The sequence below is a fragment of the Myotis myotis genome, unplaced genomic scaffold (assembly GCF_014108235.1).
Source record: "Myotis myotis isolate mMyoMyo1 unplaced genomic scaffold, mMyoMyo1.p scaffold_m19_p_1, whole genome shotgun sequence".
NCBI classification, from domain to species: Eukaryota; Metazoa; Chordata; class Mammalia; order Chiroptera; family Vespertilionidae; genus Myotis; species Myotis myotis.
In genome coordinates, this window is record NW_023416313.1 from 130,259,631 (window position 1) to 130,331,719 (window position 72,089).

Consider the following 72,089-nt stretch of genomic DNA (forward strand, 5'->3'; position numbering starts at 1 on the left):
AGCGCCTTCCTGATCAGTGGGATTGGGGCTAAACCAGCAGTTGGACATCCTCTGAAGGGTCCCAGATTGGAGAGGGTGCAGGCTGGGCTGAGGGACCCCCCCCCCCCCGCACAAATTTCATGCACCGGGCCTCTAGTTGATATATATATAATAGCCATTATCTTACACAAAATTTTTTCAAGTTTCAGTAGCAAAAATACATTATTTTAAGTATAGGGAAATTGTTAGAACTGCAGCATAGGCAAGCTTGTCCACAGAAACACTTGGTAAGATTATTTTAGTTTGCTTTTTACATATATGTCTACTTTTCACCTTGAACTGTAATAGGGAAATGCCTAGAACGGTGCCTGGTGCAAAGCAAGTAGAGCAAATGTAAGCAAAGTTTTACAGAATAATTTTAATGTAAATACATAGAAAAGTACTTTCTACAGAACCACATCAACTTTCAATGTCGTTACATTCACACTGTGTTCCAGCTGTCCTCTGTATTCAGATGTATTTTTCCCATCTCTTCTTTTTTTGAAGCCATTTTCTTTGTAAATGATAAGCCATTTTTTTTTCTCTAAAAGTGTTGTTTCTAAGACATTAAAGAAAATATATTGGTTAACATTAACTTGCTATTTAGAAATGCAAAACAAATATTTATAATATGACAATATATTAGAAATGAATAGTCATTCCTGTCTTGTGATTTGTGAGGTTACTCTGAGTATAAATTTGGGAGGGTAGTTAGTAAGGGGTAAATTTCCATTTGTGGTTAAACAGGATGAATATACGTATTTAACACATTGATGCAATTTACCTCACTGCACACACTCAGGGAACTAGTCCAGTTTCAGATCAGAAAGGGTCTCTTAATCCACAGCTGTCCTGGGAAGATGAGGGAATTTCTAAATCACCTTCAGTTGGAGGATGTCTGAGTGACTTAACCACAGTCACACAGGCACACCATAGGGAAACATGATATAATACATGAAATGTGACTTTCCTTTGTGAATCTCAGGACTAATATTGATCCTGGATGTACCAGAAAGGATATCACTGCACAGAGCAAGAACCCCAGATCTCCTCAGAGCTCAACCTGTGGGTCGCAAACAATGAAAATACATCCTGCATATCAGATATTTAAATTACAATTCATAAAAGTAGCAAAATTACAGTTATGAAGTAGCAACAAAAATGATTTTATGGTTGGAGGTCACCACAACATGAGGAACTGTATTAAAGGGTCACAGCATTAGGAAGGTTGAGAACCACTGCTTCAGAGGGTTCCTTAGCATATTCAGCAAGAGAATGGATCCATACATGCATGTGAAAAACTACCCAAGGCCACAGAGAGGCCCATCCTAAAGGATTAGAGAGAACAGTGCCCCTCACCCACCTGTCATGTCTATTCTCAACCACCCTGGATAAATTTTAGTCACCATGCATTGGGTAGAGTATTAAAATGGGGAATAACTAGTCCCAGATGAAACATGGTTCTGGCTCCACCTAACAAATGTTAAAAAGCAAGACCTATAATAATCAAACTGCTTCTAAATAAATTACCTATATCTCAGGAAAAAGCTAAAAACATTTATAAGCACATAAAAATACTCAGCACCCAGCAAGTAACATTCATGGTATCTGGCATCCAATCAAATACTACTAAGCATATAAAGAAGCAGGGAAATATGGCCCATTAAATGACTAAATCAATCAAAATTGATCCAGAAATGACACAAATGATAGAATTAAAAGAACATTAACATAGATGACATAATTGCATTCCACATATTCACAAGGCAAAGAAGAGACATGAAAAATATAAAAAGGACCAAAATAAGTTTTTTAAATGTAAGACAGTAATACTGTGAATACATTAACGACATAGTAGACAATTCAAAAGAAGAGATCAATTAATGTCTGTTGAGAAACAGAAACCATCCAAAGGAAAAGACTAAGAGAAACAAAATTACAAATGAAGAGAGTATCAGTGAGATGCGGGACAACATCAAGCAGCCTAATATGTCTGTAGAGAGGAGAGAGGGGATAAAAAAGTATTTGATAATACTGTTTATCATCACTGCTTCTATTCTACTTTATACTGGAGGTTCTAGTCCATGCAATCAGGCAAGAAAAGAAATACAAAAAGAAGAGAATTTGAAGAGAAGAAATAAAACTACCTTTATTTATAGATAATATGGTCATTTGTGTAGAATATCAATTGGTATCTGGAAAAAAACTACTAGAGCTATTAAATGATTTTTAATAATTCAGAATACAAGATAGATACAAAAATTGCTTTTCTATATATATATTAACATCTATTTTGGAAAAAAAAAGTTGTAATAGTAAAAATTATGAAATTCCTAGGGATGAATATATCAAAAAGATGTGTAAGGCTTGTACACTGTAAATTCATAACATTGATAAGAAAAGTTAAGGATACCTAAATAGATGGAGATACATATTTGATTCATGAGTTGGAAAACTCAGTATTATCAAGAGATCAACTGATTCCAAACTGATCTATAGAGTCAACACAATTCCAATAAAAAATTCAGCAATATTTCTTGGTAGAAACTGACAAGCTGATTCTAAAATTTATATGGATATGTTAAAGGGCTTAGATTAGCCAAAACAATTTTAAACATGAAGAACAAACTAGAAAGACTAGTACTATTTATTTAAAGAATGATAAAACATACAATAACCAAGAGAGTAAATTAGACATATAAGTCAAAGAACAAAAAAGAGTTAAAAAATAGACTTACTTTTGACAAAGACGCAAAGGCAAAAACCTTTCCAAGATTTTTGAAACTCTAATTTAAGCTCATCATAAAAAATACATACAATGTCAAATCTGAAAGAAAAGATATAAAAATATTGATAAGCACACACAAATGAATTGAAAGCTTCTTGTAGTAAAACATGATGTAAGATAACCCTATACAATAAAAGCCTAATATGCAAATTGACCGAACAGTGGAACGACCAGATGCTATGATGCGCACTGACTACCAGCGGGCAGATGCTCAGTGCAGGAGCTTCCCCCTGGTGGTCAGTGCACTCCCACAGGGGGATCATGGCTGGTGAGCCCAGTGGCAGTGATGAGAGCCTCTCCCGCCTCTGCTGCAGGCAGGCAGGTAAGGAGTGAGGGGTCCCAGACTGCAAGAGCCCTGGACTGCGAGAGGGATGTTTGACTGCCAGCTTAGGCCTCATTCTCGGGGGTATAGGGCCTAAGCCAGCAGGAAGCCAATCCCCTGAGGATCCTGGACTGCAAGAGGGCACAGGCTGGGCTGAGGGACCCCTGCCCTCCAGTGCACGCATCTCATGCACCAGGCCTCTAGTTTAGAATAACTCCATTGGAAATATCAATACTTCAAATAGCTCTGCCATTAATATACCTTAAACAGCCTGTGGTGTTACCATGCCTCCCCATCAGTGGTCATGTCTAATGGGCACTCCCAGTCTAGAAGTTATCCATTGTACTGGTTGCCACTAAAATGGACTAGGACTCATTGAATAGGAATTAGCATCAGGCAAAAATTAGGGGGGAAACTTGGGGCATTATGTTGCTCTCCAAAGCAAAGATATTTTCAGAGATGTCCAGAAGCCAACTTGGGAGAAAACTCCCACTAAAAAAAAGTGGCGAAAAACCGAATTAATTACAATAAATTGAAATGAGCTGACCTTGCCATTTGATTAGTGAGTTCCTGCTAATACCAAAAGGAACATGTGACAAAAGTAGATTAAAAGACTACCATACATATTTGGATTTCCAATATTAAAAAAATTATGATTCAGCATTATATCAATGTAACCAAATTATGTAAATCTTACACTTAGTCTAGAAAATAAGCTACCTAAGATGTAAAAAATAAGCTACCTAAAATGATTATTTACAATTTTAGACCAACATTTATTGATACGGTAAATTGCCAATGTTATTTTAAAAAGTAATCTACCACACAGCCTATGGGGTATAGGAACATGGATTTATGTATTTACTGGAATACATAAACATTCATAGCAATATTATGCAAGTGTATGTGTGCTTGTGTGTGGGTGTTTGTACACCATAAAATTAATAGGATGGTGCTGGAATTACAAATGATTTCTCTTTCTCTTTAAACAGGTTTAGACTCTAAATCAGAAAATGTTATGTATTATTGAAAATTAAAAGCACTTACTCTAAGAGAAAAATCAGTTTTATCATTTTTTCTACAGGAATTACAAGTATAGTTTATAGTGTGAAATAAAGTAAAAAAAAAAAATAGTTATCTATAATAATAAAAGCATAACATGCTAATTAGACTGGACAGCCAAATGACCTTCCAGACATCATTCCGGATGTCCTTCATGACGACCTTCCAGACAAAGCCGGGGCTTCGAGGGCCGAGGCAAGCTGCCACCGCTGCGAGGGCCGATTGCGGAGCACCGGCCAGGTGGGCAAGGCTTCCCACTGTGCAGCATGGATTGCAGAGCCTCAGCAGGGTGGGCAGGGCCTCCCTGTGGGCAGCGATCAATGGCAGAGACCCAGCTGTGTGGGCAGGGAGGGAGGCCCAGGCTACCCAACCGGTGGTACTGCGGTGGGTGGGCAGGGCCTCCCTCTGTGGGGCATCGATCTGGGGCTCCTGTGACCCATCGCCCCACAGAGGGAGGCCCAGGCCACCAGCCAGCGATGCTGTGGTGGGTGGGTGGGGCGAGCCAGCTATCGACCCGCAGAAGCAGGCCCAGGCCAGCCAAGCAATCACATCCCATGCCTTTTGGCCCGCAGAGGGAGGTGACCGGTGGCAGAGTGGGGGTGGCGCTGCACAGATGACAAGCAGTGGCAGCGATGGGGGTGGGGACAGCTGCTGGCAGCCGGGGGAAGGAAAGCCCAGATAGGCCCCTCCCCACCAGCCCTGCCCCCAGTTGCCCCCCTCCCCCACTCCTGACCCTGACAGGAAGGAGGAGGGAGCCCGATTCCCTCCGTCCCTCCCCCGGCCAGTGTCATCTACAGAATATGTCTGAAGACCAACTACTGGCACAACATTCATCTGAAGCCGAAAGAAGCTGGCATTGCCGACACAATGTATCTGAAGACCAACTACTGGCACAATGTACCTCTGTAGCTGAAAGAAAGCAGCGTCAACAGAAAATGTCTGAAGACCAACTATTGCACAACGTACCTCCGAAGCCGAAAGAAGCCAGCATTGTTGACAGAATATGTCTGAAGAACAGCCATCGACTTGTACTACCAATACTGGTAGGAACTGCCTTCACAGCAAAAATGAAGCAAACGAGGATGCAATTATTGAACATAGTTGTGGTGGAATGACTGTTAGATGTCAATTTTGTCTATCACTAAATTTCTCCAGTGAAAAACCATCTGATGGAAAATTTACTCGATGTTGTAGCAAAGGGAAAGTTTGTTCAAATGATATATGTTTTCCAGAATACCTGGCATATTTAAAAACATTAATGATAAATGAAGATTCTGACAGTAAAAATATCATGGAAAATATTCATTCGATAAATAGTTCTTTTGCTTTTGCTTCAATGGATGCAAATATTGCACCACCATCAGGATATGGGCCATACTGTTTTAGAATACACGGACAAGTTTATCACCGTAGTGGAACTTTACATCCTTCGGATGGTGTTTCTCAAAAGTTTGCTCAACTCTATATTTTAGATATGGCCAAAGCGACCAGTAAAAGATTAGCAATGCCAGAAAACCAAGGTTGCTCAGAAAGACACATGATCAACATCAACAACCTCATGCATGAAATAAACGAATTAACAAAATTGTAAAAGATACTACATGAGATAGAAAAGGAAGCTCAATCTGAAGCCGCAATGAAAGGTATTGCTCCCATGGAAGTAACAATGGCGATTAAATATGATCATAATAGTGATCCAGGTAGATATAATTCTCCCCGTGTAACAGAGGTTGCTGTCATATTCAGAAACGAACATGTTGAACCTCCTTTTGAAGGGGCTTGCGCATTCATTGTAAACCAGATCCCAATAATCTGAATGCCACTAAAATGAAACAAATCAGTATCCTGTTTCCTACATTAGATGCAATGACATATCCTATTCTTTTTCCACATGGTGAAAAAGGCTGGGGAACAGATGTTGCATTAAGACTCAGAGACGACAGTGTAATTGACAATAATACTAGACAAAATGTAAGGGCACAAATGACACAAATGCAGTATTATGGATTTCATCTCTCCGTCCGGGACATGATCAATCCTATATTAAATGCAGGAAAATTAACTCAATAGTATATTGTCGATTTATATTCAAAAATGGAAGCCAATCAGATAAATTACATTAAAGCAAGCCAATCTAAGTTGAGAGTTGAAAAATATAGTGGTTTGATGGATTATCTCACATCTAAATCTGAAAATGACAATGTGCTGATTGGTAAAATTATAACACTTCCATCATCTTTTGAGGATAATCCCAGAAATATGTAGCAGCGATATCAGGATGCTATGGCAATTGTAATGAAGTATGGCAAGCCCGATTTATTAATAACCATGACATGCAACCCCAAATGGGCAGATATTACAATTTACAATGCTGGCAAAAAGTTGAAAACAGACCTGACTTCGTAGCCATAGTTTTTAATATTAAGCTGAATGCTCTTTTAAATGATAGATGTAAATTCCATTTATTTGACAAAGTAATACCTAAAATTCATGTCATTGAATTACAGAAACGTGGACTGCCTCACATGCACATATTGATATTAGATAGTGAATCCAAATTACGAACAGAAGATGACATTGACCGTGTAATTAAGCCAGAAATTTGAGATGAAGACCAGTGTCCTCAACTTTTCCAAATTGTAAAATCAAATATGGTACATGGACCATGTGGGATACAAAATCCAAAGAGTCCATGTATGGAAAATGGAAAATGTTCAAAGGGATATCTGAAAAAATTTCAAAATACAGCCATTGGAAATATTGATGGATATCCCAAAGACAAACGTAGACCTGGTAGCACCATATCTATTGGAAGTAAAATTGTTGATAATGCTTGGATTGTCCCTTACCCCTTGTCCCTTATAAGGCACACCCGTATTTGTGCCTTAAGTATAACTGTCATATGAATGTTGAAGTCTGCGTATCGATGAAAAGTGTCAAATATTTATTTAAATACATCTATAAAGGGCACGATTGTGCAAATATTCAAATTTCTGAAAAAAATATTATCAATCATGACGAAGTACAGGACTTCACTGACTCCAGGATGTGAGTGCTCCTGAGGCTGATTGGAGACTTTTTGCAATGCAAATGCATGACCAATCTCATGTAATCATAAGATTAGCTATTCATTTGCCAAATGAACAGAATTGTATTTTCATACGGACGATTTTGCTGAAGTTACAGATAGGGCTAAAAGATGTAACTCGACTTTGATGGCTGGTTCTTACTGAATAGAGAAGATTCTTATGCGCATAATTATTATTATTGGGAGATTCCACAACATTATGTGTTTAATAATTCTTTGTGGACAAAATGCCAAAAGAGTGGGAATAAACTATTAGGTAGACTGTTCACTGTGAGCTTTAGAGAACCAGAACAATATTACCCTAGACTTTTGCTTCGGCATGGAAAAGGTGCGATAAATTTTGATGATTTGCTTCTGCATAATAGGAGGTGTAATTTATGATACATTTTTTGAAGCTGCTAAACATCGAGGATTATTGATGACACTATCTGTAAAGATATGATTGACGATGCGATCATCCTTAATATGCCCAAACAACTACGGCAACTTTTTGCATACATATGTGTGTTTGAATGTCCTTCTGATGCAAATTATGAGATGAGAATAAATTTCATTTTATTGAAGATTTTTGTTGGAAATTACACTGAAGAAAAGGTCCCTGTGTGAATTGTGAAATGCATGCCCTTAACGAAATTCAAGAGGTATTCACATTGCATGGAATGATATGTTCACATTTCAAACTTCCAGACTATCCTTTACTTATGAATACAAATACATGTGATGAATCCTACGAGCGACTATTGGCAAAGGTTTTGATAAATTATCTGAATGATGAATAGTTGGCAGCCTTTCAGATTATAACTTCAGCCATCGAAGATCAAACTGTACACCCCAAATGCTTTTTCTTAGATGGTCCAGGCAGTAGTGGAAAAATATATCTTTATAAAGTTTTAATACATTACATTAGAGGTCATGGTGGTACTGTTTTACCCACAGCGTCTATATGAATTGCTGCAAATTTACTTCTCAGTGGAAGAACCTTTCATTCCCAATATAAATGAACAATCCCATTAAATGAAACTTCAATTTCTAGACTCGATATAAAGAGTGAAGTTGCTAAAACCATTAAAAAGGCCCAACTTCTGCCCTAACCGGTTTGGCTTGGTGGATAGAGCATCAGCCTGCGGACTCAAGGGTCCCAGGTTTGATTCCAGTCAAGGGCATGTACCTTGGTTGCAGGCACATCCCCAGTGGAGGGTGTGCAGGAGGCAGCTGATCGATGTTTCTCTCTCATTGATGTTTCTAACTCTATCCCTCTCCCTTCTTCTCTGTAAAGAATCAATAAAATGTATTAAAAAAAAAAAAAAGGCCCAACTTCTCATTATTGATGAATGAACCCATGGCATCCAGTCATGCTATAAACGCCATAGACAGATTACTAAGAGAAATTATGAGTCTGAATGTTGTATTTGGTGGGAAAGTTCTCCTTCTCGGAGGGGATTTTCGACAATGTCTCAGTATTGTACCACATGTTATGGGATCAGCCATAGTACAAACGAGTTAAAAGTACTGTAATGTTTGGGGATGTTTCAGAAAGTTGTCTCTTACAACAAATATGAGATCAGAGGATTCTGCTTGAGCGAATGGTTAGTAAAACTTGGAGATGGCAAACTTGATAGCAGTTTTCATTTAGAAATGGATATTACTGAAATCCCCTGTGAAGTGATTTGTAACTGATCTATTATTGAAGCCACCTTTGGAAATACTATATCTATAGATAATATTAAAAATATATCTAAACGTGCAATTCTTTGTCCAAAAAATGAGCACGTTCAAAAATTAAATGGAGAAATTTTGGATATACTCGATGGAGATTTTCACACATTTGAGTGATGATTCCATTGATTCAATGGATGATGCTGAAAAGAAAAATTTCCCATCAAATTTCTTAATAGCATTAACTCCTGTTGGAATGCTGTGTCATAAATTAAAACTGAAAGTGGATGCAATCATCATTCTACTGAGAAGTCTTCATAGTAAATGGGATCTTTGTAATGGCACTAGATTTTTTATCAAAAGATTATGACCTAACATTATCAAAGCGGAAGTATTAACAGGGTCTGCAGAAGAAGAGGTTGTTCTGATTCCAAGAATTGATTTGTCCCCATCTGACACTGACCTCTCATTTAAATTAATTCAAAGACAGTTTCGCATGATGCCAGCATTTGCGATGATTATCAGTAAATCACAAGGACAAACTCTAGACAGAATAGGAATATTTCTACCTGAACCTGTTTTCGAACATCGTCAGCTATATGTTGCTTTCTCTCAAGTTCGAAGAGCGTGTGATGTTAAAGTTGTAAATACTTCATCACAAGGGAAATTAGTCAAGCACTCTGAAAGTGCTTTTACTCTTACTGTGGTATACAGGGAGATATTAGAATAAGTTTAATCAATTTATCAGTCATTGCTTGTATCAATGTTTTTATATCATGTTTTTGTTGCTTTCATGTTTTGTTGTTTTATACCATGTCTTTGTTGTTATATCATATTGTTATTGTTTACCTATATTAATAAATTTATATATTATTTTCATATACATTTTACTAATTTTCTTTAATATCTGAAATATCTATTATAGAGAAAGGGCAAATAGCAACACTAAAATATTTCCTCTAATTAATTCCCTTTCAATGAGCACGAATTTGTGCACCAGGCCACTAGTATCAAATAATAGGGCAGTACATTTTATATTACAGTCAGAATATAATATGGCTAAAATATAGTAAAAATGTCCATAACTTTTTTTTTGTTTTTGTTTTATTTATTTTTTATTTTTTTTAATTTATTTTTTTTTTATTGCTTAAAGTATTACAAAGGGTATTACATATGTGTCCATTTTATCCCCCCGCCCTAGACAGTCCCTTAGCCTCCCCTATCCCCCAATGTCTTATGTCCACTGGTTATGCTTATATGCATGCATACAAGTCCTTTAGTTGATCTCTTACCCCCCTACCTCCTGCCCCGCAACCCTCCCCGGCCTTCCTGCTGCAGTTTGACAATCTGTTTGAGGCAGCTCTGCCTCTGTATCTATTATTGTTCAAAAGTTTACGATGGTCTCTATTATCCATGAATGAGTGAGATCATGTGGTATTTTTTCTTCATTGACTGGCTTATTTCACTTAGCATAATGCTCTCCAGTTCCATCCATGACGTTGCAAATGGTAAGAGTTCCTTCCTTTTTAGAGCAGCATAGTATTCCATCGTGTAGATGTACCACAGTTTTCTAATCCATTCATCTACTGATGGGCACTTAGGCTGTTTCCAGATCTTAGCTATGGTGAATTGTGCTGCTATGAACATAGGGGTGCATATATCCTTTCTGATTGGTGTTTCTGGTTTCTTGGGGGATATATTCCTAGAAGTGGGATCACAGGGTCAAATGGGAGTTCCATTTTCAGTTTTTTAAGGAAACTCCATACTGTCTTCCATAGTGGCTGCACCAGTCTGCATTCCCACCAGCAGTGCATAAGTGTTCCTTTTTCTTCACATCCTCTCCAGCACTTGTTGTTTGTTGATTTGTTGATGATAGCCAGTCTGACAGGTGTGAGATGGTACCTCATTGTTGTTTTGATTTGCATCTCTCGGATGATTAGTGACTTTGAGCATGTTTTCATATGTCTCTTGGGTTTCTGAATGTCCTCTTTTGAAAGGTGTCTATTTAGGTCCTTTGCCCATTTTTTGATTGGATTGTTTATCTTCCTTTTGTTAAGTTGTATGAGTTCCCTATAAATTTTGGAGATTAGGCCCTTATCAGATATGACATTGGCAAATATGTTTTCCCACACAGTGGGTTTTCTCGTTGTTTTGTTGATGGTTTCTTTTGCTGTGCAGAAGCTTTTTATTTTGATGTAGTCCCATTTGTTCATTTTCTCTTTCGTTTCAAGTGCCCTAGGAGCTGTATCAGTGAAGAAATTGCTTCGGCATATGTCTGAGATTTTGTTGCCTTTGGCTTCTTCTAGAATTTTTATGGTTTCCTGTCATACATTTAAGTCCTTTATCCATTTTGAGTTTATTTTTGTGTATGGTGTAAGTTGGTGGTCTAGTTTCATTTTATTGCATATATCTGTCCAATTTTCCCAACACCATTTATTGAAGAGACTATCTTGGCTCCATTGTATGTTCTTGCCTCCTTTGTCAAATATTAATTGAGCATATTGGTTCGGGCTGATTTCTAGGCTCTCTATTCTATTCCATTGATCTATATGCCTATTCTTGTGCCAGTACCAGGCAGTTTTGAGAACAGTGGCTTTGTAATACAACTTGATATCTGGTATTGAGATCCCACCTACTTTGGTCTTTTTTAGGATTGCTGCAGCTATTCGGGGTCTTTTTTTATTCCAGATGAATTTTTGGAGAGTTCGTTCTAGATCTCTGAAGTATGCCGTTGGTATTTTAATGGGAAGTGCGTTGAATTTATAGATTGCTTTGGGTAGTATGGACAAAAAATGTCCATAACTTTCAGTTTTGTACATTGTATATCATTTGGGGGAACTGACCCACTGTCATCTTGTACAGGGTACTTTCAAAAATCAAAACTAGCAAAAGCTTCTCCTGTTAACAGCCCAGATTAGAGGTGAAAGTTAACTCTACCTTCTTGTCACTCTCTTCCCTCTGCTTCTGTCCACAACCAACAAGTAAATTACAAGTCAAGAATCTAACAGAAATCAGGTCAAGTGTAGTGAAAGTCAAACACTGGTTTTCGAATGGGCTTCTTTCCTTCCTGCACTCCTACTGGGAATGAAGGCGTGGTTATTTATTTTTTTATTTTTTCCTAAAGCTAAATTTTAAAAAGTATCTTCCTCACACTTAGGGCTACAGGGGAGTTAAACTAGTAACTTCCACAATCATCTCTGTAACAGCAGATATTGGCTCACATACATAGTTTGTGGTATCAGCCTCATTATCTTATGTAACAACTTATAAATGATTGCTGTGAAGAAAGATTAATGTGGGTACATTAAATAGACCTGAAATGACTTCAAGAAGCCTGACAGCTACAATTATTTATGAATAACGCACTGAACACACCTTTTCTCCTAATATTTTAAATGTATCTCTCACCTTTTCAATTTTTCTAAGACTAAGTTTTCTTCTTGTTTGTTCCCACTGTCTTCTTTCCTCTCTGTCCATCCAGAGGCAGTGCTGCTCTTCTGCTCCGCGCTCACATTGTTCTCATTTCCTACTTATCCAAATCCTACATCATAAAACCCTAACACGCAAATTGAACAAATGGCGGAACGACCAGTTGCTATGATGCGCATTGACCACCAGGGAGCAGACGTTCAATGCAGGAGCTGCCCCCTGGTGATCAGTGCACTCCCACAGGGGGAGCACCACTCAGCCAGAAGCCGGGCTCACGGCTGGTGAGTGCAGTGGTTGTGGCGGGAGTCTCTCCCGCCTCCACGGCAGCGCTAAGGACCCCTTGGGGGATGTTCAACTGCTGGCTTAGGCCTGCTCACCACATACCCTAAGGAGTCCCGGACTGTGAGAGGGTGCAGGCTGGGCTGAGGGACCCCTCTACAGTGCACAAATGTCGTGCACCGGCCTCTAGTATCTAAATAAAAGTACAAATGCAAATGAAGGTTAATTGGGTGTACCCATTATAGTGACATCAGCTGCTTTGATATGCCCAAACCACCTCCTTACTCACTTTTTATTTCTTGAACTACAGGAATTTTACAGTTTTTCTATCAGCTCTGTTCATGGATTTGTAAGCCAGCTCTCACCATGTTTTGTTAGACAGCTCTCTCTACCATGTTCTTATGGCCAAGACAATGGTAAAATGTGGGGCAGGCTCATTAAAAACATTTCGCACAGTAATATTCATAATTCAGTGGGTTTAGGGATAAGTTTTCAAAGAAGGCTGGGATATTGAAAATTGATTTCACATCTAGGAAAAAACAAAACAGATTTGAATTTTCTAAGAAAAAGATGTATCCTGGGTCCCCTGTGACTTACAGAGCCTTGAACAAATCTTCCATCTATAGTCCAGGTTTTGGTATGTCAATATGCTTACGGAATTACCACAAAATGAACCCAGAGAATATAAAAGTTAGGCTGTGCAGCCCAATCCCTCACCTTAAAGGAGGAGGAGAGAGGAGGAGGAAAAAACTATAATGTCCCTTCACTTCCTAATATGTGCGCTTGACCGCAGAATGGTAATGGTTGACCACGAAGAGGTAATATTTGAAGAGGTACACATTTTCACTTAGGGACAATGCATATTTATACTGGCATTAGATAGTTTAATCAGACATCTATTTTTGACTTTGCACTAATAACTTCCTCAAATTTGATGCTGTCAACCATTAAAGATGAATCATAAAAAGCATGTGCTAAAAGATTCTTTTCCTCCATTTCCAATTATATGAAGGATTTTGGATCTGATTCTTCCTTTAGTTATCAGTTTGGATTACCTCTGGGACTCCCAGGAAGCCTGGTGGACATTGCTCTTCCTTCCCTTGCCATCTAAGTTCCCAATTTCTGTACCTCTTGGTCTCTCCCTTCCTCTCTATACTGAGGGCAGTAGTGGAGTTAGTGTCTAGTACAATAAAAAAATTCCTAACTCCAATTCTTTCTTGAATTTTTCCAATGTATTTGAGTTCACAACCTATACATAAAATATGCATTAACTTCAATTTCACCTGGGCCTTATTAATTGCTCCTGGTCCTTAAAAGATTGGGTGTCTTCCCATAACAACCAATTTTGGAACTGTGCAGCATCAGAAAATCCAGGTAATTGATTGTTTCCTTGTAGTTTATTTACTTGTTTTGCAAGCAATTTCTATTTTTAAAAAGTGTGTTTCATATATATGCATATATATATGTATATGTGTATATGTAAATAGGAAGTGTTTTTAAGATTTACAGAAATAAAACTGTTCTTTGACATACCTTTTTATATTTAGTGTTTAGTAAAATTCCTGTACTTTATAAATAACTAATTCTGTTTAACTGCATTTAAATCTATTTTTGAATCCATTACAGACATGGGTAACTGAACCAAAGTAAAAATTTCTCTCTCTGAAAAGGAAAGATAAATATCTCATCATACATTTCCATCCATTCTAAAAACAAACAAAAAATGAAAATATGGAAGAAGGGCAGAAGCTCTAGATACAGAGGGGAAAATGGGGGATGATATAGAACACATAAAGGTATAGGAAAGTTATTCTCATTTCTATACTACTCTCTTACCTTAGAACGTACATTTGTAAAAGAACACATATGCATACCTTTCTAATGTTTATTCAATCCTCTTGATTCTAAAATCAAATCCACTCACTCACTAACTTCGAGTCAAAAATTGAAAGGAGCCTGGCCAGTGTGGCTGAGTTGGTTGTGTGTTGTCCCATGAACTGAGAGGTTGCTGGATTAATTCTCTGCCAGGGCACCTGCCCGGCATGGGCTTGAACCCCATTAGGGGGCATGCAGGAGGCAGCTGATTGATGTGATGTTTCGCCCTCACATCAGTCTTTCTCTTTTCTCCCTCCCTCTCTCTCTAAAAAAAAAAATCAAAACTATTTTTTAAAAATAATAAAATTAAAGGATATCACTATTTATACCCACTCACTCTACACCTAATTATTCACTTTACCTTTATCATATAACTAGAGGCCTGGGATACGCGTGCACCAGTGGGGTTCCTTGGGCTGGCCTGTGGGGATCGGGCCAAAACCTGCTCTCAGACATCCTCTGAGGGGTCCTGGGTTGTGAGAAGGCACAGGCTAGGCCAAGGGACCCCACCAGTGCACAATCAGGGCCAGGGAGGGACCACAGGAGGGCTCTAGGGCATGTCTGGCCTGTCTCGCCCAGTCCTGATTGGCCAGACCACAGCAGCAAGCTAACCTACTGGTTGGAGTGTCTGCCCCCTGGTGGTCAGTGAGCGTCATAGTGACCGGTCGAATGAACAAGTGGATCCTTAGCATATTAGGCTTTTATTATATAGGATTTTTTACTGGCTGAACATAGCTGTATGTGTGTGGGTGCAAACACGCAGTGTGCATGTTCTTGAATCACCCACAGGACATTATAACTGTGCTCACTGTTCCCCTCCTGTCACACCGGCTGGTTTTGGTTCCAGCTTAAGAATTGTGCTGTCGCCGAAACCGGTTTGGCTCAGTGGATAGAGCGTTGGCCTGCGGACTGAAAGGTCCCAGGTTCGATTCCGGTCGGAGGCATGTACCTGGGTTGCGGGCACATCTCCAGTGGGAGATGTGCAGGAGGCGGCTGATCGATGTTTCTCTCTCATCAGTGTTTCTAACTCTCTATCTCTCTCCCTTCCTCTCTGTAAAAAATCAATAAAATATATTAAAAAAAAAAAAAGAATTGTGCTGCCACAATAGACTCTTTATATTGGCCCCAGCTCTGATAGAAGGAACACATTGGAGTAGCAACTGAATTACTAAATTACGCCATTTACCACTGACATATTAATAGATGACCTGGTCCCTTTCCTTCTCTTGGCCAAATAATGCAACCTCAAATTATTCTTTATTCCTGTTTTAAATTTTCATTTGGAAAAAATATTTAATTAGTCTGTCAAAATTAGAGGTAAAAATATTTTAAGAAAGTACTTGTCATACAAGTAAACCTTTCTTCCAAACCCTATGTAGGAAAACAAATTAAGTATTTAACTTACGTGTTCTTTTATGTAGTTTTCTTTTGAAGTTTAACTTTAGACTTGTTAAGATATGGCCTGTACCTATTAAATTCTCTCAAGTTACATGCAACCTAAAAAACAAAACAATAACAAAAAATATAAATACAAACATTTAAAAATCATAGCAATCACTTTCAGGAGGAAAATAGTAATAATATAAAATTTGATAACATTTTGGTATCAAGTAATAAATTGCTAATAACTTTGTAAGTAGTATCTCTATAATTGTTAAGCAACATAAGTATCTCTCTACAATTGTTGACCAACAGGAAATTTCTACCCAAATTCATTACTTAAAAAAAATATGACTTATAAATTTAGTACACACAATTGAAGTTATTAGAATAAAATACCAATGCAATAATAATATCCAACACAAATCTACACTAATAAGAGAGAAACATGCAAATTGGTGTCACTCCGCTACATCCACCAGCCAATCAGGATGAGCATGCAAATTAACCCAATAAAGATGGCAGCTAATTTGCATATGCAGGTGCAGAGCTAAGACTGAAGGCTCCGCCAGAGCGAAGATTGAAGACAACTGAAGACTGAAGACAACTGAAGACTGAAGAGGCTTGGCTTCTCTGCTGTGGCTGGAGCGGAGAAGCCTTGAGGCTTGCCTTCTCTGCTGCGGTTGGAGTGGAGAAGCCTCCAGGCTTGGCTTCTCCACTGCAGCCGGAGCAAAGGCCTGGGTCCCGGGTGCCGGAGGAAAACCGGTGCTGGCAGCCAGGTTTTGCACAAATCTCTTCGTGCAATGGGCCTCTAGTTAGAATATAAGACTATCCTTATGTTCTATTAAGATTCTATCACCCCACCAGTGTTGCTCAGTGGTTGAGTGTCAATCCATGAACCAGGAGGTCATGGTTCAATTCCTGGTCAGGGCACATGCCTGAGTTGTAGGCTTGATCCCCAGTGGGGGGCATGTGAGAGGCAGCTGATTGATTATTCTCTCTCATCATTGATGTTTCTATCTCTCTCCCTCTCCCATCCTCCCTGAAATCAATAGAAAAAAAAAACTAGATTATATATAAAAAAGATTCTATCAGGCTAATTTTGCTATGTTGCTATTTTGTCTCAAATTTTTTAAATTTCATAAGACATAATCCTTGACAAGCATACAGAACCATTGGAGACAGAGAAAGAGAACTATGATACAGTTGGGAAATTATATCTTCAAATTATTTTATCATCACCTTTTGATATTACAAATAAAAACAAAATGGAAGAAGTAGCATCATTTAGAAACAACTGTCTTCTGATTTCCCTTGACCCAAAATACTAAGTAATTTATAGAATTTCCCATTAAGTATCTCTCATGACCAAGTTAAAGGTGAAAACCATCCCTACCCCAGTGAGGTATAGGAGCAAGCTTATATCAAGTCTTGGAAATCCTCAATGATTAAAATGAAGTAATCTTCAACCCACTTCGTTACTGCTGGTGGTGTAGCCTCCTTCCTTTAATCTCTTCTAGATATCTTTGCGTGAATGATATGCTCTTAAATGTGGATCATGGAGACTATTATATTGGTTTTCCAAAAGTCGACAATAAGGATCAGTCAGATTGAAACCATAAGGTTGAAAAAGCTGCAAATACAGATTTTAAAATATGACAAATGTGAAATTATGAATTTAATTTTTAAATATCAACCTATTAAAATGTATAGAATAGTCATTGAAAATAAAGCATGCAAGAAGAATTTGAAGTGGGGAAAACCACCAACAGAAAGATTTGGATTGAGTAATGCTAATTGCTTATTCCTACTTTTCCCCCACTGACCTGAATTATTCTAAACATCCACCCTCACGCAATTCCTCCACTGATCTCCATCTGTCCCTGGCCCTGAGCTGAGAAGAAAGGAAGAAATGAAAAGAAAGAGAAGAGGATAAAATTTGTTTTAATGTGTAAAGCTAATGCCAAGTTTCTTCATTTCCCTCCTCCCTCTTCCAGGTCAAGGCACTGTACTCAAAGTATACAGAGATAATATTAATAATTATGACTATTGTATCTCAATAATCTGAAAATGAAGAAAATGGACAATCTTCCAAGATGCATGGATACAAGTTTATTAAAATAGAAGTAAAAGTCTGATGTTAAAGATGACGGATTAAAAAGTTATTGTATCTTGGAGGTCTTATCTAATACAAGAAACACAACAATCTTTGAGTGCTTCAGTCAGGAAAAAAATTCAAGATCTGAATTATAAAGTTCAATACATGGAAGAACCAGTTATAAAGGATATTGATAGGAATTGTGATTTCTGCATGTGTAAAGAATACAACCTGTGTTGTTCTGTCTGGCAGTAGCCATGTCAGTCATATTTTGAACACAAAGTAGCCTGGCTGGGTGGGATCCTCAAGGAACTCCCTTAAGATAGGTGGGAGGACACTTCATATGTGGGCAAAGGGGCAGATTGGTGGAACCCAATAGGATGCTATCTTTCCTTTCCGTTTAAAGCTTCCTTGGAAAGTTTCTGTTCTCATGCTTAAAACCAGACTTTACTCCCTTCCAAGGGGCCTAAATCATAAAGTGTAATCATTCCTTAATTGCCATTGCTTCCCTGAGAAGGCAAAGAAAGGAATTCTAAGGGGCAATGTCTTGAATTCAGTGAAGCCAGATATGAAGCAACCAACAATCGTGAGTCAAGGATCGGTCTGTTTCTTTTCGATGTTGACATTTAGCTGTTGACTTCTTTTAGATATTGACTTTTAGTTGTGATAAAATGTTTCTCAAGATCAAACCTGGGCTACTGACCTATAAACAAAGAACAAATTTTAAACAAATCATTCACAGGAGCTAGTGTAACCCTATTGCTGTCAATTAAAATAATTAGTTTCCCTTTAAAAAAATATAAAAAACCCTAAAAGTGTATATATTACTTCATTGAGAAGCTTTTACTGGAAGAAAAGGAGAGCTCTCACAAACTCAGTCTTCAAGGAAGTAGTTTGTTGCTTAATTATCCTATCTAATAATAGACAAACATGGTAATTAACTGTAACTTCGCAACCCTTCCCATTGGCTAATAAGGGCGATATGCAAATTAACTGCCAACCAAGATGGCGGCCGGCAGCCAGGCAGCTGAAGCGAACAGGAGGCGTGGTTGCTCCAATGATGGAGGAATCCGAGGATCCCCGCCTGCTGCTGCCGGCCTCGGAGATGCAGTCGAAGAAACAATGTTGCAATTATAGAAGCTAAACAAACTCCAGAAACCTGCTTTCAGCCATCTGGGCTCAGAGATGGAGTTGCAACAGTGTTTCAATTATAGAACTCAAACAAACCCATATACCTGCTTTCAGCAGCCAAGGTCTCAGAGCTGGAGCCGAGCCTCAGAGTTAAAGCCGCCTCTCAGTTCCAGTGACAGCCACAGAAGGTAAATAAATCCCAGAATTAAAAAATGAAAAAGAAAAAAAGGAGAGGTTGGGAGCTTCAGTCACCTGCCAGCCTGAAAACGGCCCTGAGCCCCTCACCCAGACTGGCCAGGCACCCCAGTGAGGACCCCCACCCTGAAGGGGGTGTGACCAGCTGCAAACAGCCATCAGCCCCACATCCAGGCTGGCCAGGCACCCACGTGGGACCCCCACCCTGATCTGGGACACCCATCAGGGCAAACCAGCCAGCCCCCACCCGTGCACCAGGCCTCTGTCCTATATAGTAAAAGGGTAATATGCAAACTGACCCTAACAGCAGAAGGACTGGGAATGACTGGTCACTATGACACACACTGACCACCAGGGGGCAGACGCTCAATGCAGGAGCTGCCCTCTGGTGGTGAGGGCGCTCTCACATGGGAGGAGCTCTGCTCAGCCACAAGCCAGGCTGATGGCTGCCAGTACAGCGGTGGTGGTGGGAGCCTCTCCTGCTTCCTCAACAGCACTAAGGATGTCCAACTGCAGTTTAGGCCTGCTCCCTGCTGGCAAGTGGACATCCCCCGAGGGCTGCCGGGCTGCCAGAGGGATGTCAGATTGCCATCTTAGGCCCAATCCCCCGGGGAGCGGGCCTAAGCCAGCAGGTGGTCATCCCCCGAGGGGTCCCAGACTGCGAGAGTGCACAGGCCCGGCTGACGGACCCCTCATGCCACCAGAGTGCACAAATTTTTGTGCACTGGGCCTCTAGTCCTATCTAATAATAGAAAAATATGGTAATTAACCATAACTTCGCTACCCTTCCCATTGGCTAATCAGCGAGATATGCAAATTAACTGCCAGCCAAGATGGTGGCCGGCATCCACGCAGCTGAAGAGAACATGAGGCTTGCTTGCTTCAGTGACGGAGGAAGCCAAGGTTCCCCACCTGCCGTAGCCCAGCTCTGAGCTCCAGATGCAACAATGTTGCAATTGTAGAAGCTAAACCAGGGGTGGGCAAACTTTTTGACTCGAGGGCCACAATGGGTTCTTAAACTGGACCGGAGGGCCGGAACAAAAGCATGGATGGAGTGTTTGTGTGAACTAATATAAATTCAAAGTAAACATCATTACATAAAAGGGTACGGTCTTTTGGTTTTTTAGTTTTATTCATTTCAAATGGGCCGGATCCAGCCCGCGGGCCGTAGTTTGCCCACGGCTGAGCTAAACAAAACCAGAAACCTGCTTTCAGCCGCCAGCGGGCTCAGAGCTTAGAGCACCAGTGATGGCAACAGAGTTTCAATTATAGAAGCTAAACAAACCCAGATACCTGCTTTCAGCCAGCCACAGCCTCAGAGCTGGAGCCAGCTCTCAGCTCCAGTGACAGCTATAGAAGGTAAATAAATCCCAGAATTAAAAAAAAAAGAAAAAAAGGAGAGGTTGGGAGCTTCAGTCACCTGCCAGCCTGAAAATGGCCCTGAGCCCCTCACCCAGACTGGCCAGGCACCCCAGTGGGGAGCCCCACCCTGAAGGGGGTGTGACCAGCTGCAAACAGCCATCAGCCCCTCATCCAGGCTAGCAAGGCACCCAAGCGGGACCCACACCCTGATCCGGGACACCCATCAGGGCAAACCAGCCAGCCCCCACCCGTGCACCAGGCCTCTATCCTATATAGTAAAAGGGTAATATGCAAACTGACCCTGACAGCAGAAGGACTGGGAATGACTGGTCACTATGAAACACACTGACCACCAGGGGTAGACGCTCAATGCAGGAGCTTCCCTCTGGTGGTGAGGGCGCTCTCACATGGGAGGAGCTCTGCTCAGCCACAAGCCAGGCTGATTGCTGCCAGTACAGCGGTGGTGGTGGGAGCCTCTCCTGCTTCCTCAGCAGTGCTAAGGATGTCCAACTGCAGTTTAGGACTGCTCCCCGCTGGCAAGTGGACATCCCCCGAGGGCTGCCGGGCTGCCAGAGGGATGTCTGATTGCCATCTTAGGCCCACTCCCCTAGGGAGTGGGCCTAAGCCAGCAGGTGGTCATCCCCTGAGGGATCCTAGACTGCTAGAGGCCACAGGCCTGGCTGAGGGACCCCTCCTCCCCCCCGAGTGCACAAATTTTTGTGCACCGGGCCTCTAGTAATTAAATAAAGACAATTTGGGTGGGGGGGATGAATGTAATAAAGAACAGAGAGAACATCTTTTTAAAAGTAGCTGACAAGTGCCCTGGCTAGTATGCTCAGTGGTTGGAGACCTTGCCTGCACACCAAAGGGTCATGGATTCAATTCCCAATCAAGGGTACATTCTTAGGTTGTGGTTCACTCCCCACCCCTGGTTGGAGTGCATGAAGGAGGCAACCAGTTGACCAGTTGATGTGTCTCACATAGATGTTTCTCTCTCTCTCTCTCTCTCTCTCCCCCCCTCCCTCCCTCCCTCCCTCTCTCCTCCCTCCTCTCTCCCTTCCACTCTTTCTAGAAAGCAATGGGGGAAAAAATCCTCGGGTGAGGATTAACAACAACAACAAAAAAAGTAGTTGACAAGTGAATTAATATTTGACAGAAAATGGTAGTACTGCAAACAATATATTTGAGGAAGCAGACAAAAGAAAGACAGGGTTAAGTTTAGATACAAAAGAGGAGTGATATAGGTTTCAAGCACGCTTTAGGAAAGCTAGTTTGTGTGAATGTGACCCAGTAAAATTGTGTGAGGTAGGCATGTGTTCAGTTAGCTTGCTCTATCTTAGAACAGATTTGTTTTAAAAAACAAATATTTTCTATAATGCATAATCCATGGACACAGACAATAGTGTGAAGGCCTGGGGCGGGGGGCAGTGGCAGCCTAGAAGGGGTCAATGGGGGGGGGAAAGGGACATATGTAATACTTTCAACAACAAAGTTTAAAAACAAGTATTTTCCAGAAGCAAAGCCTGCATTAAGAAATCATGTTTACTGGGCAAGAATCAAATACTAAAGAGCCCTACACATTTCTGACAACAGTGAGTAGAAGGGTAAGCGGATCACTCAGAATTCTTCCTTATAGAATTTTTTTGTGTTAATAATCAAAGAAATGATTTTAAAAGCACTTACTGGACCTCCTTCAGTGTTAGTGATTGAGTCAAGGGCTGAGGAGGTTTGAAGGTGGGAGTAGCATTGAGGACTAAAAACAAAAACTTGAGGGAAGTACACACTATAACCCACTATGATTTAAGTTGTAAAATTGTAAATATAGAATTGTAGTGTTGAGTAAAACTATACAAATCAAGGACAATGCAAATTCTAAAAATTTGGGGGCTATGATAGTTCAGGAAAAAAATCTTGAAAGATGGCTGAAATTCATAGACTGAGGAGCAAAGGGTACTATCATTCTAGTGAATTATTTTCCACTCATTTCCTTCAACTGTAATTTTTTTTAAAAAGTTATGCTTGAAAACCTGAAAAAGAAATGTCACTGAACTGTTTAAATTTTTAAAATTCTTCCTTGGAAATGTGCTATTAGAATTTGCCAATGTAACTGCAGAGGTAGGAAAGAAAACAATGACATCACAGACACATTTTAGCTCAAGGAGGCAATAGTGCATCATAGTCCCACAGGGAAAGCAAGATGTATATCACAATCAATCAAAATGTACTTTCTAGAAATAATAGTTAATGGAATGCATTATAGGTAGAATAAGTAATTTATTCAATACTAGAGGCCTGGTGCACAAACTCGTGAATGGGTGGGGTCCCTAGACCTGGCTGGTGATCAGGGCCCATGGAGGCTGGCTGGGGGGAGGCAGGAGGGACTGCAGGAGGTTGGCCGGCGGCCACGGGGAGGGACCAGCTGGGCGGCGGGATCATGGGAAGCTGGCTGGCAGGGGGACTGCACAAGGTTGGCTGTGGGAGTGCACTGACCACCAGGGGGCAGCTCCTGCATTGAGCATCTGCCCCCTGGTGGTCAGTGAGCATCATAGCGACTGGTTGACAGGTTGTTTCGGTTGTTTGTTTGTAACGGTCACTTAGGCTTTTATAGCTATACTAATAAAAGAGAAAGATGCAAATTGACTGTATCTTCCAACGCCCATCAGCCAATCAGGAGTGAGTATGCAAAGTAACCCAACAAAGATGGCAGGTTAATTTGCATACACAGGCATGGAGCGGCTAGGGCAGCCGTGGGCAAACTACGGCCCGCGGGCCGGATCCAGCCTGTTTGAAATGAATAAAACTAAAAAAAGAAAAGACCGTACCCTTTCATGTAATGGTGTTTACTTTGAATTTATATTAGTTCACACAAACACTCCATCCATGCTTTTGTTCCGGCCCTCCGGTCAAGTTTAAGAACCCATTGTGGCCCTCGAGTCAAAAAGTTTGCCCACCCCTGGGCTAGGGGCAGGGCGGGACGCTTGTGTTGTCACCATGACAATGACGCAGGCGTTCCGCACCACCCCAGCCACTCCAGGCCTCTGGGCTGGAGTGAAGGTGGAAAGGCAGCTCTGGCCAGAGCAAAGGTAGTTCTGGCAGCCAGGGGAAGGAAGGCCCATTCTTACACGAATCTTTGTGCATCGGGCCTCTAATATATAGATAAGCACTTGGAAGTACCAATTAGCAAAAGCTACCTGCTAGCAAGATAGTTCCTGGAAAGAAAAATAGAACAGCAACTACTTTCATGTAGCTTCTGTACCACCAGAAATCTCCATTTTACTAGTTCATTATGGCAGTTTTTAGACCAGTTACATATTAATTTTCAAAGGCTAAAAACTATAGGATATATGATTTTTATGAGAATAGTTATTTATTTTAAAGAGAAATCTTCACCCTGCCTGGGTGGCTTAGTTCCCATGCACTGAGGGGTCATGGGTTTGATTCCTGATTGCGGTCTTGATCCCGGGTCTCAGGGACTGTACAGGAAGCAAACGACAGGTGTTATCTCTCTCACATCTATGTTTCGTTCTCTCTCTCTGCCTCCCTTCCTCTCTCTCTAACATCAATGAAAAAAAAAGAGAAATCTTCAAAGGCTGAAAAGCTGAAATTAAAGCTCATATTTAAAATAATTCATATATAGCAACAATGTCCAGAAAGTTCAGGAGGAAAGGAAACAATGAATAATGGGAAAAAAAAGAGTATCCATTTTGCTTTAGGAAACAACAAAAAATATTTAAGAAATTTTCTAATGTCAAAAAAATCGCTTCCTCCCCCCCCCCCAATATCAAAGTAAACATTAAAGCATTTGAAACTTTAGTACATAGAAATATACTTTAAGCTTTCTAAATGAGAGTTCCAATGCTCAAAAGAGAATGTCATGTAGGCTAACTAGAACTTTTAAAAAAAATTTAAAAGATAATTTCCCTTTTCTCCAAAAATGAAAGCAAAAATAAACAAATGTAGACAACCTGGAGGAAATGGACAAATTCCTAGAAAAATACAACATTCCAAACAGGAAGAATCTAAAAATCTCAACAGGCCAATAAATATGGAATAAATTGAAGCAGTCATCAAAAAGCTTCCATCAAACAAAAGCCCAGGACCAGACAGCTTCACAGGGGAGTTTTACCAAACATTCAAGGAAGAACTAAAACCTATCCTCCTCAGACTACTACAAAAAATTCAAGAGGAAGGAACACTTCCAAGCTCATTCTATGAAGCCAGCATCACCCTAATACCAAAACCAGGTAAAGACAACACAATGAAAGAGAATTACAGGCCAATATCCCTCATGAACATAGATGCCAAAATCCTCAACAAAATCTTAGCAAATCGGATCCAGCAGTATATCAGAAAGATCATACACCATGACCAAGTAGGATTTATCCCAGGGATGCAAGGATGGTACAATATCCGCAAATCAATAAACGTGATACATCACATAAACAAATTGAAAGAAAAAAACCACATGGTCATATCAATTGATGCAGAAAAAGTGTTTGACAAAATTCAACACCCATTTTTGATAAAAACTCTCAGTAAGGTGGGAGTAGAAGGATCATACCTCAACATAATAAAAGACATATATGACAGGCCCACAGCCAACATCATACTCAATGGACAAAAACTAACACCATTTCCCCTAAGATCAGGAACAAGACAGGGATGCCCCCTCTCACCACTCCTGTTCAACATAGTACTGGAAGTGTTAGCCATTGCAATTAGGCAAGAAGAAGAAATAAAAGGCATCCAAATTGGAAAAGAGGAAGTAAAACTGTCCTTATTTGCAGGCGACATGATATTATACATACAAAACCCTAGAGACACCATCAAAAAACTACTAGACTTAATACATGAATTTGGCAATGTAGCAGGATACAAAATTAACCCCAAGAAATCTGAGGCATTTCTATACACCAATAGTGAACTTTCAGAAAGAGAGATTATAAAAACAATCCCATTTACCATCGCACCAAAAAAATTAAGCTACCTAGGAATAAACTTAACTAAAGAGGTAAAAGAACTCTACTCAGAAAACTACAGGACATTGAAAAAAGATATAGAGGAAGACATAAAAAGATGGAAGAACATACCATGTTCATGGATTGGTAGAATCAACATCATTAAAATGTGCATACTACCCAAAGCAATCTATAAATTCAACGCACTTCCCATTAAAATACCAACGGCATACTTCACAGATCTAGAACGAACTCTCCAAAAATTCATCTGGAATAAAAAAAGACCCCGAATAGCTGCAGCAATCCTGAAAAAGAACCAAGTAGGTGGGATCTCAATACCAGATATCAAGATGTATTACAAAGCCACTGTCCTCAAAACTGCCTGGTACTGGCACAAGAACAGGCATATAGATCAATGGAATAGAATAGAGAGCTCAGAAATCGGCCCGAACCAATATGCTCAATTAATATTTGACAAAGGAGGCAAGAACATACAATGGAGCCAAGATAGTCTCTTCAATAAATGGTGTTGGGAAAATTGGACAGATATATGCAAGAAAATGAAACTAGACCACCAACTTACACCATACACAAAAATAAACTCAAAATGGATAAAGGACTTAAATGTACAACAGGAAACCATAAAAATTCTAGAAGAATCCAAAGGCAACAAAATCTCAGACATATGCCGAAGCAATTTCTTCACTGATACAGCTCCTAGGGCACTTGAAACTAAAGAAAAAATGAACAAATGGGACTACATCAAAATTAAAAAGCTTCTGCACAGCAAAAGAAACCATCAACAAAACAATGAGAAAACCCACTGTGTGGGAAAACATATTTGCCAATGTCATATCTGATAAGGGCCTAATCTCCAAAATTTATAGGGAACTCATACAACTTAACAAAAGGAAGTTAAACAATCCAATCAAAAAAATGGGCAAAGGACCTAGATAGACACCTTTCAAAAGAGGACATTCAGAAAGCCAAGAAACATATGAAAACATGCTCAAAGTCACTAATCATCTGAGAGATGCAAATCAAAACAACAATGAGGTACCATCTCACACCTGTCAGACTGGCTATCATCAATAAATCAGCAAACGACAAGTGCTGGAGAGGATGTGAAGAAAAAGGAACACTTGTGCACTGCTGGTGGGAATGCAGACTGGTGCAGCCACTATGGAAGACAGTATGGAGTTTCCTTAAAAAACTGAAAATGGAACTCCCATTTGACCCTGTGATCCCACTTCTAGGAATATATCCCCCAAGAAACCAGAAACACCAATCAGAAAGGATATATGCACCCCTATGTTCATAGCAGCACAATTCACCATAGCTAAGATCTGGAAACAGCCTAAGTGCCCATCAGTAGATGAATGGATTAGAAAACTGTGGTACATCTACACGATGGAATACTATGCTGCTGTAAAAAGGAAGGAACTCTTACCATTTGCAATGGCATGGATGGAACTGGAGAGCATTATGCTAAGTGAAATAAGCCAGTCAATGAAGAAAAAATACCACATGATCTCACTCATTCATGGAGAATAGAGACCATTATAAACTTTTGAACAATAATAGATACAGAGGCAGAGCTGCCTCAAACAGATTGTCAAACTGCAGTGGGAAGGCCGGGGATGGTTGGGGGGCAGGAGGGAGGGGGGTAAGAGGTCAACCTAAGGACTTGTATGCATGCATATAAGCATAACCAATGGACATAAGACACTGGGGGATAGGGGAGGCTGGGGGACTGTCAAGGGCGGGGGGGAAGAAAAGGACACATATGTAATACCCTTTGTAATACTTTAAGCAATAAAAAAAAAATAAACAAATGTAATATCCTGTAGTAATTAAAATAATCAAAACAGAAATTAAAAATACTAACGCTTCATTTTTTATAAGAGCCCTAACAGCTCGTTTTTGGGCAGGAAAGGTGATACATCTTGAGGGTTTTTGTTTTGTTTTAGATTAGATTAGAAGCTCATGATGTTACAACTATTCATTTCACTTTTAAGAGATTTTTATTTTCATCTCTCTGATGATTAGTGACCTTGAGCATTTTTTCTTGTCTACTGGCCACCTGTATGCCCTTTTAGAGCAGTGTCTATTCAGGTCCTTAGCCCATTTTTCAATTGGATGGTTTGTCTTCCTGGTTTGAGTTGTATGAGTACTTTATATATTTTGGAATGTATCATGGTGAATATGTTCTTCTATTCAGTGGGTTCTTTTTTAATTTTCCAGCAGGATAGCTGATATTTCTCATGTAACTGTAGATGAGCGGCTCATAATGTTACAACCCCTATTTTCTCCCTTAAGAGCGGAAATAATAACTGCTAGATTTTGAGCAAAAGAGGTGATATTTCTCTAGTTTTTGTTTTTGTAGATGAAAGGCTCATAATGATGATACAACTCTAATTTCTCTTTCAAGACAGGAAACACTTACCTTCTGGGTTTTGAGGAGAAATAATATTTCTACAGTCCTCGTACTTGTAGATGAGGGCCTCATGATGACACAGCCCCTCCTTTTTTCATGAAGAGTACAAATAAGGCAGATAAGCCCCGGCTGGTGTGGGTAAGTTGGTTTTTGAACAGGAGCAGTTGGGTGTTATTCTGTTCAGCGAAGGGTTGCAAGTTTGATTCCCAGTTGGGGCACATGCCCAGGTTGTGTGCTGGATCCCTGGAAGGGGGCGTGCAGGAGACAGCTGATGGATGTTTCACTCTCACATCGATGTTTCTCTTTCTCTTCCTTCCTCCCTCTCTAAAAATCAATTTAAATAATAGCTTTGCTGGTTTTTGAGCAATAAGTTAATATTTTTCCAGTTCTTTTTGTAGATGAGAGGTTCATGATGCTACAATACCTCACTTCTTTCTTAAGAGAGAAAAAGTTTGCTGGGTTTTGAGCAGGAGCGGTGGGTGACATTTTTCCAGTCCATGCCCTTGCAGATGAGGGTTCATGAAGTTATAACCCTTCAATTTTTTTTTTTATAAGAGAAGAATACCAACTTTGCTTGTTTTTGAGCAGGAAAGGTGATATATCTATCTCCAGGTCTTATTTTTGTAGATGACAAGTTGATGATGTTACAACCTCTCATTTCTTCCTTAAAAGAGGAAATACTAACTTGGTTGGTTTTTGAGCTGGAAAGGTGATATTTTTTTAGTTCTTCACCTTGTAGACAAAGGGCTTATAATATTACAACCCCTCATTTCTCCCTGGTGAGGAATACTAGCTTTGTTGGTTTTTGAGCAGGAGCGCTGACATTTCTCCAGTTATTGTAGGTGAGGGGTTCATCATGTCACAGCCCCTCATTTCTAGTTTAAGATAAAATGGCGTTGGCATACTGCTTATCAGTAAAATTATCACAGCTGCTAGATTTTTTTATAGCCACTCTGCACAGGTTTTTGTTTTCACAATATCTGGAAATGGCCTAGGAGGAGAAATGAGATAGAGCACAGGTACATTCAAAATAAAGGAGTTGCAGCCTTCACAAAGAAAGCATCACTAATAAGCCACACGGTCCCATTTTTTTACATGGATTATAGTTACTGCCTCTTTGGAAAGCTGTGGTCTACACTGCTAAGTCCTTGGGATCTACTTTATGCTAATTCACTAAGGTAAGTCATTTAGGGACTATGATTAGATTTCCAGCGCAAAGGGGAACTTAGAATTTTTTAAAGTTTGGGTTTTCTCAGCGATGTCAAAGGCATGACAGGTTCCTAAGAACAATATCATCTGCTGCCTGTAAACTTGGTTCCTTGACTATAATAAACATACACTTGGGCAAATCAGTGTTTACTCAGCTATTTAAATTCTATCCAATCTTTATTAGTTAGTATATACTTTAAGCAGATTTTAATGAGACAGGCATGTGCTGTACTTTATTGAAAGGTAGGAAAGTTCTAATGATTGAAGCACCATAAGGTACTACTTCACTTGCACATTAACTGAGGTGGAAACACATCTTATTTAAAATACCACCAAAGTACCACAGAAAGTGTCCATTTTAAAAGTGTCAGTTTTAGTTGTGAATAATTTTGTTGCATACAAACCAAAGTCTTAAGTCATAAATATTACTTTGTGCCATGCACTTTACAATTTCCATTAAAAACCCATGTACTTTCTACACCAAGTGTTTGAAATACATATTCTACAATCTAAGTATCGCTCTCTCAGGTTAGTTTTGTCTAACAAACTAAAGGTACTGAACTGTGATATATACAGAAAAGACATGAATTTGCAAACTGAGTTAAGAGTGGTAAGCAGATCATATTTGTAGATATGATTAGTGATACAATTGTAAGACATTATTTATGTATGGTTAGAAAAAAGAACAGTGTAAAAAAACCATCAAAGATTAAATTTGATTTAAATTATTCTGAATCATGGTCACAGAAGAGATAAATTTTTTTTATAATGTGGGATTCTCAAATAAACCATAAAAGATACCAGCAATACGATGTGAAAGAGTTAATAAGTCTTATTCAATGTGTTAGCTTAAAAAACTTTCAATTTTCCCAGTCACTACATAATATGACGTATCCACAGATGGCGGTTTTGGCGTCTGGCAGAAAACAGCCTTACCTCTAGGTTCTGTGCCCGTTCTTTTCGAAGGGGGGCAAACACAGCAGGCAGTCCGTGGTCACTGGCTACGGACCGAAGGTCAAAATAGTATTTGGCATAGACACTGGCAGAAACATTAAGACGAAATTGGAGTAGATATAAATACTGCCTTTCCAAGTCACTTCTGGGGAAGCAGGAAAACACAAAACCAACACGGGACAATTTTAGTCAACGAGGCTATCTTCAAAATTATCCTTCTAAGCTACTAAGATGGTTGTTAAGTTTTGCTTTGAAACAAATAAAGGCTACCCAGCTGGACTAATACACTACTGTTCAAACAACAAACAAGGTACAGCTATTTGTGGTCCCTTTTGCCTCTAGTACTTTGAGTTTCGGGCAAGGGTGAGGAGGTCCCCTATCTCTTGTTCACTCTTGCTGCTGACTTGGGGCTCATTCATCCAAGTCCCATTAGTGCAGCTGTAGATTCATGCTCCTCGCTCACTCACAGGGCCTCACTCTAGTGTTCAGAAGAAAGGAATGGTGTGTGCTGTCTCTAGGCTCTGAGGAACTTGCAGACATTTTCACCAGGCCAACAACGGGAAGGGGCTTATTAAAGTAGAGAGGTGCCAACCAAAGGAGTGGGCACATCACCATGGCAACAAATGAATCCACTGAGAGCCACCACTATTATCTCTGAGGGGGGAAACTCCAGGCAACAAGGATTAATTGCTAATAAATCTCTATCTATAAAAGACTAATATGCAAAGTGTCCCTTCGGGAGTTCGACCGGAAGAACAGGAGTTTGATCGCTCACTATGATGTGCACCGACCACCAGGGGGTGGCGTGGAACATGGCAGGCAACCAGAGGTGGCAGCAGGGTGCTGAGGGAGTGAGGGAAGGAGGAGGCAGGGAGGTGGGGGAACATGATCGGCCCTGATCACCGGCCAGGCCTAGGGACCCTTCCCGTGCATAATTTTCATGCACCGGGCCTCTGTAAATAAATAAATAAATAAATAAATAAATAAATAAATAAATGTGCCACATTTGATGGGAAAGGGACCTCCCCCCCCCCCCCTCCACCCGGGGCCTGGGGCTAATGTCAAAGAGCATATGCGAGCTTCTGTTCACTTTAATCTTACTGGGGTGAGAAACTGTCACTGTGACAGAACTGGATGCACTTTTAAAACTTTGGAAGGCAGAAAGGTTAAAGATAGACGTCTTGGCTGTACTAATAGAGCATGGCAGTCAGACTCAGAATTCTCCCGTGTTGGGAATGGAATCCCGAGACATTCGGCATCCCCTGACCCTTGCCGGAACAGAAGAGGTGAGTTCAATAAAGCAGGAAAGGAAATTTGGGAGCAGTACTTTGCTATGTGACCATACTGCTGTCACTTGCCAAGTAGTTAAATAAAATTAGTAAACTGTACTACTTCCAGTCATCCTTTGATAGAGTTAATTAATAAAATAGTAACTACCCGAACAAACATGAGAGGGTTTTTAAACATATTTGGTGTCTTAGTTTCAAAGTTTTAGTATTTTATTCATTGGATAGGTCAACAAAAGTTTGATGTTCTCTTGCATGGAGAGGGGTCAGAATATAAGCAGAGATGAGGTTTTCTCACTTGTTAAACTTTAAACCTAGTGAACCTACTTCCAAAATTAATTCCCTGTTCATATGACCATAAGCCTATAGAAATGTAAATCAGATAATGTTTTGATAATCAGCTAAACAGGACTTAATTTACTACAGGAATAAATGCACTTTATCATCCTTTTTATATTTCCTTCACTAATATATGTTAATTGTGAAGAAATATAGTACCTTCATAGGATTACCAGTCTACTAATAGAGGCTTAATCATGGAAGAAAGCCTTATGTCTAACGATTATGCATCATCTGGGGTTTTTTTTGTTTGTTTTGGGTTGATTTTTATGGACTTTTTTGGTTTTTCAATGGCAAGACAGCTGAATGGCATACTGTTTACAAACACAACAAATTTTCTGAATAGCAGCTGCTCAGTTTAACTTATTCTTTTGAAGGGAAATAATATTCTAAAAAGATACATAGATGTTGGAAAGTTTTAAGGAAAAGCTGATAGACACCAATTTTTCAATTTAGATTCAAAAGAGAACATTACAAATAGTAGTCAGCAGCAGGGGCTTGACACCGATGTATACTAAGCAGTGTTATAATACCTTCCAATTCCTAAAGATCATAAATAAAAGCAGCCTATCATAAACATAGCTCCTGGTATTTCTCTGTTCATACACACAAAGCATTCTTTACAAGGAGTCTGTGGCTTGATACTGCCACCATTTCCTCTAGGGCTCACATCTATGCAAACTCATACATTTCCCTGCATGTTCTCTGATGTTATAACTAGAACCAGAGCCCCACCAGTTGAGTTGCAGGTTTTGAGAAAATCTCAGTGGCCATCATGGCAGGGCTAGTGTTCATGAGTACAAGTTATACTTCCTCCAAGGGGCCAGTTTGAAGACTGATGACAGTGGTGTCAAGGTCACTTTAGCTTCTGCGACTTCCAAAAGTGCTTTCATTTGTTTCAAGTTTATTATTTGCTGTCATGTCGTTTGCTAATGGCCACCAGCAAGATAACGGTGACTCTTCAGTTTACACTATTACGTGAAGAACTTAGACTTCTCCACCTGCCTGAGAGGTCGGAGCTTGCTAAACCATCAGACCTACTTTCAAACACGTGCAATGCTCTTTAAAAAGCAGGAGCGAGCACAGGGACCTGAAACATTTACATGGGGTTAATTTTCTACCATGGTTTCTTTAACAACATGACTTTAGATATAAAGGAGGAAAAGACAAGTAAATGCAGATATACACGGTGTGACTCAGATTTAAGCTATAAGCACCCCCATCAATAGTCTAGAGGCCCTAAGACCATAACAGTGGCCAAACACTTATTCTAAAGGCCAGATGTATGCCCTTTAAAAGTGGACTGGAAACAACAGAAAAACACTGGGTGGGATGAGTGGCAGAGGAGGTAAAAGTTATACTCACTTCTTCCCAGGACCGAACTGGAATTTCAACTAAAATATAGAACATTCAACCTGAATAACCAATTGAAGACTACCTGAACAGATTTCTTATAACCAAGGATTTATGAAGAAGCCACCGTGACACTGGAAGGAAGGGCTGGCCCCAGCACCCACATGCAGTGTCTGAGAATCCATAGGGATATCTCAGCTACAAAGATCCCTTCTTAAAAGCGAGGGGTCTCAGCTCCATGCCAAGCTACCCAGCCCAGAGCACCAGAGCTGGGAAGAGGAGCCCACATAATGTCTGGCTGTGAAAATAAGCAGGGATCTGTCTTCCAGGGAGAGGCAGGAGATAGGGATCTGCTAGAAATCCAGGTGCCCTCTTAAAGAGCCAGCACACAATCTTTTTGTGGCCATTTGCCCTGAGCTTAGACAAAGGGAGGGTGGCTGGGAGTGGACTAGTGAGAAGAGACTGGATTGTGTGGCTTCCCTCCGGCTGCTGGCAGGCACCCGGGACCCGGGCTTCACCTCGGAGCCCTGCTTCGTCCGTCCGGAAGGACTTCTGGTCTAATTAGCATATTACACTTTTATTATTATAGATAATGAACTATTAGTAAAAGAGAAGGATCTCTTACCCTTTGAAATAGCAAGGAGGGACTTGGAGAGCGTTATGCTAAGCAAAATAAGCCAGTCAGGGAAAGACAAGTACCACTGATTTCACTCATAAGTGGGATCTAATGAACAAAATAAACCAATGAACAAAATTGATCCAAAGACATAGAAGCATGGAAAAGACAGTGGAATCTCAGAGGGAAGGTAGGGGAGGGTCGGTGGGTGGGAAGAGATCAACCAAAGAATGTGTATGTACATAAGCATAACCCATGGACACAGACAATAGGGTAGTGAAGGCTTGGGGTGGGGGGCAGGGGTGGGCTAGAAAGGTCAAAGGGGGGAAAAAGGGGACATATGTAATACTTTCAACAATAAAGATTAAAAATAAAGGGAAACTAAAAAACAATCCATATGCAATTGCATAAAAAAAAACACCCACCAAAATACCTAGGAATAAATTTACCCAAGGAGGTAAAAGACCTGTACTCAGAAAATTATAAGACACTGAAGAAAAAAACTGTAGAAGATACATGTAAATGGAAGCATATACCATGTTCATGGATAGGAAGAATGAGCACCTTTAAAATGTACATACTACCCAAAGCAATCTATAGATGCAATGCAATTCCTATCAAGATATGAATGGTGTATTTTACAGAAATAGAACAATAATCCAAAATTTTATATGGAGCCACAAAAGACCCCGAATAGTTACAGCAATCTCAAGAAAAAAAGAACAAGGATGGAGGTATCACACTATCTGATATCAAACTACACTACAAGGTTATAGTAATCAAAACAGCATGGTACTGGCATAAAAACAGACATGTAGATAAATGGAAGAGAACAGAAAGCCCAGAAATAAATCCACACCTACATGGTCAATTAATATTTGACAAAGGATAGAAGGTCATATAATGGGATAAAGACAGTCTATTCAATAAATAGTGTTGGGTAATTTGGACAGATAAATACAAAAAATGAAACTAAACCACCTTCTTACACCATATACAAGTATAAACTCAAAATTGATTATTAACTTAAATGTAAGATTCAAAACCATAAAACTCCTAGAAGAAAACATTAGGCAGTAAAATGTGGAACATTTCCCTTAGTAATATATTTTTTTTATAGAGCATCTCAAGCAAGTGTAACAAAAGAAAAAATAAACAAATTGGAGTACATCAAACTGAAATGTTTTAGCACAGCAAAGAAGATCATCAACAAAATAAAAAGACAACCCACTGATGGGAAAACATTATTTGACAATAATATAAGGTATTAATATTCAAAATTTATAAAAAACTTACACAACTCATGCTAGGGTAGCAGGCTTGATCCCTGGTAGGGGGTGTGCAGGAAGCAGCCAAACAGTGTTTCACTCTCACATTGATCTCTCTCTCTCTCTCTCTCTCTCTCTCTCTCTCTCCCCCTTCCTTCCTCTCTCTCTAAAAAAATAATAATTCAATTAATAAAAATCTTGTAAACATTTTTTACAAATTAAAACTTATACAACTCAACATCTATAAACAAACAATCCAATTAAAAAATGGACATGGGACCTCAGTGTCTCCAAAGCAGACATACAGATGGCCAATAGACATATGAAAAGATGCTTAACATCACTAATCATCCAAGAAATGCAAGTTAAAACCACAATGAGACATCACCTCACACCTGTCAGAATGGCTACCGTCAATAAATCAACAAACAGCAAGTGTTGGTGAGGATGTATAGAAAAAGGAACCTTCATGCACTTTTGGTGGGAATGTAGATTGGTGTAGCCACTATGGAAAACAGTATGGCATTTCTTTGAGAAATTAAAAACGGAACTGCCTTATGACTCAGTAATTCCACTTTTGGGTATATATATCTGAAGAAGCCCAAAACATAATTCAACGAATATATTTACCTCTATGTTCATTGCAGCATTACTTACAATAGCTAAGCTATGGAAACAACCCAAGTGCCAATCAACAGATGAATGGATTAAAAAGTGGTGGAATATTACTCAGCCATAAAAAGAATTAAATCTTGCAATTTGTGACAACACAGATGGACCTACAGGGTATTATGCTAAGTGAACTAAATCAGAAAAGTACAAATACTGTATCATTTCACTTGTATGTGGAATCTAAAGAATATAAATGAACATACAACAGAAGCAAACTGATAGTTATAGAGAACAGACTGATGGCTTCCAGAAGGGAAGAGGGAGGGGGACTGGGTGAAAAAGGTGAAGGTACTGAGAAGTACAGATTGGTTATAAAATAGTCATGGGGATACAAATTAAACCATAGAAAATATAGTCAATAACACTGTAATAATTATGTATGGTGCCAAGTTGTACTGAAAATATTGGGGAAAACACTTTGTAAAGTATATGATTTTGTAACCACCATGCTGTACACCTGAGACTAATACAAAATAATACTGAATGAAAAGTCTTATTGAAACAAATAAATAATAATAAAGAGGGGAGGGGGGAAAGGACTGGAACTGGTAGCTAGACTGCTTTAGGAAAGCCATGAATATAATTAAAGTACTGTTGCTCTCAGAAGTGAGTTTGTATAATGGTTGCCAATAACCACCAGAGAAATACATTTCAAATTATCACAGATTAGTATAACAATAATACATGAAGACCTAATAGTTAATGAGGAGGAATATGAATTGTTACAGCAAATGTAGATTAAAAATGTATGTAATTTTTGCCTACTTCAGTTCTCTGCATAATGTAACCTTTAAAAATATTTCTTAATATGTAAACTTTATTGGCGCATATAAGTTATTGGAAAATGGTAAGAAAGTTCACAAAAACCTTGCTAACTCACATGTCCTTGACTGTAATGCCCTTGATGATTTGGCAGAAGTCTGCATTCCTTATAGCCTGATCATGCAAATACTTGGAGGAAAGAAGAATAGCTCCCAAAATAATTCTTTTCCAGTTAGTGGGGCAAATGTCGATCTCAGCATAAAATAAAAGTCTTTCTAAGTAAACCTGCAAAAGTAGAACACTGGTCTTTGGTTTTATTTCAGGGTTTAAGTGCTATAGTAAGAACTTAAACTTTCACCTGTTTTTGACATGCCTTTTATTCTTGGGTTCTATGGAGACTGCTTGGCCAGCCAAAGCCAGAGACCAAGTTACAGTTGCAGATGAGATACTTCTGTTGCCTACTTTGCCATGTGAATTTCCAGGCCAAGTTTTGGTCACAGGAATGAATGGACATCTTAGCAAAGGACTTCCTGAAGAAATGTTGCTACCTTTCCACTTGTAAAGGGCCCAGTGTAGATACTCAAGTGCCTGCCACGTGCACTGTTTCATACCTGGCTGGTAGTTATATGGTGATTTTACATAGTACTTGTATACGTAAATCCCTGGTAATACTGATCACATTTGTACCTTCTTTACATATTAACTAGTCCTTTTGTGGCACAAGCTGAAGATAAACCCTGGTCACCAAGACAGCCCCGCAGTGGCTGCTGGGTGGTGCAGCAGGACAGGCAGTACAAACAGGTGTGTCTGAGGCAGGTCTCTACAACTGTCAGGTGTTCCTGGACTTAGTGCCTTTGTAAGAAACACACATGCACACAAGGGGTAGCCCTTTTATATCCCCTAATCTTCACATCTCCATCATCATTTTATGAACTCCACCTCCGTCTTACACAACCCGGTCTGTTGGTTTCAGGTGGCAGCAGAGCTGCCAGTCTCTGTCTCCCTGGCTCACCAGGTAGCTGGTGAAGTTTCATGAATTCCTCACATGTATTACATGTCTATTCTACAAAGAACTGGGTGAAGTTAACAGCTAAAAACAGATTTTACAGGCAAGCTGGGATTTGTTGTTATTTCAAAGGGTGCTTTATAGAAGAGTATGCATGCCATTTTACAAAAAGAAAAATGTCCAATTTTAAAGAGTATATTTACTGTCGGAGGTTATCAGATTGACAGCTCTGATTTGCTATTGCTCTTCAAACTCAACTGTATTTTAAGAAAACAAATGGTTATTGAACATTATGCATTCTTAGTGAAAATTTCCACCAACCCTCCCCCCGCAAAACTCAGTGCTCTCAGATATCCTAAGAATGAACCTCCTTACAAAGTTCAACTGTCTACTTGATGGGATTAATTAGAGGCACTTATACAACATTGGCAATCTCTCCACTTCCCGTAACTTTACCGCAGACGTGGTATGTGCCAATACTCGTTCATTTATACCACTTGCCCTCCTGTGACAGTGGAATTGAGATTTCTCTTCTCACTGAAACTCTTCTAGCAGTGAAGTCCATCCCATCCCACTTCTGAAGAACACCTCCCACAATTACCTCTTTTTGAAGAACCCTCCCTGTCTGCCAGAGATTCTCCCCAATATGCGTTTACGTGCTTCCCACCCCCCCAACCCCTAGAAAGCTTCCTCTCCTTTTGCTCACAGTGAATGCCGATGCTGCTTCTCATGTCTCATTCTCTCCTTAACCCGCTGCGGTCTGCCTGGCACTGTCACTCTCCTGAAAGCACAATGCTAAGGTCATTAGTGCCTTTGCCCATACAAATCAGAGCTCTTTACCCAGTTCCACTCCCCAAGCATTCCCTAATGTCAAAAAGGGCACACCATTGCCTAGGTGCTGGGCCAAAACCTTCAATTGAGTTAACCTGCTCCAATCTGTTAGCAATTCTTGTAATCAGACCACTTTCTATTTGTCACTTCTCACCTGTATCCCTGGCTTCTCGGCCCCACTCGGCCTCCCAGTTACTATCTATTCTCCTCAAGGCAGCCAGGAGAGCCTCTTTAATTAAGAGCACTTCACTATCCTACTAAATATCTGCCAAAGGTTTCCCATCAAACAAATGAAAATGTACCTTATTCCCATGACCTGGAAGCTACAAAGCCCTGTGAGATAGGACATTGCTCTTCTATGCTCTCATGCCCTACATTCTTTCCCTCATTCCACACTCTGACCACACTGGCCATACCTCACTGTTCCTCGAATACACAAAACGTTCCTGTCTCCGAATCTGGCACTTGTCCCCTTTGTCTATCACACCAGAGCTCATCTGTCTCAGTTCAGTCATGTCAGGGTTCAAATGTTATCTTTTAAAGAGGCTCTTCCTGATCATTCTATCTAGAGTTTCAAGCCCCTGTCATCACTTTATCACTTCACCCTGCTCTACCTTCTTGGTATTTACTACTACCTGAAATATTCATCTTTTTAACAAAACTCATTTAAAGAAATATGTATGTCTTCCTTATAAGAACATAAGCAAAAAGCTTTATTCAACCTCGTTTCCCCTCTATCCTCAGCACTTAGATCTGTAAGGACTATCAGCACTGAAGGAAGAAGTCCCCAGAAATGGCTTAGAGTGGTGGCAAAACCAGGAGAAAATAATAAAAAAGAAGGCAAGATAGGTGATGTCAAGAGAGTGTGGTCAAAATGCTGCAAGAAGTTGCTCATTCCATAAATAGCCACTGAATATCTAACTCTTTGTCACTATTCTCTCTTCTATACACTTTTCATTTATAGTCTTCCTCTGCACTGGAACAGCTAATCTTAATTTCCTACTGTAGCTCAGATTCATGCTAATTCCATATATTCAAACCATTACTAGAGACTGCCACTCTGCTGTCTCACAGGTGCATCAAACTTAACTCGCCTACAAAGGACTCACCCTCTTCCACCCAGACGCCCTCCTTCCTGTATTACCTAGCTCTTCCTAAGAGAGCACCACTCCTGCCCCTCCCCAGCATGCACTCAGCACTCCAGATGGCTGGCAGCTCCATGGAAAGGCCTGTGTCTGGTCCAGTGCCCACTGAGGGTCTCTATTCAGAAGCACAGGCTGCCTCGCCAAAATGTTAACTGAAGGAGGAGGCATTGACCTAAGTACTCTTCCCTCCAGACCATGCAGGAGACTTTCCCCTTTAGGACAGCCCGAGGGAGGCGTGATACAATCCCCATTCCTTCTCACTAGAATGGACCACTCATTCCAACTGATAAAATCTTACCTTAGGAATTCTGTATGAATGATACAATGGTTCTTATACAGCTGTAGCTGAGCAGGCAACTAGCAAAGCCCTTTTAGATCCTACTGGCACTAGAATCCTGGCAACGTCACAGGCAGGCACAAGAGGACAGCAAGGACGGATGAACACCCATCATCCAAGGAACAGAGAATTTAGGGCTCTAGTTCTCAACCAGGACACACATTACAACTGCCTGGGGAATCCAGCCTGCAACTCAGCTTAGACCTACACTGAACCTGTCACTGCCTGGGGCCCAGAGGGTCTGCTATTGCCCCCATCCTATGCCACAGCACGCCTTGTATGTGTGCCTGTGTGTGCACTGCATGCGCATGTGTCTCCTGAGGTGTGGAGGAAGAAACCGAGTATCTCTCCTGCTGCCTTTAAAAGCAACTGTGTTGTGATGAGAAAAGCAAGGATATGTTAAATCATGATTATTAAGCTCAAATGTGTGCATTTTACTTCCTTTGATAATTTTCCCTTAATAAAGTTCTGATGATCATTTCAGGAACCTACTTTTACTAGTATTTGAAAAACAAGATCATACCCTGTGGACAGAAAAGATGCTTTCTGAAAGAACTATCTTACCAAAGTTGTTATTGCCCATTCAGCTGTTAGCTTTGTGGCACTGAAAAAAGGGTGAATAAATCTGTAAATACTTTCGGAATCAGGATTATGATTAAAGTATTCCTCTGGAACTATTTCATGCTGAAAGGAGAAAAAATGCAAAGTAAGTATCCACTGAAGAAAAACACTGAAGTACTTTTATGATAGCTTGTGCCCACATGCCCCTGATATCATAGTCTGTTTGTGCCCACATGCCGCTTAAGATAATTTTGATTGGATAAGATAATTATGTCTTTTAGTCTTTTAAATATAAACAATGAGGCCTTAAAAAACAACAGTGAGCCCTAGCCGGTTTTGCTCAGTGGATGAACCATCGGCCTGCAGACTGAAGGGTACCAGGTTCGATTCTGGTCAAGGGCACATGCCTAGGTTGCGGGCTCAATCCCCGGCGGGGGGCGTGCAGAAAGCAGCTGATCAATGATTCTCTCTCATCATTAATGTTTCTATCTCTGTCTCCCTCTCCCTTTCTCTCTGAAATCAATATGTGTATTGATTTCAATACAAACAGTGATTCAATAGCAACACTCATTAAAGATAAATACAGGCACACCCTCAGAAAATTGATATGTTCCTTTCCACCTTCCTTCTACAAAATTCTATCTAAACATAAACCATCTTTAGGTTCAAAAGTCTTGTTGATCACCATGTCATACTTCTGCAATCAACTCTGAAAATGTATTTTCAGTTTCCTGTAATCATCAGGCTCTAAGGCCGTGCTGTGCTGTACAGTGGTCACCAGCCATATAGACCAGTGGTTCTCAACCTTCCTAATGCCGCGACCCTTTAATACAGTTCCTCATGTTGTGGAGACCCCTAATTTCATTGTTACAAATTGAACATAATTAAATCATAGTGATTAAACACAAAAACAATATGTAATTATATATGTGTTTTCCGATGGTCTTAGGCGACCCCTGTGAAAGGGTCATTCGACCCCCAAAGGGGTCGCGAACCACAGGTTGAGAACCGCTGCTATAGAGCATCTGAAGAAGTGAATTTGAAATTCTTTTGTCATTCTAATTAACCCAAAGTTTAAATAGCTGTTTAATTTTCTTCATAGAGATCTTAAAATATCTGTTAGGTTTATTTACAAATATTCATATTGTTTGATTTTACTGAAAATTATCTTTTAAAAAGATACTTTTTTGGGAGGAGCATGTTGACTTACTTTAGCTTACTAGTTATACAAAGCTACAACTCAGTTCTTGCTGACATATTTCTTATATATTTGTTTTGTAAAATCATTAGATGCAACATGGGGTGGGGAAGAAAACTTAAAGGAAGATAATTTTGACTTCACGCTGGAGGGAGTAATTTTCTTCTAGTGATTAATTTCAAAGCAAATTAGCATAAAATAAACACAATTGTAAGAGAGAGAAATATAACTTTAATACAACTGGCACTTACTGTAAATGGATGTAACCTTTCATCAAAAATGTCCTCAGATCTATTTGCATCTCTAAAAAATAAGAAAGTGATTTAAGAAACAAATCCAGGAATTGTTACTATCTTAGTAACACATCTGCTGGGAGTAGAGAGAGGGGTGGAGGGAGCTTAACCTTCAACAAAGAAAGTCCTTCTACAAATTCTTCTCTTAGATCCTGTAGGAATTTTCTGACCTCTTTTTACTCAGCACATCAAATTCTGTGAAATTTTTTCTACAATGACCAGCCAGAGTTGCCTTTATAAGCATTGACCTTCCCTAATAGGCAATGCTAGACAACCAAATTAATTGCCCACTCCTCTAAGCTCACATCGGAAGACACAGGAACATTTTATAAAGCAGGAGGGGTAGGCAACCATTCATGTGAATATGAGATTCATTTTTTCTGTTTTTTTCTCTTTTTAGTTTCCTATATTATTATGTATTTCTTCTTGCCACTTTTAAGTAGACTGAGTTAAAAATTTGCCTCTGTATTTTAAAAGTGACCAGACCATTGATTTTAGAGAGGAAGGGAGAGAGAGACAGAGAGGAAGAAAGGAAGAGGAAGAAAGGGAGAGGAAGAAGGAAGGAGAGGAAGAAAGGGAGGAGAAGAAGAAAGGGAGAGGAGAGGATAGGGAGGGAGAGAGGAAGGGGGAGGGAGAAACATTGGTTGGCTGTCTCCTGCAAGCATCCAACTGGGGATCTAACCTGCCACCTTTTGATGTATGGCCCTGACCAGTAATCAAACACTCCCGCCACTTTTTGGTGTATGGGATGATGCTCCCAACCAACTGAAGCCACGCAGGCCAGGGCAACCAGTCTTCTTCTTCTTCTTTTAAGTTTAATTTTTCACACTAACATACTCTGCTCATTTACACAGTGGTTCTCCAAGTGTGTTTTGCAGGCCTGTGGGGTTCTCTTAGACCAGTGGTCGGCAAACTGCGGCTCGTGAGCCGCATGCAGCTCTTTGGCCCCTTGAGTGTGGCTCTTCCTAAGCCTTAGGAGTACCCTAATTAAGTTAATAACAATGTACCTACCTATATAGTTTAAGTTTAAAAAATTTGGCTCTCAAAAGAAATTTCAATCGTTGTACTGTTGATATTTGGCTCTGTTGACTAATGAGTTTGCTGACCACTATCTTAGACCATTTCAGGAGACCCATGAGGCCAAACTATTTTTACAGAAATATTAAGGCATTGCCTCCATTTGCACTGACATTTGCAACCATTGTATAAAAGCAAAAGTCATGGCTTGTGAGAACGAATCAAGGCAGGAATACTACACTGTACTAGTAGTCATTTTATTTTTCACTGCCTCTTGTTGAAACACAAATTCTGCTTTACTTAAGAACATCTTTGATAAAGCAGTAACAATTAGTAATGGCTGATTCTTCTTTTTCTATTCCGAATAAGGGGTAAGTATACATTAAGCACTTCTGCATACTGAAATGTGCTTGTTAGGTAAAAGCACTTGTGACTTAGTTGTGAGCTGAGCGAGCTACTTTTTTTCATTGAATAACATCTTTATACAACTGTCATTCTCTCAAAACTGAACAGTGAGCCTGTCACTTCAAGGAAAATAACTTGTGTTATTTGTTGCCAATGACACAATTCAAGCTGTCAAGCTAAAACTCAATATTAGGGGGAAATTGTACCTTTTTTGTGAGCTTGACAGCTTTTCAATACTTAGGCTTTTCTGGTAAAACTGGTGTTGATATGATGCTGACTAACAAAAGTGAGCTTTACTACTGCATAAAGACCTGTGAACCAATACTTTCCAAATAACCAATGAATAATATTATAAATTATATACAAGTAAAAAGATTCATTCAGTGTAAAAGATATAGGAATGAGTATTAATTTAACAGAGACCTACTGCAAGTTCATAAATATGATTTAAAATCCCACTGTAACTAATTTAACAAACCGGCGCTTGTGGACTTCTAGTACAGTATCAAAGAATATCCATAATTATCTGAAGACTTTAAAAACACACCCTTTTCTAGCTATAGAGCAACATGAGGCTGGGCCTTCACATTGTTTCTTCAAAACGAATTATTGAGATGACTGAAGTAATCACAGAGGATTGAAGACAGGGTATACATGAGAATCAGCTGTTCTATTAAATCAGACATAAAGAGATTTGCAAAAATATATATAAGTGACAATTTCCACTCAACTTTTTGTTGTGGAAAATAATTATCTTTTATAAAGAGTTACGTTAATGCTATGGCTCCCTAGTGTAGTGATGGCGAACCTATGAAACGCGTGTCAGAGGTGACACGTGAACTCATTTTTTTGGTTGATTTTTCTTTGTTAAATGGCATTTAAATATATAAAATAAATATCAAAAATATAAGTCTTTGTTTTACTATGGTTGCAAATATCAAAAAATTTCTATATGTGACACGGCACCAGAGTTAAGTTAGGGTTTTTCAAAATGCTCACACGCAGAGCTCAAAAGGTTCTCCATCACTGCTCTAGTGGATGAATTTGTCTCCCGGGGAAACATATGGCCATGGCTGGAGGCATTTTTTTGTTTTAGAATGTGGCCTGGGAAGAGTGTGCTATTGGCATCTAGTGAGGAGAGGCCAGGGATGCTGCTAAGCATCCTGTAATGCACAAGGCAGCCCCCTACAGCAAAGAATTATCCTGCTGAAAATGTCAACAGTGCTATAAAAAAAGACATGTTTCAACATATAAGGGACTTATTCTAAAGTCTCAATTTTAATTTCTAATACAGTAAATATCAATATAGCCTACATAAACAAATATTCTTTGGGATCCTCAATAACTTAAGCATTAAGAGTCCTAAGACAAAAACAAATGGTTCGCTTCCACAATGTAATAAAAGCACTATAGCTTACTCCAATAATATCTATAGTTAAAATCTAACACTAAACTTTATATCTTGTATGTTTATTAGCTAGAATAACAAGACAGGTTTAAAAACTCACCTGTTCTTTATGTGGTAATATATTGCTAATGCCAGGCTGAGAAAAAAAAATTGTAACAATTGATTTTATGTTAGGTCTGAAGACTCTTTGTTGTTGTTAATCCTCACCTGAGGATATTTTTCCATTTTTAGAGAGAGTGGGAGGGAGGGGGAGAGACACAGAGAGAAAAACATCGATGTGAAAGAGACACATCGATTGGTTGCCTCCCGTACACCCCCAACAAGGGCAGGAGATTGAGCCTGCAACCCAAGTAAGTGCCCTTGACCGAAATCGAACCCAGGACCCTCAGTCCACAGATGAATGCTCTATCCACTGAGCCAAACTGGCTAGGGCTGAAGACATTTTTTAAATGTGGTGAGGAAAGACCTTCCCAGTTGCCCGGTGGCTACAAAATCCTTATTCAGAACAGTATAGCCTGGGCACTTTTCACCTTGTAATTCTTTGGCTTTTAGAAAAATTAAGAAAACCAAAACGCTAGAGAATATACTGTTAGAAGAGAATCATTGATCAACTGCCTCCTGTACACCGCACATTGGCAATCGAGCCTGCAATCCAGGCATGTGACCTGACCGGGAATTGAACAGAGACCTCACTGAGCCATGTCAAATTGATTTTAAAATCACAGAATTAAAGCATAAACTGAAAGGAACCAATGAACTTTTGATGACATTTAATTCAACACCCATTTTACAGAGAAGGTAACCAAGGCTTAAAACTGACTTGCTCAAGGTCCCACCAAGAGTGAGAAGCCGTTCTCCATCTACACTCTACCAGGCAGTGTGGTTCCCAGGCGTGGCTGTGCACTGGGATCATCAGAGGAGCTTTAAAAACAGCCTTCTCCCACCTTGAGATAATCTGACTTAATTGGCATTGGGTACGACTTGGGATTGTTTTGAAAGCTTCTCAGGTGATTGTAATGTGCAGTTTGAGAACACATGAATTAGGGTTAAAATCAGAAGCACCCTGTATGCTTTGCTTCATAAAATACGCCTCCCATCCTTCCTCAGCTTATCAAAAGGCTTGTGTGTTAGGGGAGAGGGAATGGAATACATCTGTTTAGAGACATTATTTTGAAAAAAGTTACTAAGTGATTCTAATAAGTCTCATGCACCCCATTGAGAACAATGCACTACTACCCCATAACATTTTTTCTAAACCATACCTAAAAGCCAATTAGTGCTATTAATTTTCTCAGTAAACCTTTATTTCATCAATAGTAAATGTACTGAATGATCATTTTCAAATCTTGATGAGAACAAATTAAAACTTATTGTACTTCCAAAAATTAGACTAATTTGGAGAACAAAATAGCATAACACCTACTTGTCTGAGCAAAGTTAATCTTTAAAACTACCTTTGAATTATACACTGCAACATCAGAACCCTTTGATTCAAAAGCTATGGAATAGAGGCAGAGCGAAGTGGGTTTTTTTACTCATGGATTTAGTGTCCTGGCTGAAAAAAAAAGACTAAACGATTATGTGACAGCTGCCAAAGTTCAGGACTTTAGGTAGAGATGGGGCTCAATTTTTGCTAAGAAACAGTTTGATCTCGACTATTGTTATAAGTGAGAGAAGAAAGTTATAGTATTATGATTGTGAACCTGCTGTTTTTAAGTAAAGTAGAAGTTACTGATAATTTAATTAGCAAAAAAAGCTGGTACAACAGAAATAAAATTAAGTTTATAAACAAATTATGTTTTTAGGACTGAAAAGTACAATTAGGAATGAGAACATTAATATTTTCAGGTAGCATTTCCCAAACTGTGTTCTGGAATATCAATACTCATACCCCAGGGAGACACTGATAATATTCCTTGAACACCCCAATGAGATTCAGGAAGCTCTACATCCTAGTTTGGTTTTCTTTGGCTCTTAAATAAGCTTAAAAGTTTCATCTTAAGGTTTTTTAAAGTGCATCTCCAATTGTGGAGTATGTGATACTCACAGAACTCAATGAATAGTTTTCATCATCATGAAGTTATGTTCGCTTAAGTATAAACCTGACTGTGGCGAAGTTTCCAAAACTTCACCTCTCTCATTTTTCTCTGCTGTGATTTTCTTATATATGGATTGATACAGTGTCTATAAATTTAGTTTTACATATATATATACACACATACACACATATATGTATATATACATATATATATTTAATACATCTATAAAATTAAAATCTCAGTTGAACACATTTTATCCACAAAGAAATTAGCTTGAAAAGTTGTTCCTTAAGACTGGTTTGATACATTTTTCCTGGAAGGAGAAGTGAATTTTAACATAGAAATAGTGCAGAAAAAAAAGTAAGCAGGGGAAAATCTGGCAGGAAAGAAACTGAATGTAAAAGCAGATGCACTCTGGTGCCGGTAGGGGACAAGCCAGTCCTTCTTCCAAGAGTAGCTTCCAAAGTGGTACACATTGTTTTAAGCCTGTATCTCATAAAGAAATACTTTTTTTTTCTAGAAATATTCAATAAAAAGCATCTCTCCTTTCATGGTGTTTAACAATGTCTCAACAATAGTAATGCATCAAGTAAATATGAAAACTTTTGGGGGGAATTTTGTATTTGCCAACGGCCTTTCCCTTCTTCCATCCGCTCTAAGATTAAAATGGAAACTGAAATCATAATTGACACCAGTTTCTTAACCCGATCACTGAGAAGGACAATCAGATGGAATTACATGTGGGTAGGATCCTTTTAGCAACAGGGTCTGTCACTGAGCCCTGAGCTACCTATTTGTACTCACCATTGCACGGTGATTCTAACATTAGGCTGGCAAATTGTGCTGTCATCTAAAAATATTGTTGAGCATGAGCTGTACTTTTCACTACGGTGACCTGGAGATACCTGAATGGAAGGGGAATAGAAGGAAATATCACAGTAAGTTAAACCTATAAAAGTGTGGTTTTTTTCCTTGGTTAAAAGGTCAAACAATTAAGCATTACAACTATTCTCATACTCCATGACCTGCTTTAGTGCGATATCATGTGCAGCTCTATGGTAAACCCATTAGATGCCCTAACTTGCAACCATGAAATCTGAGGAAGGGGCCATAAAATGCTGCCCTTGATGTACCTATAATCCAACTTGGCAAACATCTATGATAAATCCCCTTTATAATAAGGCAAAACATTAAAAATAAGACTTCAATGCTTTTTGTTTTCTTAAGAAATGAAAAGCAGGTCAGATTTTTATTTCTATTCTTTATTTTCTACATTAAAACATAATTCTTTAAATAATATTGAAAGGCCCTAACCATTTTGGCTCAGTGGATAGAGCGTCGGCGTGCAGACTGAAGGGTCCCAGGTTCGATTCAGGTCAGTGGAATATACCTTGGTTGCAGGCACATCCCAGTAAGGGGTGTGCAGGAGGCAGCTGATCGATGTTTCTAACTCTCTATCCCTCTCCCTTCCCCTCTGTAAAAAAATCAATAAAATATATTTTAAAAAATAATAATATTGAAGAGCATTTTATTGAAGTAAATGAAAGCCAATAATAACTATTAGTTCAGGAGACAGTGTGACAAAACACATGTATTTGCATCAGAGGTGTGTGCTGGGGCTGGCCTATGGCTAACAAGCGTGGGGGCCAGAATTCTCTCTGGGCCTCAGTTTCCTTACCTTAAGAGTATCTTTTTAAGATTCTCTCACATCCAACACACAGGTAAAACAACTCTGAGAATTTAACCCTCACTTCATGTTTAATTAAGACTACCATTACATTACTCAAATGAGAACCTCAGAGAACACTTCACATTATGTTATTAATTCTATTCTCTAAGTTGCTTGACACTCATCAAGACTCTGCCTCATCATACTGCTCCCTGACTACAAGGCCTTTTCTTCCTCCTTTTTCCAGCAAGTTAACGTCCCACTTCCCACCTATCTCCGGGATACATTTGCCAGCAGATTCTCCCTTTCTCTGCATTCACACACCCTAGACCAGGGGTGGGCAAACTTTTTGACTCAAGGGCCACAATGGGTTCTTAAACTGGACCGGAGGGCCGGAACAAAAGCATGGATGGAGTGTTTGTGTGAACTAATATAAATTCAAAGTAAACATCATTACATAAAAGGGTACGGTCTTTTGTTTTTTTAGTTTTATTCATTTCAAACGGGCCGGATTCGGCCCTCGGGCCGTAGTTTGCCCACGGCTGCCCTAGACACTACTTGTTAAGTGGTCTCAGCTGCTTCCAGGGCATCTCCCTCATAAAAAGTGAGCTTCTCTAGGGAAGGCAGGACTTGTACTCCTCTTCTACCTCTAGCAGCTGAGCACAGAATCTAGGGCAAATTAGGAGTTCAACAAGTGTTTGACTATTTAAAATCAATTACAACTGGAAGATAACTGACACAAATTAAAATTTATCTACTGTGCTATCAGAGAGATGACAGGAAATTTTTGAGAACCTCTAGAGCAGTGGTTCTCAACCTTGGCTGCACATTAGAATCACCTGGGAATTTTTTTAAAATCCTGATTTCTGGGCCTCATCCTCTGGAAATTCTGTTTCTTTGTTATGGGGTGGGGCCACAACATTAATAACAAAGAAACAGAATTTCTGGAGGATGAGGCCCAGAAATCGGGATTTTTAAAAAGACTCCCAGGTGATTCTAAAGTGCAGCCAAGGTTGAGAACCACTGCTCTAGAGAATTAACTTTAAAACACTTTAGAAGTATTCATTTATTTTAAAAGTATTTATTGATTTTCAAAGAGTCCAACAATATAACAATAACCAAATTTGGAAACAGCCCAAGCTATGTTAGGACAGTCCTTTGAAAGTAAAACTAATCCCAGTCGCTGTAACTAGTTGGAAGTAACCGTAGCATTTTTAAGATCACAGAACACCAATGATTTTAATATGCCTGGTTTTGTTAGTGGCCAAACAGCACCAGATGTTAGATCTCAGTTCTTGAGATCAGCTGAGAAAAAATTTATAGCCAAGAACTCAAATTATAAGAGAAAATTTATGTAGAAAGTCACAGAGGTAGAAGAGAGCCAGCTGGTCTGCATGGATTCAGGACTCAAGTTACAGAGCAAAAGAAGGGCCCTTGGAGCTTCGGAGAAAGAAAGCAAGGATATACCTGCCTGACGAAAGGAGAGGGGGAATGGCACCGACTAGCTCTAGAGCAGCCATCGCCAACCTTTCGGACCTCAGGAGCCACCAGTGGTCTGAGGACCACCAATTGGCGACCACTGCGAGAGAGAGAGACGAAAGAGAGAGAGAGAGAGAGAGAGAGAGAGAGAGAGAGAGAGAGAGAGATTCACTAGGTCCTTCATCTTAAGAGTTTTTGTCTAAATGTAGACATTTTCGGAGAGGTCATAAGGGAGGATCTCAAGAGAATATTCATGAGCTTCCCAAGCGTCCCTTCAGGATCGTGGTGTCCACTTATTGTTCAGTGCAGGGCAGGGCAGGGTGATTGGCCATCACAGCTGGTCCTGAGGCAGCCATGGCACTGCCCCACCTAGCCTTGCTGCTTTCCTGGGCCTGGAGCTGAAACACAATTGAGGCCTAAATGTTATCTCTAGTTCGACCAAAACTCTGTCTCTGTGGTCAACAGACTGAGGCTTTGTTCCTAAGATTATTTGATGCAGGTCAGAACCTCATTGTCCTGAGGGCTTAATGCTTAAGGGAGTGGTCATGCAAGGGCTTGCATGGGAGTCATATGAGGCTATTCTCTGGCTCCCTTGTTCCTCCTCTAAGGAGGTCAATATGCTGGGGGAGGAAAGTTCAGGGGAGGGTCTGAGCCACATGACCAGTGATATAAAAGGGCAGGATGTGTAAACCGCATGACCATCCATTTGCTAGGGGAAGAAAGGTCACTCTGGGGGTGAGGTCCCACCCTACAATATTTAGTTTCCCAGTTTTGCCCACTGCTAGGCAGGTCAAATTTTCTGCCCTACTGACATACTTGGCCTATTGTTCCTACTCTATTCATATCTTCTTAATTGCCTACTATAACAGTTATGTTGTATTTTAAAACAAATTCATATGAGCCTACCTTCCCCATCCTATATAATAAAAGCCAAATATGCTAAGTGTCTGGTCGACAGGTTATCCGTTCAACCAATCAAAGCATAATATGCTAATGATATGCTAAGGCTGCTCAACTGCTTGCTCTGATGTGCACTGACCTCCAGAAGGCGACAGTCGACTGGTCGACCAGTCGCTATGATGTGCACTGACCACCAGGGGGCAGATACTCCAACCAGTAGGTTAGCTTGGTGCTGGGGTCTGGCCAATTGGGACTGAGTGAGATGGGCCGGACATGCCCTGGAGCCCTCCTGCAGTCCATCTCTGGCTGGCCAACCTCCTGTGTCTCTCCCTGGCCTCAATCATGTACCAGTAGGGTCCCTCAGCCAGGCCTGAGCCCTCTCGCAATTCAGGACTCCTCGGGGGATGTCAGAGGGCTGGTTTTGGCCCAATCCCACAGGCCAGGCCAAGGGACCCCAATGGTGCACGAATTCGTGCACTGGGCCTCTAGTATTAACATAAAATAGCTTTCATCATGCTCTCATACTTTCCCATCAGTTTCCGCACAAACACACAAACAACAAGACAGGGAGAAAATCTAGTTGATATCTTTGAAAACACAGAGCATTTAAAAATTGCTAGTGAATAGTCAGAAATTTCTTTATCTATCTATATAAAAGGCTAATATGTTAAGTGTCCTTCCAACCTTCTGACCAGTCACTATGACAAGCACTGATCACCAGGGGGCAGACAATCAATGCAGGAGCTTCCATGATGCACATAGAGAAATGGCACCATGGACCTGGCACCCAGAAAGCAACACTCAGCTTCCCCAAAATGGGACACAGGCCCCGACACTGAAAGCCCACCAAATTGCAGCCAACACTGCTGAGATCCCATAGCGCAAAATGCAGCCCATAGCCCAGCCCAGCTTGGAAACGGTTGCTGTGGGTGCTAGGTAATGGTGTCACATAGCAATGCCCGGCTTCCTCTCCCTAGCGACTAGCCTCCTTGAAGTTCCAGGAACACAGGTGGAAACATTTTACACTTTAACCAAATGTCTGTGAAGCATTTTCCCATGCTTCATCTCATTTGATCCTCACAGAAGTCCTGGAGTAGGTACATAGGAGACTCAGTGGAATCCTTTTTTCTTTTCATTAGCCGGAAAATGGAGATTTAGAAAGCTTAGAAACTTGATGGGACTGAAAAGAAATAAGAAATGGTGGACCTTGAAAATGACTTCAGGTTTTTGCACTGCACAGAATATAGTCAAACACTGCTGCAGTTAAATATTTTGTCCTTTGTTCTCCCTGCATGATCTACAATAATAATCAGCTTTGTGTTGATATTTACCACTGTGTTACTGTCAATTACCTGAAAGAGAAGTTGGGGTGCTTCACTGGGCTGGAAAAAGTTTAGCTAAATCAGAAATCAGCTCTAATTAAGCAAGTTTATCTATCCTATATAATAAAGAGCTAATATGCAAATGGTCATCACACTCTTGCACCGGGGGACCTGAGGCCGGGCTGGGAAACCTGGAGCCGCACCCCCAGCTCTGGCGCTGGGGGACCTGAGGCTGCGCCTCCTGCCCCGGCGCTGAGGTTGGGGGACCTGAGGCCATGCCCCCAACCCTGGAGCCAGGGCCAGGAGATCTGAGGCTGCGCCCCCGCACCCGGAGGGGCTTGACGGGGGACCTGAGGTTGTGCCCTCTGCCCAGTGCTGGGCTGGGGGAACTGAGGCTGCACCCTCCACCCTTGGGGCTTGACGGGGGTGGGGCTGGCTGGGTCTGGGTCTCACACGATTTCAAGGTGCACACTGGTGGGTGGGGAATGGACTCTGGGTCCCACAGCACACCTCAGACGGACAGGAGGGCGATTTTCATATACATTTTACTAATGTTCTTTCATCTCTGACACTTCTATTATAGAGAAAGGGCAAATAGCAATATTAAAATATTTCCTCTAATTAATTCCTTTTTAATGTGCATGATTTCATGCACCGGGCCACTAGTGTATCCTATCTAATAAAAGAAAAACATGGTAATTAGCTGTACATCCACTACCCTTCCCATTGGCTAATCAGGGTGATATGCAAATTAACTGCCAGCCAAGATGGCGGACGGCAGCCAGGCAGCTTGAAGCGAACATGAGGCTTGCTTGCTTCAGTGACAGAGGACTCCAACGTTCCCCGCCTGCCGCTGCTGGCCTCTGAGCTTGCAGTTTGAAACACTGTTACAAATATAGAAGCTAAACAAAACCCCAGAAACCTGCTTTCAGCCAGCCAGGATCTCAGAGCTGGAGTTGAAATAGTGTTTCGATTATAGAACCCAAACAAACCAGATACCTGCTTTCAGCAGCGGAGGCCTAAGAGCTGGAGCCAAGCCTCAGAGCTAAAGCTGGCCCCGAATTTGAAAAAAAAGAAAAAAGTAGCGGTTGGGAGCTTCAGTCACCCACCAGCCTGAAAACAGCCCTTAGCCCCTCACCCAGACTGGCCAGGAACCCCAGTGGGGACCCCCACCCTGATCCAGGACACCCTTCAGGGCAAACCAGCCGGCCCCCACCCATGCACCAGGCCTCTATCCTATATAGTAAAAGGGTAATATGCCTCCCAGCACCAGGATCAGCGGAGCCGCGAGGCCTCCCGGCACCGAGATCAGCGTGACAGGGGGCAGCGCCCAAATCCCCTGATTGCCCTGCAGCTCTGTGTGTGACAGGGTGTGGCGCCCCAACCCCCTGATTGGCCCTGCTCTGTGAGTGACAGGGGGTGGCGCCACTACCTCCCCATCGACCCTGCCTTGAGTGTGACAGAGGGCGGTGCCCCAACACCCCAATTGGCCCTACCCTGAGAATGACTGAGGGTGGCATCACAACTTCCCAATCCGCTCTGCTCTGTGCATGACAGTGGGCGACGCCCCAACTCCCCAATCGGCCCTGCTCTGAGCCCAACCAGGGGCTGCACCTAGGGATTGGGCCTGCCCTCTGCCACCCAGCAGCAGGCCTAAGCCAGCAGATTGTTATCTCCCGAGGGGTCCCAGACTGCGAGAGGGCACAGGCCGGGCTGAGGGACCCCCCTTCCCCCCGAGTGCACAAATTTTTGTGCACCGGGCCTCTAGTATATATATAAAAGGCTAAATTGATTCATACATGAGCAATACATATAAAGCTCTCACTGGTGCCAATAGCATGTGTGTGTTTCAATCTGTCATTATTGATCATGAATTTGGTTGACACTTCTATTGTAGAGAAAGGGCAAATAGCGATATTAAACTATTTCTTCTAATTAATTTTCTTTCAATGTGCACGAATTCTTGCACAGGGCCACTAGTATTATATAAAACACCATTTTGCCTATTTCCGATGTTTTACTTCAAGGCCACTTATTCCTCATTAACCAAAAGTTCCAGATGGCATTTTTTTTTTTAAATCATTATTTGGGGGAACGAATTCTCCTTCAAGCCAGTAATGTCTTAACTGTAACTAAAACTCTGATATATTCCTTAAGCTATGCAGTTAACACATAATTTACCTTTGGAATCTCAAAAGGACGAATACAGAATAAAATATGAAAACTCATTGATATTCTTTTATTTTAAACTAGAGGTCTGGTGCATGAAATTCTTGCATGGGGGATTGGTCCCTCAGCCTGGCCTCTAGTTAATTTTCTCTCACAATCCAGGACCCCTCAGGGGATGTCTGACTACAGGTTTAGAGGTTAGGAAAAAACCGTGTGAGAGAATAAACCAAAACAATACAGAGGCCACTCCAGTGAGGTGGGTTCTGAGAAGCTAGGGTTAACTTTCTGCGTGAAGATTCGCCAGGCCAGGGAAGAGGGGAGGAAGGAATGAATGTGTGTGTGTGTGTGTGTGTGTGTGTGAGAGAGAGAGAGAGAGAGAGAGAGAGAGAGAGAGAGAGAGAGAGAGAATGAGAGAGAAAGAGACATTCCCCCCACAAAGATTCCAGACTCTCTTGTTTTAAAGCACAAAACTTTGCTTTCCCCACATTTATTGCTTATCTAAACACAAACCATTGTGTACTTCAAGCAACATGTATTAGGGAAGGAGAATGCAGCCTTAAAGCAAAGGGTGGGGTTGTCAGTAGTGAGTAACTTCTTTCATCCCCTCAGCTGAAGCTCCTCGGGGGCCTGCCTCTTTGCAAATCCACATTTATCTCTTGGCGTGTGGGAGGTTAGGGATCGCAGCATTATCCTAGGAGGGGAAGGTTATGGGGACTGCACCCATGGTACTCGCCCCAAGTTTCATTTCCTCACCCTCCCGGGTCGCTTTCCACCCCACCACTGATCCAGTTAATGGGGTCAGAGGTCTGCAGTTGGACACCTCCAGGCAGAGAGGGCACTGGGGGCCGGGTGGTCCAGTCCAAGGCCCCTGCATCCATGCTCCACCCCCACCAGCTTCTTGCCTGTGAGCAGTGGCTTGGGGTGTTCCACCCTACCGTGCACCAGACTCAATCCGACTGGGTGTAGGGAGAGATTGGGCGGCTCCGTGGCTAGCGCCTTTGAGTTGCATGCCACTGAGAAGAAAAGAAAAGCCTCCCCAGAAAGAGGTTTTTCTTTCTTTTTTTTTTTTTTAAATATATTTTATTGATTTTTCACAGAGAGGAAGGGAGAGAGCCAGAGAGCCAGAAACATCGATAAGAGAGAAACATCAATCAGCTGCCTCCTGCACATCCCCCACTGGGGATGTGCCCGCAACCCAGGTACATGCCCCCGACCGGAATCGAACCTGGGACCCTTCAGTCCGTAGGCCCACTCTCCATCCACTGAGCCAAACCGGCTTTGGCAGAAAGAGGTTTTTCAAAAGCCTTCAGGGACCAGGAGGTTGGCTGGCTGGGGCCTTCCTTCCCCCAGCTGCTGGAAGCTGGCCCCACTCCCTGCCTGCACCCTCCTTGGCCTGGTGCTGCCCACATCCAGTGCCACCCACCACCGGTTCCCCATTCCCCCCTGGGCAATTGGCGCCTGCTAGCCAGGGGGAGGGACTGGGAGGTTGGCCAGCAGGCCCGGATCAGGCGATTGGATGGTCAGTGTGCGTCATAGCAACTGGTCATTCTGGTCGTTCGGTTGTTCCGCCGTAACGGTCGCTTAGGCTTTTATATATCTAGATGCGACATTATCAACTATACAGGTGTAATATGGCATGTAATACAGCATAATAACTTCAATTATGACCAAAGCCTATAAAAAGGGGAGTAAAAAGAACAGGAAAAAAATGCACCAAAATATAGACTAGTTGGTAAAGCTTTGGGTGATATTTGCTCCCATTTTCCTCTATTTAAAATTTTTTTCTATTATAGTGGTTTGCATTTGAAAATATTAGTGCTAAAACATTGAAAATGTTTTATTAGACATGGGCTCACAGTTCTATGAGGGTTCATTTAGTGAATCAAAAAGGTACAATCTACTGGCTAGATACAACCAAAGAAACACTGAACACTTCGCCATCACTCCAGTATCAAATATCTAGTATCCACTAGAGCAGCGGTTCCCAACCTGTGGGTCACAACCCCTTTGGGGATCGAACGACCTTTTCACAGGGATTGCCTAAGACCATCGGAAAACACATATATAATTACATACTGTTTTGTGATTAATCACTATCCTTTAATTATGTTCAATTTGTAACAATGAAAATACATCCTGCATATCAGATATTTATATTACGATTCATAACAGTACCAAAATTGCAGTTATGAAGTAGCAACGAAAATAATTTTATGTTTTGGGGTCACCACAACATGAGGAACTATATTAAAGGGTCGTGGCATTAGGAAGGTTGAGAACCACTGCACTAGAGCAGCGGTCACCAACCTTTCGTACCTCACAGACCATCAGTGGTCCGCAGACCACCAGTTGGCGACTGCTGCATTAGGTCCGAAAGGTTGGCAACCACTGGTTTAAGGAAACCTTTGGAGCAGCGGTTGCCAACCAGCAGTCTGTGGACCACCGGTGGTCTGTGGAATCCGAAAGGGTGGCAACCGCTGCACTAGACGGCAGCAGAATTAAGCTTACTAGCAAAGTCTGGGTACACTGGCTGCCAGAATGTTACTTTCCCTTCACCTTGCTTGAAAATTTTAAATAATTGTTCTTTATGGTTGAAACTTTACTATTGCTGACTTCCAACCTTCATAAACTACACTTACAAACATCAAGATAAAAAATGCAAATATAAAAAAATTAAAAAGCTAAAATAATATTGACAATTTATTTAATGTTCATAGGTATTTCAGTTGGTCACTAGACAGGAACAAAAATCCCACTGTATCTTCAATTCATTCAGTACAAATTGCTGAATAGATGGACTTTCATTTTATAATCTTTGCAAGGAAGGGAAGGGGTTCCTTAGACTTAAAGTATAATAGCAAAGACTGGAAAAATAACCATACTTAGAAGTCTAATAAATGACAACCCAAACCTTACTATCCAGTCAAGTACTCACTGAAATCCTGCCCTCACCAATTGTGCCTACTGTCTCACCTTAACCCATCCACAACTAAAGCTGAAGTGTACTGTTTTCTCTCGACTTTTTCACAAGACAAGTTTTGGATATTCAGAACTAATGACTTTTTGCCGGGAGCCGGTCCATGCTTGCTGTTTCAAGGGACCTGGCACATATGGCATACTGTTCTTAATATGTTTGCTCACCTTCTTGGCACTATGTGTTTTAACCAAGGTCTCCTCTCTGAGAAAGGTTGTTTCCCCAGGTAGGGATTTTCCCCTGAAGTTAGGGAGGGAATAAAACCTCTTAACTAAGTGCCAGGCGGGTAATTAATCACTTTAACTACGAACAATCGTGCTTAAGCTACATAATCTTTACTCCCTGGAATGAAGATAAGAAACGCCCTAACCTTTGTAATAGAGATTGATAGGATTGAATCAACTGGTATAAATACAGATGCAACAAGACAGCAAGAGCCAGAACTCAGAACACAGAATGAAGAAGACAGAACTCAGAAGAAGGAACCTACACAGACAGAAGAACTTCGCTGGAGAGAACATGGCAAAAGATCCTGCACTGAACCTGACTACAGAAATTGGCAAGAGAACCTGACTAGAACCTGGTGACTGAACCTGGCTGGAGAACCTGGACAGAACCTGGCTGGAGAATCTAGCAAGGGAACATGGCTACAGAACCTGGCTGGAGAACCTAGCAAGAGAACATGGACACAGACCCTGGCAGGAGATCCTAAGCAGAACCTCTCTGGAGATCCAGACCAGAACTTGGCTGGAGATCCTGGCTAGCCTGCTGATCAACTGAACGCTGTCTCTGTGTCATTCCTTCTTCGCCGACTCCATCCACACCTTTGGGGACCCCCGGAACCTGCTGGGGTTGGACCCCGGCAACTTTTAATTAACTTAAAAATTTCTAACACTTTATGCATTAACAAAAACTGCTCCATCTATGTTGCACACAAATTGCACAATATGGCAAAATTGATGGTTTAAAGAGAATTCTGAATCAAGATTTTAGTAGAAAAGTATAGTATGCTAGCTATAGGTATAACCAAAAATAATTATCTGAATTAATGTTATTAATTTTATTGAATTAAAACTTTATTTTTTAATTAAATTTATTGGGGTGACATTGGTCAACATGAACATATAGGTTTCAGGTTGAATTAAAACTTTAAACTTTGACTTACACTTTAATGATAGGTTCTAAGTTTGAGTTAGAACCTGTAAGTTTGAGATTTGTGAACTGACCACAAATCTATTTCCTTTTAGAGCTATGTCATTAGAATTAAAGGCATAAAAGGAGCTATACACAGGATAAGGTAAACAGATGATTTTTAATGTTTGAAAGTTGAAGACTACATAAATGAGCGGCAACTGACATGGCAGAAGAAAGGAGAGGAAGCACAGCTTGGTGCCTACGGAGAGCGGCTGGGAAAGGAGTCAGAAAGCCGGTCTGTCTTACAGAACCCAAGGCAGGCTCAGAATTGGGCCCCCAAATTCTTGCAACGAAGCCCTGTCACTTAAATAAAGTTCTGTTCACTCCTAGCACTTCCAGTTAGAGATCAAAGGCAGCCAGAGACCACCACACATCTGAGAGAAGCCAACCAGTAAGAGAGATGGAAACAGAATGGCTATTATCAACAAGACAGGTAATAACAAATGTTGGAGAGGATGTGGAGAGAAAGAAACCCCCATTCACCGCTGATAGGAATAAAACTGCCACTATGGAAAACAGTATGGAGTTTCCTCAAAAAATTAAGAACAGAGTTACCATATGACCCAGCAACCCCTCTTCTGAGTATCTACCTCAAAACTTTAAAAACATTAATTTGCAATGATATATGCACCCCTATGTTCATTGCAGCATTATTCATGGTGGGCAAGACACGGAAACAATCCAAGTGTCCTTCAATAAGTGAATGGATAACGAAGTGGTACATGGAATACTACTCCGTCATAAGAAAAGATGAAGTTCTGCCATTTATGACACCATGGATATTATTATGCTAAGTGAAGTCAGTCAGAAAAAGCTAAGAACCATATTATTTCACTCATATGTGGGATATAAAACTAAAACTTATGGACACAGACAACTGTATGGTGGTTACCAGAGGGAAGAGGTGGGGGAGGGAGGTAGTAAAGGGTAAAGGGGCCCAAACATATGGTGAAGGGAGATGATGTGACTTTGGGTGGTGGGCACACAGTGCCATATATCAATCAGGTAACATAGAAATGTACACTTGAAACCTACATAATCTTATTAACCAATGCCCCAATGAATTCAATTTTAAAAAATCTGAACTCATAAAAAAGTTGAAAACATTTCCTAAAATCTCCATGCTAAGAACATCACATTTTTTTAGTGATTACTTAATAGAGCAACTTAGACTCTATGGTATCAGCAAATGAGTTGTCCTGAATAAAATAAAACTACTACATAAAAAAAAGAAAATTAATGGGAATGATACCATTCAGAAGTAAATAAAAACTTAAAAAAAAATAATCCTTAACCTCAGAAAGGCAAAAAATTGTATTGGTAAAGAACAAAATGCTATAAAAAAGAATGACAGGATATAAGAGAACACTATAAATTAAAAATAAGATAAACAAAACAAAGAATGATAAAAGGATTGGAACATAGAGTCAAGGAAATCGCCAAAGTAGAAAAAGACAAAATGAAAAACAAGAGGGAAAAAATTTAGAGATTCTTGTAGGAATACTGCCTTAAGAGTTCCAAATTTCCAAGTAATGGGGATAACTAGAAACAAGAAGGAATAAAGAATAATATAAAAGAAACAAAAATTCCCACCCTCACTGGTGTTGTTCAGTGGTGAGAGCATCCGCCCAGCACCAAAGGATCATGGATTTAATTCTCAGTCAAGGGGCACGTACCTGGGTTGCAAGTTCAATCCCTGGCCTTGGTCAGGGAGCGTGAGGGAGGCAACCAATCGATGTCTCTTTCACATTGATGTTTCACTCTCTCTGTCTCTCCCTCCCTCCCTCCCTCCCTCCCTCTCTTCCACTCTCTAAAAATCAATGGAAAAAATATCCTTGAGTGAGAATTAACAACACAAATTTCCCCGAAAGTAGGTAAGACCTGCAGTCTTGATGACCACAATAAAATGAAAAGGTGCATACCAAATCACATTATAATATTTCAGAATCCCAGAAAGACAGAAGGTTCTGAAAGTGTCCAGAGAATAAAGGGATGAGGGAAATTACCAAAATTGGTAATATACAACATATCATACAATGACTTTGTCTCCAGAAAATAATAGAAACATCTTTAGAACTGTAAAAATTAATTTCAACCTAGAACTCTGTACTTTATTAAATAGAAGGCATTTCAGAGAGGCTAGATAGATCTCTAGAATATGTCTGCCCATGTATCCTTTCCCAGGGAACAGTGCTCCAGTAAAACAAGGGAGTATAACAAGACAGAGGAAAATATACAACCTAGGACAGGGATTTTCAACCAGTGTACCACATGGCACACTGGTGTGCCACAAGAATTTTTAAAACATGCAATACCTGACTAGACAGGGGCACTGACCTCTTTTCCTTTAGATTGTCAAATAATAAAATGACAACAGAAAACACAACAGATGTCCTGTGTGAATGAATCAAAATTACACCTGTTATTTTTTGTCAGATCAGCAAACAATATATATTTTGGTGAGCTGCAGAATTTTAGTAATTACTTTATATATGCCATGAGATGACAAAGGTTGAAAATCACTGATCTAAGACATAGGGGATCCAACACAAGAGATCAGTTATGTGAGATCCCAGATGACCTTAAAGAAATGGGCCAGCAAAACAGGAACAGAACAGGCCCAGGGAAAAGAAGTCTAAAGTAGAATAGATAACAAAGGCTGGGGGAGACGGCTTCTACTAGAACATGGAACAAATGTGTTCAGTAAATGGAAAATATTTTTGACAAAACTGTGACAAATGTTACAGCATTTTCTGGGGGGAAAAACTATTAGCAAACAGAAAGTGAATATAGTAAAAAAATTAATTCCACACACACACAAATGAGGACTTATTAGGTATTATGTTAATGTACCATAAAAGTAGTGTTTCTGTCTGACAGTTATCTTTTCAGCAAAATTACTAGATAATTAGGTACAAAATATGTTATTTTTGAAAGATGGGAGACCTGCCTACTTGCTGCATTTGGCTGTGTGAGATCATGTTGACTAGGAAGAAAGGGGTGGATTATCCGGGAGAAGTGTATAAGTGCTCAAATTTCAGTAATATTTGAGAAAAAAAATGAAGGGTATACAAGAAAGAGACATAGCCAGAGAACTCTATGGCTCAGCAGTAAAAAATAGTCATAATAATGTAAACATTGATTCTGATTTAATAAAAACCATGATACATGTTGAGGGGACAGAGGGAGGGAAATAAGGCTATACCAGAGTGAGAGAGTTAGCTTGCAGCTGCTATGACAATGAGTCAATAGATAGTGTTAAAAATTGACTTAGCTATTTTATTATTTATTTTGTTAAAAAACAAGATTAAAAATTAAGGTAGATCTTTATATCACAACCATTTATTGACATTTAATGTAAAGTCAGAACTCCTTAAAAAATGGACATTACTAAGCCAAAAACTTTCCTGAATATGTAAGTTTAATAATTAAGATAACAGAAGAGATTTAGAAAATCTACCAAAAAAGGTGTATGCTAATGATATTAGGTCCATTATATATTTTTAAAAACCATGGCAGACAATTTTTAATTCAAATGATTAATTTCTTACTTAACTTTTCAACTGTTTACTTACATGGTATGAATAGTTGTTCTTCCTCTTTCCTCCCACTAAGAATAAAAAAAAATTTAACTGATCAATTATGATACAAATACCATAGGAAAACAAAAGTTCGTATGTTGAAAGACTACCAACATAGAAAATATGACAAAATTTTATTCCATTTTTTAAAATAATTTTTAACAAAGTTTATAATTTAAATCACCTGGCAAGATGAGTCCCATAAAGTAAAATCTTAAAACTTTTACTTTTCTGACCTAACAAAAAATATTCTATATTAGGTACAAATAAAAGTCTCTTCATGTACAAAAGAAAAGGGCAAAGCAAATTAGGCCAGTGAGAAACTTAGCTAATAAAGAAGTTTAACTGCACAAGCTTTTGAACCACTACTCAATTGCAGTTTCTAATTCTACATTTACACCCACTCTACTTGAATCATCAGGATCTAACAGTTGAGAGCTCTAAGAACCTGCCAGGCACCTGGAAGCATCCTCAGCCACTGACTGGTAATCAACTAGGATATTTTACTAAGAAAATATGAACGGAGGGCATGTGCCGGGGGGTAGGGGAGACTGGGGGGAAGTCCATGGGGGAAAAAGAAGACATATCTACTACTATTTGTAATATTTTAAACAATAAATAAAATAAAGTAAAATAAAATAAAATAAAGGAAAAAATAAAAATATGAATGGATCTTTACTCAATTGCAAAGTAACTGATCTAATTTAAATTTTACAATGATGTGGCTAACCTAACTAAACATATGTACAACACACAAAATCATTTTTCTCTAACAAAGATCAGAAGAAAAATAAAAGCTCCAAAGAGGGTCTTGGGCTGGACTCTGTTTCCCACACTGCCTCCTTTATTATGCAGGATGGAATTATAGGCACACATTCCTTAGGACTGAAGATAGGGGCACGGGATAGCTTCTCCTTTACTGGCTCACCCTCTCTCTACACGTGAGCAGAACCATGACTCTGGAAGAAACTGAAAAATACAACAATCTGAACCAAAAATGATCAGCTTCAGACAGTCAAAATGCACACATGCCATGAAACCAAGTGTTAAAACCCCATTTTTTATTGTGCTGCATGGCTTCAAATAAAATGGAACCGCTACTTCTTGTACTTCTGCTTTCATAATCAACTGGAAGATTTGACCATATATGCATTTTTAAGCAAGTAAACTCGACTGAACATACCATTAAGGAAAATAAGCAGGCAAACAGAAGTGTCAAAATCCTACATTGGTTCTTATCCTAACACAAACAGGACAGAGGAAATTGGCAGAGTTGCACATGCTGGTGCTAAGCTCCTGGGGACCCCATAGGGCTCTGTTCCTCTGATGCACCCTGGCAGCATGACATAGAGTGAGAGAGTTTGAATAGCTTAAGGGTTCTAGATGTGAGACAGGATCACTTGGTTGAGTGATATGTAAAATAAAGCCAAAATCACAAAGTCAATCCTCATATATAAACAGCAGATATTTTTGATTTCTTCAAATAAAAACCTGTGACCTACATCCTATCTTGACTTACCATCCATTTGAGATTTCTTCAGGAAAATTGTGCTTGCCTTTGGATGGTCAGAAGGGATTAATTCTAAAACCAACTCTATATAGGAAGAAGAGAAAAAAACATACTAATTTAGTTGAGTAGAAAATACATAATTTTAAAAATAGCTACACATCACTTTTAATCACTTATAACAGTGTTGGGAAGAGATTTTTTAAGTAATGGTAACAAGCCAATTTTAGTAAAGGCAACAACGTAAAAATTCTACTGGGAAAACTCAAAATTGTAGAATCTTTCCATATATGTGGAATAAAACCAGGCTATGTTTTAGACTTTTTTAAACTTGTACCTAAGTAATCTCTGAACCATATATGTGTTTCCCACCTTCTACTTTATCAATTAGAAATACAGTCACTCTCTTTTATTTTGATATTACTAGCACATTCCAGAAAGTGTCAAGAAGCAAGTTATGCTATGGCCAATTAATGTCAGATACCTGCTAGTATGTCAAATATGCCCAAATCACGTGAGCTGTTCTTGGCAAATGTTCTTTACACATTTAGGTTAATTCTAACTCCATTAAAAAAAATGAACGTATTTAGTTAGTTGCAGCTTACCTGGGGCTATTCATTACGGCACATTTAAAAGGATAGCATAAAAGCTCAATGCTCTACTCTACTTTCATGGTAGTGACTTTTTATACTTTCATCAAAGTGATTTTTAAATTCTGCCCTCAATTTCCAAAGCTAAAGTTTCACTTCTTCCTTCCATGCCCCACGATTAATTTGAGACTTCAATAAGAATACGTCTGGACCTGACCCTAGGGCTGCTTGTACAAATGAAATGCGCTGTAACTATGTAAAGGTAGGTCTGCCTGCAGTCCACCTTGCATCAAGGTGTGACAATCATCTATTTTGGCAGGAATACAAAACAACTACTTTTAAATTTTAATAATATAAAGTTTTTTCACACATCAACAAAAATGCAATTGGCACATCTATCACCCCCCCGTCGGCCTCTTCTGTTCAGCAGCTGTGTTACACAGTCATTTCACGTCTGTAGGTATCGATTTCTCCATCAGCAATAGAGGGAGAATATTCATGAGGCTTTATTTGCAGTTAGAAGGGCCAAATGAGATATACATGTAAGTGAGTTGTAAATCTTGAAAGAATGACATAAAGGTCCTAATTTGGTCTCTCATCCAACACGACTCATCTACCAACTGTTTGTAAAATCACTCAGACAGAGGCTCACCTTACAGCACACGCAGAGCAAGCAGAAGGTTTCACAGGTAATCACTTGCTTTGTGTTTAAAGGTGCACAATATGGAGTCTTAACTCCTAAGATTTTATGTTACAAATTAAATCCTAAATTTATGCTCCTAATTTGTTCATTTTTTTCCCCCATAATATTTGAATATGCTGAAAAGGGAGTACTTTTCAGTTAGAAAGCCACGTGCACCCAGGGGAACCCACCGGCTACTTCTAAAGAAATTAAAAGCTCAACTAAAGTTTAAATAGAACAAGAGCTAATAATACATTTACTCTATGAAATAATGGGGTTTTAACATCTTTGTGAAAGAATGTTTTCTACTTAAAAAAACACAGTCTTGCCCTGGCTGGCGCAGCTCAGTGGTTAGAGGATTGGCCTGGGCACTAGAGGGTTGAGGGTTTGATTCCCAGTCAAGGGCATGTACCTGGGTTACAGGTTCATTCCCAGGCCCTGGGGTGGGGTGTGTGCAGGAGGCAACCAATCAATATGTCTCAAATCAATGTTTCTCTCTCTCTCTCTTTACCCCCCCTTCCACCCTCTCTAAATATCAATCGGAAAAATATCCTCCAGTGAGGATTAACACAAAACAAAACAAAACAAAACAAAACAAAACAAAACAAGCAACACAGTCTTTGTTAGCTACGTTGTTACCCAGAATTATTTTAAACCAATTATTTCCTATTTTCTTTCTCTCTCCTTCCTCTTCTCCACTCCCCCCCCCCCCCCACCCCTTTAGGCATCTGGTCTTTAGAACCTTTACCTCAACATTCTTACAGTTAAACAGGCATCTGCTGGCAGGAGGGGAGAGGATGGAGGGGGAGCCATGGAGACAAATATTCTTGTGCACAATATGGCGTCTTAACCCCCAAAACTTTATGTTACAAATTAAAGTCTAGAGTTATGTGTTCTTCTCTTTTGATACTTGTGACCAGCACTTTTGTGAGCCACCCCACCCGTCCTTTAGAACAAATAATATGAAAGTGAAGTCTGTTAGGTCAGTGAAGAAAGACTGAAGACATATTTGTGTCAAAGTAGATATATTAAAGTAATCAGAACTATGTGGGTTCTCCTTTGTGTAAAAAATAAACATGCAAAAAACGATTCTCTGCAGCACTGGCAGTAACATTTCACATCATGTACAGTTCCTTCTCCCACCATTTCCTTCTGTGTTCAAATTATAGTTGGAAGCAATAAAGCAGCTTCTATCCAGGCAACTGAAAACAGCTTACTTAAAAACACCATATAGGTTCTATGTTGGTTATCTGTTTTGAATTTAAATAAAAAAAACCCTAAAATCTTTGCAGCTGAACTGTCCCGAACATCAATTATCTTAACAGGTGGGAGCAAGGGTACCACCAGGCCTTACCTAGTTCCTTCGCTTAAGTGCCACATGGATAGGTAAGGACAGGGAGATGATGGATACTCTGAGGTTGAGGTATTAAGTTTTCATTGAGAAAACGAAGAAAATACAGGAAGGGCCACTGACTGGAGTGTCTCAGGCTGAGTTGGGAACGGAAGAAAGAACCAGGGGTTTGGGTAGTGAAAAGGGAAAGAAACTGGCCAGAGATAACCAGAAAAGAATAAGGGGCAGGGATGCCAAGAAGAGCCAGCTCTTGGAAACCAGCTCCAGGCAAGGAGGAGCCTAAGGTGGCTCCCTTCTCCGAAATTCTGGGGTCAGGGGAGGCCAGAGGTATGCCTGAGAGTATCAAACACCTGCCAGCTCCTTACCTTTGGGCATTTCCAGGTCACCGAGGCACAGCACAGGATGGCCCTCGCAGGCTTGGAAATCCAACTCGGCAGGTTCCAGGGCAGTTGGGGCTGGTGGTGCTGCCACTGAGTTCCTGGTGCCCGCCACACAGACACCAGACCCATCATCCCGATTCACCCACCCAGAGTGCTGGCCCAGCCTGGGGCTGGCATTGGACTTCAGGCAGCAGGTCAGTTTGTTCCCCATTAGGCACTTCCACTCCTGGCTGCTGCCACCGCCTTTGCTCAGCAGTCCCCTCCACCCGCGCCCGATCACACCCCACCGGTGTCAGCTGCTACTGCCTCCACTGAGTTGACTGGTCTGTGAGGATGGTAAACAGCCTGACTTATTTAAAAGGTGTGGTGATCAGACAACTGCTGAGAATCACAACCACTTCAAGAGGGGAGCACAGCCAAAGCTGCTCCTCCCACAGTTGCTTCTCAACTGAAGGCAGTTCTCCTGGCTGGCACCAGCCAACCAGCACACATTCTGTGGTCACCTGATTACAAGGGACCAATGGTGCCCAGAGTTCCCTCCATGCACCCACCTTACAGAAAAGGCCCTGCAGCCACTCCACCCCCCTCCCCTTGCCAAGCGCACACACTTGACCCAGTCTTGGGTTCCATCCATAATTTCCTAAACATAGTCAAATGTTATCAGGAGAACGGGAAAGCTACAAATGCCATTGACTATGGCAACTGGGTGAAGAAGTGAATAGGAAGTGAGAAAGTGAAGAAAGCAACCAAGGGCTTCTCTTTCTAAGTGTTTGGCTGAGAAGAGAGATGTGGTAGTAGGAGAAAATACTGTTAGGATTTTTTATTTTAAGATGAAAAAATATGAGTATACTTATATGTTAAAGGTAAGAGTCAATGGAGAAAAAAAAGTCTGAAGTAAGAGAAGGGACAATGAATGGAGCAAGGCCCCCAAATAAGCAGAAGTAGATGCCTCCTGAGCAGGGATAGATTATCTTTGGAACAACAGAAAAACAAAGAGGGAGAAGAACATGACCACAGACACATTTCTGGTAGAGGAGAGATTTAGGAAGACCTTATTTGATGACCTCTATTATTCTTTATTTTAATATATGGAAAGCACTTGGCTGATACGGCTCAGTGGTTGAGTGTTGACCTATGAACCAGGATGTCACAGTTCAATTCCCAGTCAGGGCACATGCCTGGATTACAAGCTCAATTCCCAGGAGGGGACATTCAGGAGGTCGATTGATTATTTGCTCTCATCATTGATGTTTCTATCTCTCCCTCTCCCTTCCTTTCTGAAATCAATAAAAATATATTTAAATATATATATGGAAAGCTATTCTGGGAAGGAGAGGATAATGTGTAGAGAATTATACACTTCAGAAAACCTCAAAACACTTAATGAAAACCAAATATCTTTCCTCAAAGGTGGGTAGGTTGAAAAGAAATTTGAACCAAAACCAAGGAGCTCTACTATAAATAGGTATGTCACAAAAGTAGAAGAGAAGGCTAATTATTTCTCCCAAATAATTAACAAATTTGTTAGCCTGATGAGGTGGCACCAACTGGGAGAGATCTAGATCAGCAGCCTGGTGCTACCATTTGCTATACAACTGCTAGCAAGTATCACTGTGACAGGTTTCTCTCAGTCAGTACTTACATTTAGTTATTATAGGGAGTGGCTATAGGGTCAAGCTTCAGACTGACCTGTGGCAGGGCCACAAACAAGTCCCAGCTTGGAGGGCAGAGCCCTCCAGCATAATTAAGCCTGACCTTATAGTCCTCCCTAGTTCCTTCCTAGGTAGCTAATGGGCTGTAAGTGGTGCAGCAAGTGCTGCCAAAACAAGGTGAAACTCACAAGAACATTGTAAACATGTTGACCACTACCCTTGTTTTGCTCTGTGTGCTCTGACTATAAAATAAAGCTTCCGCTTGCAGGCTGGGTGTCTCCGTGTCAGAGATCCACCTAGCCCCAGCTGTATTCTCTTTGTCTTCTTTAATCCTTCACCGCCCTTCCTCAGGCTCACCGAAACTGGCCGTGCTGAGTGCGGCACAAGTTATGTTCTGTTTCACACATAATTTTAACTATCCTATGTTAACACCACTAAAGTCACACCAACAAACTGAACAGCATGACAGATTAATGACAAATGGAAAATAAGTATGAGTGCCACTTCCATAAAATTTCAACTCCAATTTGAGGCATTCTAGTGTGTCAAGTCTGACCCTCACCAGCCCCACTTGTCAATGGTTTTGAAAATGCAGTTGGCACACACATGGGTTTCTGATCATGTGGGCTACTCCTGGAAGAGCTTGGAAGCGCCTCCAGTGAGTCATGGCCCAGAATTAAACCTGCATGTGATTACTCCATAAGCAAGGATTCTGTCACTCACCATTCCTCCTCCACACTGGCACTCAGAGAATACTTCAAGACAACACATGATGCTGAAACTCAGCCAGTCTCAACTCCAGCTGCAAACCAGACCAGAGGGAGGGCTTTGGGAAAGTTAGGCATGTCCAGGCCCCACCAGACCCTGAATCAGAATCTCTGGGGTATGTCCTAAGCCTCAGTGCGACTTTGAAATTGGTGATTATTATGCCCACCCAGGGTTGAGCCCCACTGGGAATGCTTTTGTTCCTCCCAAGACTGTGAGGCAGACAGTTTAACACACTCTACATTACAAATGGAATACTTAAAAAATTATTGCTTCCACATCACACAACTTCCACTTCTATAACAGGCAAGGAACCTCGGGGATGATGGATGGCTAGCCATCTATGATCTCATTTTCCCGACCACGCAAAATTGTAACACCTGGTGTCACATCTCCAGATTGAAGGAAGTGCAATGAAGGAGTGAGTGTGCCTTCTCCTCACTGTTCCTCCAGCTTAGGGTTGAGAAACCTTCTAAAAGTGGGGCTGATATTAAAGTTAGCAAAGCAGCAGCTGCCACCAAATATGGGGGTGTTCCTCTGGCACATTGCCATGACCAAAAATGAGAGTTAAAAATGGTTCATCCCAACAACGGCCTTCTGCTCAAATCACGGTTGCCAGACTAAGCAAATAAAAATGCAAGACACCAATCATGTTTGAATTTCAGAGGCACAATAAATAATTTTTAAGTGTAAATATGTCCTGTGCAATATTGGGCATCCTTACACTAAAAATGTATTCATGGATAATCTGAAGTGTCACTACACTGAATGTCCGGTATTTCATCTGACAAATCTACTAGTACCTGCCCCAAAATAAAGGGTCTAGCTTTATTGCTTTGTGTGGCTTTGTTTCTGGAAAAAGGGACGATGGTATTACAAGATAAGAACATTTGAAAACTTCATGTTTGTCTCCAACAACATAACAATGCTTTGGTATTCATAGACACAGGCACTACCTAGAATCCTATATAATCCTATATAATAAAGAGGTAATATGCAAATTGACCACCACACCTTTGCACAAGATGGCCGCCACAAGATGGCCAGCAGGGGAGGGCAGTTGTGGGCCATTAGGCCAGCAGGGGAGGGCAGTTGGGGGCAACCAGGCCTGCAGGGGAGGGCAGTTGGGGGCGACCAGGACAGAAGGGGAGTGGTTAAGGGGTGATAAGGCTGGCAGGCAAAAGCAGTTAGGGGCAATCAGGCAGGCAGGCAGGCGAGCAGTTGGGAGCCAGCAGTCCTGGATTGAGAGAGGGATGTCAAACTGCCCTTTTAGGCCTGATCCCTGTGTGCCTAAACCGGCAATCGGACATCCCTGAAGGGTCCCAGATTGGAGAGGGTGCAGGCTGGGCTGAGGCACACACCCCCAGTGTATGAATTTCATGCACCGGGCCTCTAGTAAGATATAAGCAGAATGTCCCTTTCTCCCAGTGACTTTTCAAAGAACTGAGTTCTTCAGTTCTGAACAAAGGACTCAGCAGAAGGCAACTTCATTATTAGCCACAGCAGAGCAAATTCATCAACCAAAGAAAGCACTGAACTCACACTTTACACCTCACCCTTCTCCCCTCCCCCCCCCCAAAAAAACCCCCCAAAAAACTTAAAGGAATTATGTGTAGAATCCAAAAAGGGATGAAATTTTATCCACTAATCTTGTAATTATGAAATTCTATTTCCTGTTTTTGCACCTGGGAGAGAGAGTAAAGCCACAGTAAAAAAGGGAGAAGAGAGAAGCAAGAAAAGTGACATAATCAGATTTGCTCTCAACAAACAATGGCAGAGGACCAGCAGAGTGAGAGGCAGCTCTGGCCTCCAGGAGAGACCACTGGATTATGGGTGAGTACACACACCTCTCAACACAGGGCGGTGTTTGGACAAAGTTTTCTGCTGTGCCCTCACCAGCTAGAACAGTGCCTGGCACACAGAAGCACTCAGTCAGTATTTGTTGAATAAACAGTGAAGGTATGCACTCAGACCAGGGGAGAGGCAGGGAAACCAGAGATGGCTCCTCAAAGGCAGGGATGCCTGGTGTTTTAGGAAGAGTGAAAATGAGTTAGTCAGGCCAAAGCATTCCAGGAAGGAGGCGCGGCTTGCGCCAAGGCACACCAGAGTGAGACTGCTGGACTCTCACGGGTGAAGACACCAACAAACAGCTAAAGCACAGGTTGTTGTTCACAAGGGAGGTCTGGATGGGGACAAGAGCTGGGAAACTGAAGGCCCATGTAGACAGGAAGCTCGGGGATGAGAGTGGGGGAAGGGAGGAGGGTTCAAGGATGAAACCACATCTTCCTCTTAAGGGGAAGTGAAGGAGAGGAGGGACCTGAAGGACACTTACGAAGGGCAGTCCTAGCAGGAGGAGCCAAGCCACAAGAGGCTACTGCCACAAAAGCTGGGACAGCATGTCATGGGCATGGAGGCACCACTGTCAAAGGGGAGATAAAGCAGAGCATTAAGGAGTGAACTGGGGGAGGAGAAAAGGAGGTGAGTGTGGACAGCAGCTTTTCTGGCAATAAATGGAAGAAATGAATTGTTTGAGGGGGCTATGGGGCCAAGAGGGTGCCATTTCACAGGTATGTCCTTATGGTGAGAGAGGCCTTAAGACCCATAAGATGAAGAGATGGAGCCACAGGCAGGGAGACACTGACTACATACCTCAAACTACAAGTTGAATGCTATGCACCAGGACTGGGGGATGTCTTTCCTCAACTTCCTCTCCCTCGCATTCCCTCCAGGAGCCCTATACTCCCTACAGCACGAACAAGCCATGGCCCAGCTGGGTCTTGGGACCACTCCTGAGCACCCTGGCTCTTTCCTGGGTGAGTGGTGCTGCTTCCGGACAGGAGGAGATGAACATTTCAAGAGGTGAGGGACTAGCGGGCTCAACGCCACTGCCACTTCATTCATTTAAAAACACCAAACAGAAACTGCCATGAACTAGAAAGATACGCGCTCACACAGATGACTATTCTGCTGATTCCTCGAAGGTCTTGTGGAGCTAGGCAGACAGCCAGCAATCTCCAGGGAGATAAATTACAAAGGAGTCACTCAGAAATTCCGCGTCCTCAGCGGTGCCTGTGCCGCCTTCAGCTCTGGGCAGAGA

General features: G+C 40.8%; 1 protein-coding gene across 1 annotated transcript; it reads right to left on the reverse strand.

The window, feature by feature from the left end:
• Positions 1-439: 439 nt before the first annotated feature.
• LOC118670789 (cyclin-Y-like protein 1) lies at positions 440-49,966 on the reverse strand. Its single transcript, XM_036338198.1, has 13 exons — positions 49,918-49,966; positions 48,556-48,572; positions 47,582-47,682; positions 44,839-44,874; positions 41,867-41,918; positions 40,421-40,540; positions 36,656-36,822; positions 30,224-30,386; positions 28,088-29,069; positions 15,923-16,014; positions 2,757-2,845; positions 803-870; positions 440-577 (listed from the first exon to the last, which is right to left on the reverse strand). The coding sequence occupies exons 1-9, from the start codon at positions 49,964-49,966 to the stop codon at positions 28,959-28,961; spliced, it is 816 nt and encodes a 271-aa protein (XP_036194091.1). The 3' UTR covers positions 440-577; positions 803-870; positions 2,757-2,845; positions 15,923-16,014; positions 28,088-28,958.
• Positions 49,967-72,089: the final 22,123 nt, after the last annotated feature.

Coding starts and splice junctions, on each gene's coding strand:
- LOC118670789 (XM_036338198.1), bottom strand. CDS start 49,966: ATGGCTGCTCTAGAGCTAGTCGGTGCCATTCCCCCTCTCCTTTCGTCA. Junction 41,919..44,838: donor TATTACCACATAAAGAACAG/GTGAGTTTTTAA, acceptor CTTATTTTTTAG/AGATGCAAATAGATCTGAGG. Junction 29,070..30,223: donor AACGGGCACAGAACCTAGAG/GTAAGGCTGTTT, acceptor TTCTCCTCCTAG/GCCATTTCCAGATATTGTGA.